Source organism: Marmota monax, unplaced genomic scaffold (assembly GCF_021218885.2).
Source record: "Marmota monax isolate L192 unplaced genomic scaffold, Marmota_monax_Labrador192_F-V1.1 WCK01_AAM20220418_F8-fsc00022, whole genome shotgun sequence".
Lineage (NCBI taxonomy): Eukaryota > Metazoa > Chordata > Mammalia > Rodentia > Sciuridae > Marmota > Marmota monax.
The window spans coordinates 10,966,427-11,038,515 of NW_026695215.1; positions in this window are offsets into that span (position 1 = coordinate 10,966,427).

Sequence of the window (72,089 nt, forward strand, 5' to 3'; positions counted from 1 at the left end):
CCTAGATTAGACTTTAAGAAATAAATTATTACTCATAAGAGTAAGGTCCTGCAATGATGTCCAGGCTCAACATCTATACCCCTACAGCAATTTTTTGTAAATTTGTGGTATGGGTCATACAATGTTCCTAGGATACTAAAATATGGAATGATTTTCATATACTCTTGAAAGTAGAGACAGGCATCAACTTATTAAATAAATCAAATTGATGACAAACTATCTCTGGAAATTATGATATTAATACATAGTTGTTTTGAAAGAGTAAAATTTTTATTCAATTAAATATTGTTTAATCATCACTTCATTACCTAAACTCAAGTGATTAGTTTATTTCCTATTAGTTGAGTAAAATGTATTCTTCTATAACCTGGTATATGCAAAAAAAAAAGCTTGCTTTCTGCAAATTCACACACTTGCTGTAATAGGGCTTAGGAGAAAATCTTATTATGGGGAGACCACTCTAAGCCAATATCCCTTTATATTTTTGCATAACAAATAATTGGGTCTTAAGAGAGAATTAGGACAACATGGACAGTAGAGTGCTTCAAGAGATATAAAAATTTGCAAATACAAGCACAATAGACTGAAAATGCTGGTTGTGCCTACCGAGAGAACACAGGTGCAAGTGGAATTATAAGCAGAAATATCCTCCAAGGTCAGGGTGAGGTCCTCTGGGGGGAACCCGCTAAAAGAGCTGAAAGGCCTCCTTGCCTGTAGACAGCTGTGGGATAGTTTCTTTTTTGGTAAAGGTTATAATTGTGTTTCCTATTTTATGGCTTTTCTTGCATAGTAAAAATTCTCACAGGAGCCAACACAACAATGGTGCACACTGGTACTGCTGTTATCCTCACCAATTGCTATGAGCAGATGGGTGTGAACAGAAACACAGGTCACAGCCTAAAAGGCTGGGGTGAACTTCACTGGAATTGTTGTCATTCTCTTTCTGCTGTATGGCAGAATGCTGGGGATGGTCAAGTTGCTGACAATGGGTATCATCTTCTGTCATTCCTTGATGGCCTCTTACTGATGATATGGCAGTTATCAAACCTGAGAAAGGCTAAATATCAGTTGCTGTAAACCACAATACAGATGAAAGCTCATTTTTAGTCAAGGGAGCAATGATTTAATTTCCTAAAAAAGGAGCACATTTATTTTCTATACATTAGTCTCTAATACCTACACCAAGTCCAAACCTTGAAAAGATGATATTCATTTAAATAGGATCCGATGCCAAATTTCCCTGGAAATGTACCTGTGTGTCCACTAGGGGGCCTGAGACTAGCTAAGAGTGAGGAGAGAAAGCTTGCCTGCATGTATTAAAATGTATATGCAGCATGAAATATACCAGTGACTGTCTTCTAACGATTATTATTAAGAGGGGAAATTCAACAGCAAGGTGGAATACGATTTAAAATACATTTTTAGCTCATGATTCTATCCTTAACATTACCATGGAAGGACATGTAAACACCTTTTTGACTATTGACTTTATTTGACTCATAGGTATGAGAATTAACTTCAGTTTCTACGTTTTCCTAGCTGAATTATTAAAGTCATGCTTGAGTAACTATTTAATAAGGAAACACATCCTTAGCATTAAATGATCATCAAAGACAAAACTGTATTGAAATTTTGAGATAAACTTGCTCAATTATATTTTGGAGGAGGTGTCGTTATAAGAAGGCCATACAGATTTACACAAGGTTAATTTGTTTCTTTATAGTTCATGCAATTTCTAATGATTAAACGTAATTTGAAGAGATAGACTAAAACTATTTATAAAATATTTTAACTTTAATGAGCTCTAGGAGCTCTTTTACTACTGTCCTGTTCTGTTTGTGGATATTCTTAATACTTTCTAGCTGGAGAAATTTCCAGTGAATACATTTATAAGAGGCACACCAAATACTAAACATTATTGGTCTTAGTGCTGTGCCTGACAATTCCTAAAAGAGAAGGGAAAGTCTAAATTAAATTAAATTCAGAGATTTATACTAACAACTACCAGTTCTTGTTCTTTAACTTTATGACATGGGTGTGCTACATTGTTTTTGCAACTCATTTTTTTTTTCATATTTGTAACAGATATATATCTTCTAAATGCCTTTAAATTATCCTGTCAGCATATTATTTTATGTATCACCCAATATTTACATATGAAGGTATTAGCCACCATTCAAAACTTGGGATTCTTAAAGTGTTCATTCTTCCATCTTTTGCTTGTATTGTAACAGTTTGTAGATTAGCAGGGCTTAAAAATGAAGATTTAAGGACTCTCTGTTTGGGTTCAAATTCTTTCCAGGTTAATTGCCAATTAATTTCCACACATATCTGCAAAGACACATGTGTGGGTTCACACAATTTATAGGCTGATTTGAGAAGAACAAACATCTTCAAAATGTTGAATCTATGAAAACTATCTTTTTCAATTTGACTTAAGATAGTCTTTAATTTCTCTCAATAATATTTTGTGTTTCTCAGCATAAAAGTTTGTAAAAAGTTTGTTAAATATACTATTGGGCATTTAGTGTTTTTTGATAGTATTCATAAATGGTTTTCAAATTTTATTGTCAACTTTGTTATCAGAATGTACAAATGGAATCAATTTTGACTATTGACTTTATTTGACATCAGTACTGTTAAATTTACTTTTTACTTCAAATAGTGTTTTGGTTGATGTTTGATTTTCTATGTAGATAATCAAAAGCATATCCTCTACAAACGATGATCTTTATTTCTTCCTTTTATATATTATTTAATTATTTATTTTCTCCTCATTGCACTAATACCTATTATACAATATGGAGGTGTTAAAGTTTGTATATGTGGTGTCCCCAAAAACCTCATCTCCCGCAAAAGATGATGCAGGAACATGAGGTGAAATGATTAGACCGTAAGAGTTGTAACCTAATCAGTGGTTTAATCCATTTGGTGGATTAATAGTTTAAATGGATTAATGAGTGATAACTGTGGGCAGGTAGGTAAGACTGGAGGATGTAGGTCACTGGTGGCATGCTTGGTGATTATGTTTTGTCCCTGGCAGGCAGAGTTCTCTTTTTCTCTTTTTGATTCCTGGATGTCATCAGCTGAGCAGTTTCTCACACCCTGCCACCATGTTGTTTTGCTTCACCTAGAGACCAGAGTTGTGGACTTGGCTCTTCATGGACTGAGGCTCTGAAACCATGAACCAAAATAAACTTTCCTTCTCTAAATTGTTCTTGTTGGGTTTTTTGGTCACAGTGATGGAAAGCTGACTAAAGCATAAAATGACATAGAAATGATCCACTTATTTTTCTAAGAAACTTCAACTTGAGGAAACTTTCTCTTATGTATCAAATTATTTTCCTGTGTTTGTTGAAGTAGCTCTGTTTCTCCTTTGTTCTGACTTTACATGTCAGACATGATAACTAAGACCAAACATCACTAGGGAAAGGACAGTTGTCATAACAAATACAGGATTCATGCAAGAGGTCCTGGGTTCCAGTGTGTTAAGATGACCTGACCTAGGAACCATCTTCTAAGAAATCATAGGGTAGATGAAGAACAAAAAAGAAACAGTGGTTATAAATAATAGATAAAATATTATCATTGCATGAAAGAAGTCCTGATGAGGTGTACTGTCAATGCTTCAGAAAAACATTCCAAGTTAAAATATAAATCCTTAGGGGCTGGGGTCATAGCTCAGTGGTAGAGCGCTTACCTCGTACTGGGTTCATTCCTCAGCACCACATAACAAATGAATAAATAAAATAAATATAGATATTAAAAAATATGCATCCTTACATACAGGTCCTGAAGTAAAAATATTGACTCATGTTCTCAATCAATAAAGACAAATTTTTTTTCTTAGGTAATTAAGATTAAACACACTAGTCATCATAGATTGGAATTCAAATAAATTAGAATAATGAAATCAATTATTAAGCTAGCTGGAATCTTTAACATAATTTTACTATCCATAGCTTGGTTACCTGTGTACAGTCTATACACTGACCCTTTAGCACATGGTAGAATAGATCATATATTCAAAATTTCTGGCTAAATGACTATTTTAATTTTCTTTTAGAGGGGAGTAATCATTTAAGAAAAGAATAAGATCAAGGCTTTATTCTTGGAATATGTTTATATATTGGTAAATATTGGAATACACTTAAAGATTTTACAATATTAATTACTTTATATGCTTGTAAATGTTGAATATATTTAAATATTAATATTTGTAAGTATTGGAAATAGTGATAAAAATTCTGCTTTCTTTCCAATTATGATAAACAGATTAATACACATACTTAACAAATACATAATAGTATAGTAATATAAGGGACTGTTATTACTACTGCTAAAATAATTCACAGGTTTGTGCTCCAGGTAATGGCAAAGGTACATCATTCTTCACTTGAGCAGAGAAGTGATGGGAGTAAGGGATTTGTTATTGGACTTGACAAGACGCAGCGTGGGACCTGGGAAAGCCGTGGAGGATAGCGGTTCTGCATTTATTGTTGACCTGTAGGCAGATAGGCTGGTGGCCAGGCTGTCAATATTGAAGCAAAAGGGTCTTGAGGTTGAGAACAAAGGTAAACCGAAGCCTTCAATGATGAAGTGAAATAGTAAGTTCTCCCTGGAACCCACACTTACCTCGTGTCTCACCCACACTTCTTAACTTCACTGATATGGATGACCTGCTGGAAAAGCTAGGTTTATAAAAGGATGCTTTGGCATCAGAGAAACTGAAGAAGTCCAGTTCAAATTCAGTCCATCCAGGTCTGGGGGAGAAGCACTCAGATTTTGCCTTTTACCAAGGTGACCAGCAGTGGGTCAATGGCTGTATTGATTTGCCTAGGACTGAGGGGTTTCAGGGAACAAGGAACTTTCAATACCTGATACAGTTTCTGTTCAACTAGGACAGGTGATCACCCCAGCATGAGATATCCCCAAAAGAATCTGCTGCACAGCTTAATGCTACTCTGGCCTTTTAAGTAAAAAAAAAAAAAAAAAAAAACAGCCGTTCTTTCAATTTCACCTTCTAAAACTCATGCAGACTTCTTTCATGGTCAGCCCTACCAAGAAGAAAAGGGAGTTCTTGGAAATGTGATTTCCTTTTAGCCCAGTTGACACAGTGGAACAGCCTCTCTAGGGAGTCACCGGAAGTTTCTTTGATTTGATTCTGGAAGAGTGGAAACTCTGCTACATTACAGCTTTACTGTAGCAAATTCATAAAACCTCAGCTCTTCCAGACCCAGAGTACATCTAACTGATTTAAAATGAGGCATGACCACTTTAACAAAATATTGATAGTAGCTGGCAATCTGTGTCATTTCTGTAAAATCATTTAACATAGCAAAATAAATACATGCTTATTTAAGATAATGAATACAAGTAATATTGCTTCATCAAGGCTTCCTTCATTAGTTTCAACTATTTGAAAGATGTTGTTTGTGATTCTCACAGATAATAGGTTCATTTCTCATCTTGTCTTCTGTGACTTTAAGAGCCCCTAACACATTTCTCTGTTGTTATGGTTAGAATATAAAGAAGCAATCGATCATTTGAGGAGATATTATGACCTTTTAATCCAAATTTAAATGATCCAGGTTTTTCCATTGATATATTATTTTAATGTTCTATTATCTTCCATCCTAAATTGAAAGTCTTTCTTGGCAAATTCATGCCCGGAAGGAACTACCAAAGGGCTAGGCTTTATTATATTAACTTCCTAGAAAGTCTTCACTCTTTCATGACTTTAACTTTCCAGAATTTAATTATTATCTGATTAAACTAGTCTTTGTTTCAAAACCGGGCCTTGTTAATTTCATCAATTTTGGAGAAAACAGAGGCCTTTTAAAAAAAAAAAGTTGCTGAAGAGTCAAACGTTAGTCAGCCTCAGTTGCCCTGTTAGATGCTGTGAGGCCAAGGGGCAGTGGCCAGGGGAAATTCACCTGCAACCTGCTAACAAACTGAAGCTGTCAGACATCGTGGTTCCTCGAGGAAAATTTTCAGAAGAAAAGCCACGATTGTTGATTTCAGTTATTTGAAAGTTTTTTTTTCTTCCAATAGATATTTTTTTCTTCATGGTTTTAGCGGCTAAAACTAGAACTCACCAAGAACATGCACAATTTTTTAATGACTGAATCCAGTGTCCACCAGAGGTTTAATCTCATATCGTATTTAAAACTGTTGACTTCTCCATTCTGCTCATTTTTTCTCCTCTGCTCGAACATTTTTCTTCTCTGGCTCCTGATCCTTTGGTTGCCTGCTACACCTCAGATGTTTCAGAAGTCTCATCTTTACTTCTCTTCCCTTCTCACTCTACACCTGGCTTCTTGGTCATCCCTCCCACTTGCGGAACTTCAGTTACTTTCTTTACCCTAATATGTAGATCAAGTGGAGTGGGCTTTATTCTAGGTAGCTCCAGATCAATCTACATGACTTGGAATTCTTCTCAGGATGTTCCAGTGACACTTAATATTCAATATTTTCTCCTGAAATTTTGTTTAAACTGCTCTTCCAAGATCCAGATGCTTCTTGTATGCATGCCTGGAAACGGTAGCATCATTTACAAATCATCCAAGCCAGAAGTCAGCAAATGATTTCTGTCTTATTCCCTTTTCTCATTATACTCAATCAATCAAAAATTCCTGACTGTTCTTATGGTTTTGCCTTTTATTATTTTTCATTTAAAAAATTTGTTGGTTCTTTGTAATCATAGGTATTAGTGGGATTCTTTATTTTATTTTCACATATGCATATAAAAATATAATCAATTTCATTCCCCTATACCTTCCTTTGCCCTTCCTGGTTGGAATGTCTGAGTCCAATCTTACCATATTTTCATTTATCTCCATCCCATATTTTCTATGGTATCTGTTATGGAGGAAAATAGAGGAAAAAACGGGGTGGGAAGTACCCAGTAGTATTGAAATGTATTTAGCAGTAGGGTAAGGACTCCTGAGAAGCTAACATTTGAATCAAAAATGGAAAGAGACTGGAGGGCTTCAGTGAGGAGCTCAGGGAACAAGTGCTCCAAGCAAAGGAAACAGCCAGAGCCCAAGCTCTTGGAGTGGAGACCCCCCTATTAATAAGAAGGAGCAAATGCAGAGGGAGGTGATGAGAGATCAGGACGGTACTGAGGATTTGGGAATGGGGGCAAGTAGTGTGACGTCTTCAAGGCGTTCCAAAGATTGTAAATGTTCCTCTGAAAGAGATGGAAAGTCCTTGACCAACACAATTATTCAGTTATCAATTGTGAAGAGTTCGGGGATTTCAGAAATGACATGTAAGTGGGCCTAGGACTTTCTAAAACTCAAGGATAGAACTTAATATCAGATTTTGGCTGGAAGTTTAACCATCATGTGTCCTTTACATGGTTTATCCCAGACCCGCATAAATACACACATATCTTTATAATCAAATGGGTATATGTTAAAGAAATATAAATCATACATATGCATCTTTATATCCTTTTTCCCTACAATTTTGTATTTTATAATTTTGTATTTTATAATTTTGTATTTTACAGTTTATTAAATGTTCTTAAAATATTTAAATAATTACATGATTCAGCTATATCAAAGTTCTCAATCATTCTCTTATTCTTGAGCTTCGTTATCTTAAGATTTTCTCTTTTTAACACATTACTTTAATGTTTAGAAATACAAAAACCTTTTAAAAATCATATAAACACATTATCAACTCAAATATTTACCAAAAGGCAAAACTATAAGCCTAAAGATTAAGTAATTAATTACAGATTAAGGAATAAATTAATCAATCAAATATAAACATTTTATATGTAGACCATACTGTATATTACATGAGAACACCAAATAATAGCTCTCATTGAAGCCAATGTGAATCAGAATTTCAATCAGCGTCTTTGAATTCATTTTGTGATTAAAGGATCAAAGAAAGGAAAAAAAGGGGAGAGAATCACATATATATAGTTATCTGACACTAGACTGAGGTCCAAAAATGTATGTGGAAGAAAAGACAGCCTTTATAACAAATGGGGCTAGGAAAACTGGAAATCCATATGTAAAATAATAAAATTTGACTCTTACTGCTCACCTACACAAAAGTCAACTCAACATAGATCAAGACCTAGGAATTGGACCAGAAAACTCTGCAACTGCTAGAAGAAACTGTGGGCCCAACACCCCAGCATGTTGGTACAGAAACCAGTTTCCCTAACAAGATTCCTAAAGCATGAGAAATAATGTTTTGCAAATCAATAAGTGGAATGGTATCAAATTAAAAGCCTTCTGCACAGTGAAGAAAACAATTAAGTGTGTGAAGAAAGAGCCTACAGAATAGGAGATTTGTACCTGCTTCTCATAGAGTATCAATATCCAGAATATGAAAAGGATTCAAAATGCTTAGCACCAAAAAACCAAATAAACTAACCAATAAATGGGCAAAATAAACAGACACTTCCTAAAAGAAGAAAGACAAATTGCCAAGAAATGTATGAAAAAAAAGTGTTCGACTACTCTAGCAATTAGGAAATACAAATCAAAACCACATTCAGATTTTATCTCAGCCCAATCCCAATGGCAATTATCAAGAATATAAATAATAATAAATTTTGGCAACCAACATGAAAAAAAATTCAACTTCACTAATTAGCAGGGAAATATGGATCAAGTATGTGGGGGAAAGGTACACTCATACATTGTTAATGGGACTACAAATTAGTGCAACCATTTTGGAAAACAGTATGGAGATTCCTCAGAAAACTAGGAAGATAATTCCCAGAGGACCCAGCTGTCACACTCCTAAGTATTTAGCCAAAAGATCTAAAATCAGCTTACTACAGAGATACAAACCACATCAATGTTTATAGTAGCATAATTCACAATAGCAAAGCTATCTAACCAACCTAGGTGAATAAATAACAAGAATGTGTTATATATATACATATACATACACACACACTCACACCTACAGGCATATATACAATGAAGTATTACATAACCATAAGGAAGAATGAAATTATGGCATTTGTAGTTAAATGGGTGGAACTGAAGACTTCATACTAAATGAAATAAACCATTCCAAAAAAATGAAAAGTTAAATGTTTTCTCTAATATTCAGATACTAAATCAAACTAATAAGGGGAAGAATAAAAAGAAAGGGACAGCAAAAAATAAAAACATGGTGATGGAATACCATCAAAGTAGAGGAAGGTTCAATAGAGTAGACAATAGGAATTAAGGGGGAGGGAGGAGGGATGGAATAAGGGAAGAAGAGTGGAATGAATCTGACAAACTTTCTTTACATGAATATATTACAGTGAATCTCAACATCAAGCATATACATAAGACACTAATTTACCAAAAAAAAAAAAAACTATAAATAATTCAGTAGAATAGAGAAAGGGGAGCAAGGGAAGGTAGGAGAGAGTGGAAGGGGAGAAGAGCTGGGGACTGAATTAGAACAAATTATTTTCCATGCTTCTATGCTTTGGTGATTGTGTCACAATGTATCCTAATGTTATCTATAATTGGTAAGAATTAAAAAAAGAATAAAGGAGAGGGAGAAAAAATAAAGCACAGTACCCCATTTACCAGATTGAGCCTGGAATAGAATTTCAGTAAAATTTGCCTCATTAATAAAGTTCCATATACATATATTAAGAGAGAGAGAGAGAGAGAGAGAGAGAGGAGGGGAAAAAGAGAGAGATTCCAATATCCACTAGTTATAAAAATCAACTCAAAATGGAATAAAAACTTAAACCCAATCATAATTATAGTTTTATTATTTTGATAATATTTCAAAAGTTTTTTTTATCTTAGGAGATATTTCAAGGATATTGATATTCTAGGTTAAGCACAATATTATGATAACTTCTCTCTTGTTAGTCATTGGGAAAAATGTGAGCTGAGAGCATCTCAATAGGGGGAAGTTCAAAAAAATCCTTCATGAACTCTATTTTCTGAGATTCTTGATATGTGTTTTAGTTCTTTCTTCACTTCTGAGAAGATACATTTAATTATTTCAGAGAGTCAATATTGGTTAAAATGACTATTAATAAAGATTTTTTAGTGTTTTTAACACCCAATTTTTTAAAATAATAGGATGAAACTCCATGTTATTAAGATTCAGTAATACAGTAAACTGTTTCAGCAATATACAATAAAATTATGTTGAGTAAAACTCTTAGGTAAACACAAATAACCAAAAACACATCAATTAGCATTGACCTCAGCACCACATTTACAAAATCATCATTTGAAAAACAGATGTATATAGGACAAAGAGTGCATACAAGTTTTCATTTCGGATATTACAGAAGGGGAAGTAAACAGCATCAATAATAACCAAAGAAACAACAATTTTTGAGAGTTCTCTAAGTGTTACATGCTGCTGAATGTTTTATGTACTTTCCAGTACTCAGAATAACAACAGAACAGTTTACAGATAAGGAAAATAAGAAGCTGGTAACTTGTCCAAGTTCATAAAATTGCTAGCGTGAACATTTGTTAGGAGTGGTGTCGATATAACCCAACACCAGTGTGCAATATGAACCACTGTTTTTCAGCATACCTGGAAGGGGAGATAAATCTAACATCAATAAAATAATTTGTGAGCAAAAAGGCTTTCAATAGGGTGGTAAAGACAACATACAAGATGAGAATGGAAAGAGAGAGATGACTAAAGGCTGGGGATTTAGGGACGAATGGGGTTTTATTTAGAGGATGAAAACATTCCAGGTAAGTCAGTAATGTGAATCAGATACATGGAAAGGTGGATTTCTCTAGGGAGGTAGGAAAATACTTTTGTAGGAAGTGATGAGTCCACGCTTTATATTATTTCTTTAAGCAAACTTTCAAATTTTCAATCTGAGATATTCAACGTCTTGTCATTCAATGGCATATTAAAGATAAGGATTCTGATGTGAACAGTTCAAAACATTTCATAATCAAGTATCACATTAAAGTAATTGATTCATCAATAATTTTAACTTTAGTGAAGTGAGAAATGGAAAAAGAATAACATATTATGAATATTTCAGCATACTATTTTTTAATGTTTTTAACCATTGCAGTGGGGAGATCATTGAGGAGGTATTCATATTTATAGATAAGGATACTGGCAGAAAGGAGAAAACTACCTATCAGAAGCCAGGCAATTCTAAGTCAGTTATTTTGGGAGCCGGCACAAGTCAGATATTTGTAGAGGTTTATACTTGTTTCTTACATGTTTTTCAGCCTTCAGCCAATCCTGTGTTCTACAAGAAAAATTACTAAATTCAATTCGCAAAATATTTTCACTTTAGAAATTGGCATTGTGTCAAGGCTTGATTTTTGACATGAAAATAATAAGAACACATATGTAAGCACATTGCTTGTGATTGAATCAGTTATTACGTGAGGAACAGTTATCATTCTGTCTGGTATTGAAATCTATTTATTGATTGTTAGATTAAAAATATTTCAGAGAAAGTCACTGCTGTGCTATTTCACTATATCACTGTTTCCTAGATGGTTTTTTATTCTATACTCTCTTTTAATCAAGAAAAGTGCAAAAATTTCTTATAGTCAGGCAGTTCTGTATTGGATTTGGACCATACATTTGATGGGATTCAACTGTACAATTTTTCCCCAGTAAACTTGGGATATTACATATATTGCTTTTCTGAAATGCACTTTTTAGATTCCAGTTTCTGAAGGAAAATATTGCAGAGAGATGAATTTTAAAGTAACCATTAGAAGCTGGAGAAATCAATCAGAGACTCCAGAACTCTCTTTCCAAGTCAGATATTAGAGATTGAGCAAGAAAGTCCATAGTACATAGGTAAACCAACCAAAAAAAAAATGTTTGTGGTAAGGGGTTTTAAAAAAACTAGAATAAAGTTATTTAATAGTAAAATCTTAGTCTACAACCATCAATCAAAAATATACATGTGTGTAGGAACCTTCTTTGTGTATAGTATTGACTTCTAGAGAACAGTATTGAGAGTCAAGAGTGGGAAGCCTCACATTAGCTTGGTGTTGGGAATTTCACACTCTGTTCTAAGGATTAAATACTCTGAAGACAGGAGACCAGGTTTCCCATCTGCAAAATAGATCATTGCTAGTTGGTATGTTATTGGAATGTTGTCTTAATGAACTGCAAAAATTTCTACAGGATCATTTTGTAACTTCTAGACAGCTGTTGAAAATGTGTTTTATTATTATTAGAGCTAATGTCTATAGTTCATGGAATTTGCCAGGAAGATTTTGGGCACTTCTTCCTGTAAGTATTTCCTTCATTGTTGACCTTTCTACAACATCACTGTATTTCTACCCACCTTCGAGATGTTTCTGGAAAACCAAAAGAACTATTTCTCAGTCACCATTTTCAACTTGGGGTTTCCTACTGGGAAACTGAGTCTGGAATGGACTCAGTCAAAATTCTACCAGAACAACAGAGGTTAATAGGTTGTGCAAATATAAGAAATACAAAGAAATATAGTAGAATAAAAACTGCTTGTATTAGTGGATGACTTTCTTTCTAAATTAAATAGCATTTCTATAAGTTATATAATAAAATTACTGGAGGGATACAAATTACCTAAATCAGGTAAGAAAAAATACTTAGGTCTTTATAAAGTATCAGTGTTTCTTCATGAGAAAGTTTTGGAGTAGAAACTCTATTACAGCTAGATATTCAATTAAGACAATTACACGGTTTCTCTTTTTTTTTATATTTTAAATCAACAACAATTCTGCAATATTTGAGAAAAGTAAACAATCTGAGTAGCCTTAGAGGAAGGCTTGTATCAATAAATGGCTTCATTAACATTCTCATGCATACATTCAAGTGCATTACAGTGGGAAATAATATAGTTGCAAATTAGAAACTGTAATAAGCGATTTTTGTAGCCTTAATTTTCATTATGAAAATATGTTATCATCCCGTCTAAATGTGCTTTTATTCCTCTGATTTAAAAACCTACTCCAGGAGAGGTCAGTTATGCTCACTGAAAATATGTATAACTTCATGGAAGAATGGTTCACATTTATAGCCTGCAAAGCAACTGAACTAAAAAATCTGTTCCGTTTCTGCTGATTTACTGTCACCTTAATGCTATGTTATCATATCCTCTTATACTTTTATAGTCCAGGGTAGTTGTAGGTTAATGCACATTTAATGAAAAGTGAGGTGGATGGTGTGGGGTGTATGCAAATGTGACTGCCATCAGAGTGAATACCATAAAGAGAGATTTTCACATACAGTATTGTACTGTTAAGATGGAGAAGGAAGAATTTTAAATTCATGATAGGTTTGAGATGAGACAGAAGGCAAGTTTGTTTGATGTCTTGTTTTAGGAGATCCTGCCCCTGGCCACAAACAGATATGACTGAGGAGACAGGATTGGGCCAGTTGTTCTTCCTTCTTGGGAGCAAGAACATTTTCCTATATAGAGAGAAAAGAAGACTTCATGGAAGAAGAGACAGATGAGGTTCACAATGTTATAAAACAGTGTTTGACTATGCAAACAGAAGTGTGCTTGCATTTTAAAGAAATGTGTGTGTGTGTGTGTGTGTGTAGTAGTAGTTCCTTCTTAGGACATTGTTATATAACAAAAATATTGTAAATGAAGGACATAAATTGCTTTGGTAAATAGGTGAAGGAGATGAATTCCTGGTGTCATTGATGGCCAAAGGCAGAGAACTATGTTTCAAACTGGACTCTGCCACTTTCCTGGAAAAGAAGCCTTAGCTTCCTCATATGCTCAACAAATGGATGTCTAAGATTGTCTCAAAGTTTACCTAAAAGGCTTTCATTCTAGTTTATTGAATAAGGTATTGAATTCAAAGTTAACTGTCCAAATCCAATATCTTCAAGGTGTACACTATTTTTCTTAATTTTCTTCATTCCCTTTGGTGAAATGCAGGTTTTATTTTATTTTTTTTTCAATTTCTCTAACTATCCAGTGATGCTGAGGTTTTTAAAAAGTAGATGTAGGAAGTTATCAGGTTTGATGAATGGTTTTAATTTATAAGCATAAAAAGTCATTTTAGGAAAAAAGATTGTATCAGAAAAACAAATAGGCAACCAAACCAGCAAGATGTTAGGATCACGCTTTTCCTTATGTATAAATAATCAGACTAGTACAGGAATCTCATTTACAAATGCTCCTTAGCAGGGTATGCTGAAGGGAAATCCATCCATAGATTGCAACCCCTGCCTTCTTTTCATAAGCCTTCCTTAAAAGATGGTGGCAGTTGGGGAACACTGAAAACACAGCTTTGGATCTGGGGATCTGGAAAAGTTAGTAATATTACCTATTTGCTGCTATACTGACTCTGTGCACAGATTTGGTTATTCATTTTGTTGTATAAAGTATCAAGTTTTTAGTGACTTTGGGATGGGGTAGAAGTGAAGGTTTGAGGGAAAATTCTGTCTGGGAAGTGGATTTGTGATTTTTGATATTATGAAGGAGATGATGAAGAAAGAGGAGAAGAATGTGGTAGAAAACAATCTCCTATTATGTTTCCACTGCACAATAAGCAGGGGAATTTGCTTTTGAGATTCAGAGCTTTCTGCTTTTGGAAAACACTGATACTTTTCTTGGTCGTGTGAAAGATTCTATTTAGGAAGAGTTTGTCATAGTCAAGAGTTGACTGCTTTGCCTAATACTGTAAAAGGAGTATATTCATTGAATGAAGAGGTGATTATGATATGAATTATTTTTGGCTTCTAGTTGGGACAGAAACTGTGGCTTGCAACTTGGGTTCAACAGAAGTGGGCAGCAGATGGGGAGGGTGCTGCTTGGGACAAATGGGAAATACTAACGACTCAGCACTAGACCCAAAACAGGAGATGGCCAAGCAGATAGATGATCTGGTCAAGGAGGGAATGCCAATTGACTTTTGAAAAAAATATTCAGGTTGACTCTTCCTCTACTTGGCTACAGTCCCCGGATACTACATGCAAGGCTGACTCACATCTATTAAATGCTTAATGTTAGGACAGTATTGAGAAACAAACAAACAAAAAAGGGAATCATTTGACACATTTAGACCACAGTGACCTGTGAGAGGCTCAGATTCCTGAAATAGTATGGGAAGTACAGAGGTCATGGAGAAGGGTGGCCTGAGAGGGATAATGATGACAATATCTAACATTTGTCAATGTTTTTCTTATGTATCTGTAATTACCTTAGTTTCCACTAAGACTGCTCAGGGGTCCTTAGCAATATCTGAGAAGGCACTGTTAGGTCTGGAATGTCCCCAAAGCTCCAGGTATTGAATGAAGCCTTGGTCTCTGGTGCAGTGGTGTTCAGGGGTGGGGCTCTTGGGAGGTGGCTGCATCCTGAAGACTCTGTCCACATCCCTAGATTAACTGAGGGACTCACAGCTGAATTGATTAGAGGGAGGTGGTGGAAACTGGAGGAGTTGGAAGTTATTTGGAGGCAGCAGATCCTTGGAGACATGGCCTTGGGGACTACATCTCCTGCCTGCACCCACCTCCTCTGCTTTTCTGCTGCCATATGCTAATTGCTTTCTTCTGGCATGCCCCCATCAGGATGTTTCTGCCTTGGACTAGATGACCATGGCCTGAAGCCTCTGAAATCCTGAACCAAAATAAACTTTTCCCCGTGAAGTTGTTTATGTTAGATATTTTGATAATTGTAATTCAAGGCTTACCCATGAAGGGAACTAGATTTCTTATAGAAACAGTCTGAGGTTTGAGATTTGTTAATGATGTATTAAAAGGAGGGATGGGACAACAGCCTAGAGACCTGGGGAGCCTGAGGACAGCTCTTCTGCATTTGTAGGACGGGAGGGCACTCCCACATGGGGCCTTTCAGCTTAGTTCCCAAGACACGCTGTCAGGGAGTGGAGAGACATCACTATCTTGGAAGAAAATCCTATTACAAACTCAAGTCACCCTGTCAACATTTCAGAATCTAAAGGTCAGAATTCCAGTTCCAACTTTATAATTTTTCAGTAGTGAGTTCCTAAGCAAATCTCTTGACTCCCTTGAGTTCTGTTTTTCCTGTCTGCTACCAGTTTTGCTAAGAAGATACAATAAGATTATATGGGAAATGTTGAAAATCTTGTCAAATTTTGGTCTCTTTTACATTTTTCACTTCTCCCTTTCTAGTTAAACCATGAAGGATTCGTGGAATGACAAAATTGGGTAATAAGTTGGGTAAGAAATGAAATTATTGAAAATGCGAATTCAAGAGAAGTCCTATCTGTCATATTCAGGGGCTCCTCCTCTACCACTTTAATACCAGGACAAGATATTGAGGGAGTTCTACAAAGCCTTTGATCCTTGAAAATACAATTCGGATGTGGTTGATTCACTGTCAGTACTTTCCCATTCTTTAATGTTACCGTTTCATAAATATAGAATTTTGATTAATGATAGAAAATCTAGTAAATAACTCTTTAAAAAAACAGTTTGAAAAGCAAAACCAGAAACCATTTATTAATTTCCTATCACTAACTTCTTACTCAGGAAGACTGTGGAGGAAGATATAAAAATAATAAAAATGAAGATGAGAACAAAACCCTTTAAAGGATACCCCTTTTCCTTGCTGATCATCAAAATGTTAAACATTATGGAATTCTTATGTTCCCCTGTAGTATTGGGGGATATATTATACCTACAATATTGAGGGTTTATTTTACCAAAGGCATGGTGCAGACCAAGACTAACAGGGTGAATGATTTAATAAGGTGTTTGAAACTATTGCTAAGGTGGGGATTCTTGACCCCATATTAGAAAGATGAAAAAAAATAGAAAGATTGACATCAGAGACTCTCTTCTTCTTCCCACAACCTAATGCTTAGAACCTTGCAAGAGATAGATGTGAGTCAAAAGAATTTTTCAACAAAACCATTCTATTTTCAGATAAAACTTCAGCATACAATTTTAGATAAAATTAGGGGAACCAGAACGTTAGTGGCTTGCCTAAGAGCCCTTGAGGATTGAAAATCCAAGGGCTCTGATGTGTATCTCCCAATTTACCCTCCAAACTTCTCACATTTTACTCATGTCTTCTTACGCTGTCACGTGCTTAAAACCTGTTCTGCAATAGGTCTACGTTCTGTTTTATATTGTCTCCCTAGGTTTTTCCTTCCTATTGATTTCTTTAATTTTTGTCATCCAGAGCAGGCACACCTCTCCTTTGGTGCTTGTGAGGAAAGTATTAATTTATTAAACACAAGTCTGCACCCCAGAAAAGAACTTAGCCTCTTATCAAACTCCATGGAAACTAGCTACCTCCACATGTACCCAGAAATGAGACAGATCCGCCATGAAGCCTGGAATCTCCTCTCCCTCAAGCAAGGCTCTCCTGACCACAGTCCCTGGGCTGGCAGGGTAGGGCTGGAACCCAGGTACTGCCAGGCCTTCTGCTGCTGTAGCACAGACCCTGCTCACACACGCAGAGCATGTTGCAGTCTCCCTTCTTATAAAGTTACAAAGCCCCAAGGTCCAGGATCAGTGTCTCTCTTCTGGAGTCAGTTACTCAGAGATGTCAGATTGCTATGAGCTGCCACTGTGTGGAGGACAGTGAGAGGCACCTGCAAACCCACAAACTTACTTCTGTTCCTGTCTTTGTAGGATTTCCCCTGTGAATTTCCTCCAGCAGGCTCCAGATAGGCAGCTCTGCATTTGCCTTTGTGTTATGGTCTGAACTTCCAATGTTCAATCCATGCATGTAGATTTTTAAAAATCAAGCCAACAGATACTCCTGTATATCTCAATAAGCTTCCCTGGTGATGGTTATAAAGAGACAGTATTAGAGATATAATATTATATATACTATTATATTAAGTAGATGCAATACAATAGGTTGAATTACGTGAAATTCTGATATTTAAAATTTTTAAGTTTTGTATTACCATCTCTGGATATTCTTTCCTCTAGGGCAATGTAGGTTACATTTATATAGTATCTTTGTTTTGCAGGGGTAGGGGATTGAAATCAGAGGCACTCGTCCACCGAGCCACATCCTCAGCTCTATTTTGTATTTTATTTAGAGACAGAGTCTCACTGAGCTGCTTGTGCCTCACTGTTGCTGAGGCTGGCTTTGAACTCTCCATCCTCCTGCCTCAGCCTCCCTCGCTGGAATTATAGGTGTGTTCCACAGTACCTGACCAGCATCATTTTTTTTTAAACAAAAGAAATATTTCAACATATACTATGAAGTTTGAGAAAAAAATAAATACATATGTGTACACAATTTAGATTTATCAGGTTAGTATTTTGCTGTATTTTAAAGATTTTTTCTTAAGGAACAAAATACTATAGACATAGCAGAATATCTCTTATGTCCCTACTTGATGCTACTTCTCTTCCTTTGGGGCTACCAACCTGGAGAGATAAACCCTGAGAAAGTTTCTGAGATGAACAATATTTTTTATTTTGTTATTGGATTTTCATGAATAACCTTTATTTTATATGTCTGAATTTTGACATCCCTAAATGTGATAATTATATTATGGTTGTGCAGAAAAATGTCCTTGCTATCTGGTTGTGGCATGTATTGAGATAAGCAAAGTCATGAAATTTGACACTTCCATACACACAGTTCGGGAAGAGGTGTGCGTGCATGTTCACATGTGTAGAGAAATACACAAGTGACAGAATGTCAACCTTTACCTTGCAGGTAAAGTGTGCATGGGGCTCATCCTACTAATCCCTCTGATCTTTTTTATTCTGTAAATTTTAAACCAAAAGTAAAAATTTAAAAATTTTGAGATGCCACATACTAGCATCAATAAATAAGTTGCTGCAATTTTTTCATAATTTGATATTGCAATTCTAATTTATGCAATTCGTCTTATCTATGCCAAACTTGCTTATCTTAACTCATATGTATAATGCTAGCATTTGCTTTCATTCCTTCTTTAAAAGGCAGTTATATTTTGTTTCAGTTTGAATAATTATTGTATTGTGAACAAGGATCAATACTCAAGGATCCCTAGGGTTTAAGAGTAGGGATCCTGATTATTGATCCTTGTGCACAGTACAATAACTTCCACACATGAAGAAAACAGCTGCATATAAGATATGTGCATCTTGATTTTTGTAAAAGTGCATGCTGTTTTATTTCACTAAGGAATTTAGATTGGAGTTTAAGATTGGAGGTCACACTTGTCAGACTGATGTGCCTATCACCCATTCTAGGTTGCGGAATGCACTCACCTTGGTAATGAAAGGTGATTGAACTATGCATTCTGTATTCCTATTGGTATCCTCCTCCTTCTTGCTCTGTCTACAGTCCTTATGATTCTAGGCTTTCAGTCTATGAGGATGGTCCCCCAAATAGAAGGGGTGAATTTTTACTCAAAGTTATCCAATACCCAAGACTCATGTTCTCTTGATAAACACTAAAACGTTTTCAAGGTGAAATGCTTCAAATATTCACTAAATCTAATGTCCAAGAGCACCTTTAATCTTGTTCAATTTATGTGGCTTTATTTATTAGTTGACTAATGTACTGATAGCAGTTAAGTTCTAATGCTGTCCTTTGGCAAAAAAACTTTCCATGAAGTGTGAATCTTACACTCAATTTGGAAAACAAGTTTGACACTTCCTTAAAAGGTGATGCCTGTGGGTACTATAGAACCCAACAAGTCTACCTGCATCCAAGAGGAGAAACATGTCCATATCAAAGATTGTATGTGAATGTGCATAGCAGCATAGTTCAGAATAACCCCAAATTGGAGACAATCCAAATGTCTGTTGGCTGATAAATGGATATATCCATACAATAGAATATAATTAAGTAATAAAAAGCTACAGATACATGGTACATGATGGATAAACATTGAAACGTTTTGCTAATTGACAGAAGCCAGTCATAAAAGAACATGATGTTGTCTACTTCCATTTATATGAAAATTTCAGAAGAGGCAAATCTATGGAGACAGTGAGCACATTCATTAGTGGTTGTCTAGGACAGGTATGAGGATAAGAAGACAACTAATGAGATGAGATTTCTTTGGGGAATTATGAAAATGTTCCAAAATTAGATTATGGTAGTGATTATTCAACTCTGAATATAATAATGAAAACCACTGAATTGTGTAGTTTAAATGGGTGAATTTTATGAAATGTGAATTATATTGCAATAAAGCAGTTAAAATAGTCTTTTCCATGAAGTTAGGCAAAACACAGTATTTTAGGACTGAGTGTAAACATGTAAAAGACCTTTTCTTATTTTTAGTGCTTATGAAAAGAAAATTTAATATACTGAAAGATGAGAAACACTTTTGGTAGTAATGAAGGATAATTTAAACAGACACTGCAGATTTATCTGAAGAGAGAACATCTAACCATTTGTTAATGTACTAGCTTTTTTTTTCTGATAACTGTTCAAAAACTAAGTTTGTAAGAGATTTGGAATTCTTCAGAAGGATTTATTTATTTGTTTATTTTTTTCCATTAACCTATACATATTTTAATGTTGGATGAGAGGGAAATGTCGTTCACTCCGGACCCTGAAATGATTTAATTTTCATATAACAAACTAGGCACATTGAACAAAAATCTCCATGAGATTTACTTTACAGAGGTAGAAACAGATGTAAACAGGACATATAATAAATAACTGAATTACTTAGTATGTTAGAAAATAATACCACATTTTAAAAATAAAAACTGAGAAAAGAAAGGGATATAGAAATCAAAGGGTAAAAGGTACTGAATTGGCAGAGCATAGGATTATGTGGAATTCCAGAAAGAATCCAGGGCTGAGGCCCTAGCCATGGCCTGTAAGTACACAGGAGTCCTCATTGGTAACACAAAGTTCATCATGAATTTACCAGGTAATTGGGGTGACCATAGGTATTAGTTAATTGGTATCCAGGCTTTGAAACTTTCAAGGGAGTGTCCAGGGAGAAGCAGCCTTATAATAACAAGATGGAGTACGGGGATTAAATTTTAAATGTTCTATCCCATGGCGACACATGAGTCTTCAGCTCAGATTTTATTATACAAAATAAACCAAATGGCTATGCTTGTTTCTTTGAATGCAACCAAGTATGTCTCCTCTATGTCTGGGGTCTGAGGAAAACCAGGGATATTGGGATGCTTGAGATACCATTCCACCCAAGGGTACCTCAGGATCTGAGGCCAGTCACAGTCACCAAGCGTGTACCTGCCTGCCTTACCTAATTCAAATCCATCAGAAAGTGTAAAACACAGAGTGTTCACACAGAAAGTCTTATACTTTTTGATTGACTTGAATTAAATTTGAGCTGATGAGAAAAGAGAAATATCTCTCTAAAATTCTTAAATGATAGAATATCAATAATATTTCAAAAAAAAGGCTTTGATTGTTTTTATAAAATTAAATTAAAATTAAATTTAATTAACCAATTAAAATACTCTAATTTTAATTGGCTAAATGGTGTGTTGCTATCCCCTTTTCTTGAGCTCCTAATTTTCTTTTATCTCTCATTAGAACTTTCCTGTAAGTGTGCATGTGCTGTATCACTCCTTGATTGGAGTTGGGACATCAAAACAAGGATGTAATAATAACATCATATTCAAATTTAAGTTTTTAAATTTCACTTTGAAATTCCATATGTAAAAAGAGAAAGATTGAGATCTAGATGAGCAGAGTGAATTTTTTCCTACCCTCAGACTTCATTAGTATTCCTTTGGCTGGGGAGAGAGAGCACACAGAGGTAGTCGGTGGGCAGAAAAAAAGAAGACGGAAGAGATAATCTCTTCCAAGATTTTCTGCATGTAGTAGATGACAAAGGTCTCAGAGAAGGAGACATGACTACCGTAAAAGGAGAGTGGTAGGAAGGTAGTTGGGACTGACATTGAAGTGGAGAATATTAACAGATGGAATGGGGAGAAGAATTGATGAGACATAAATAATAAGCTAATAGGGGACAGGATGAACTCAATAGAATGAACTTGGAGGGAGCCAAGTAGGCTCTGATAAGGTTAATTCCCACTTTGTTGCTTGAAGCAAGAGAGAGCAAGAGGAACGTTAGAGAGGGGAGCCAGGAGGTTGAGGACAAATTCTTAAAAGATATTTAAGGGGCTGGGTGCCGAGGTGCACCTCTGTTATAGCAACTTGGGAGGCTGAGGCAGGAGGACCTATGGCAAGTTTGAGAACAGCCTCAGCAACTTAGCAAGACCTTGTCTCAAAATAAAAATAGTTAAAAAGGGCAGAGGATGTTGCTCAGCGGTAAAGCACCACTGTGTTCAATCTTCAGTACCTAAATAAATACGTAAATAAATAAATAAATAAATAAAGTTACATAAGGGAAGTTTAACAGAAAATCCTGGAATGTTACTACCTCAAAATGATAAGAAACCCATCCTAAACCAGATAGAACAAAATACATTTTAAAATTTTTTAAGAAGCAAAACTTTGAAAGAAAAGAGAAATCATTTGTCTTAACAGGCCATTGTAGACAGTCCTGAGTTGTTTATTCATTTTATCGACTCTGGAAATGTTAAAAGGCATTTGGGGATATGTTGATATTGAAAGCAGTTAATACGTTCCACATGCTTCTGTGATTTTCCATTAAGTGTAAGTTATTTTACTCATAAAAAGTAACACAATGAATCCTTTTGATTTTATCCATCTCATCTCTTGAATCTGTGCCCTTTTGCTCAGGAGAGGCAACTTAGCAGAGTAAGCACAAGCACCCCACAGCCACGTGCAGTTGATTGGCTGTGTGAGCATCAGTTTCCTCACCTGTCAAACAGCATCTGTAAGGCATCCTTCCCAAGCATGGGAAAACCAAATGGTGTGTGTAAAATGCTAAGCAATGTTCCTGGCACATAGAAGGCTTCCGGTAAGAGACTTAGTTTTTGTATATAGCTCTTCTCTTTTTATAAAAAATCTACTTCTTTTACAAAATAATAAATGGTAGAGTTACAAAGATCTTGGAAGCATGGGCTTCCATCTCCTTCCAGTACTGGGCTTTGGTATTTAGGATTCCAGGGGGACACTGGTCCAATCCACATTTGAATGAATTCAAGGTGAAGACACTCATGACCACAGCAAGATGCTAAGCTCCACAGAAGGGGGTTTCACATGTTAAGCTACTGTTCTCTAAATCCAGCTTTCCCCTCCCCTAAGAGGGAAACACATAGGTTTTGATTCTGCCTTTGCAACAATCCTGAGAAAATCCTCTTATCTCTTCTGTATGGAAATTCTTCAAATGCCGTAAATAGGTTTTTCTTCTGCTTATTTCTCAGGCAAAATTATCTTTATTTATATATTTGGATTATACTACAAAATCCAGATCATTTAATAAATATTCAATTTTAAAGTCATAATTAAATCAAAAAGCATATTTTTTTCAGTGGTTGCCTTCCACTTTTTCATCTCTTGATGGATCTTCTGAAATAACATTGCTATGAGTTTCTAAATTTGGTAGAAAGACAGTAATTTTCAGGTCTATGGGTAATAAAGTAGAAAATAAAACACATAAAGATGAGCCAATTAATTTTGTAAATGATTATAAAATAATTAATAAAAGATAGTCAAATAATTTGGTAAATGAAATATCACGCATTACTTGCTGAGGAAATATTATCCAAAACAAAATCTGCTTCTGTTTCAGAAAAATCTCTCCACACAGGTACCAGAGGAAGAAAATAGTTTGATTATTTAACAAGCATTAAACCAGAATGTGAAATGACTGTAGGCAATCTGCTAATTACAGAAAGAAATCTCACCTTTTTCTGTAGTCAAATGGATCACATACATATTTTCAAGATGAACAGTAATTTAATCTTAAGTAAGGAGGCTTCACAACACCATTTTTTTAACACAAAGTTCATCATGGATTTACCAGGTAATTGGGGTGACCATAGGTATTAGTTAATTGGATTCTTACAAAGACAAAAAAAAATTATAAACTTCTCACATACAGATGACAGGAAGACAGAAAATAGTTTTTCAACTGGGAGCAACGCACCAATTACAGTTCAGTCCCATCCTCTCATGGACACTAAGAGAAAGAGGCCCTTCCTCCCTTGATGGCACTGCAAAAAGAGTGCTCTCAGATCCTTGAGTAAGGCATTCCCAGGTCACGAAAGTAGCCACAAGTTTACACAACTTCTTAAAAGATTTACAAACATTTTGAACAGACAAAATACTTGCAAATGCATGTTTTCAAAAGTAAATTCCCTAACAAAAGAGGGAAATTTCTGCCCTTCCCTTCAACATAGAGTGTTGGCAACAGGTCCACCCTGGCCCCTGGAGCCCTACCTCCACTAGTTTGTTCTGCATGCCAGTGTGGCCAGCTCACAAGGCCATGGCGAACTTGCGGTTTTTCTGTTCCTGCTTATCCGTCTGAGACATATGTATCCCACGGGAATGCCTTGACCTTTTCTGGTCTGATGGACTTATTGTTAAGGGAGGTTTCGGTACCTGACAATAATAGATGTTGAAACTAAATTTCTCCCCCCTCCCTCCTGCTTTTGGGTAGTTTTCCACTTCTGCTGCTTGGGGTATAAAAAAAGGTGTGTTAGCAATAAAGATTATTATTGACTCCTGGATGAAGAACCTTGGTGTCCTGTGTGTCTTTTAACCTCGCCGTCCCTCGCCGGACTCGGCTCCCTTGGCCGGACGCGGCAATTGGAGGCTCCCACCGAGATCCGGAAAGCAGGGGTAAGCGGACGGGGCTCACCTTCTAAGAAAGAAGGGGGAGGATTGGTTTAAAGATAATTTAAAGAGACAGGGTACGTACCATGGGTAACTCAACAGCGAAGGTTCGTCTGGCCAACGAACTGAAAGAGCTGTTAAATACACAAGGAACAGGAATAAAAACTAAGACTGCAACCGAATTCGTTGAAATTATTGCCCAGGCTTGTCCTTGGTTTCTGACAGGAGGATTTCTTAATAATAGTGACTGGGACCTGGTGAGGCATGACCTTCAGAAATTATTGAGGGACCGGGGCTCGGACAGTGTCCCAGTTGCCACCTTTTCCTTATGGAGGTTGGTAAAGGATGCTTTATTAACAGATAAAGTAAAGATCAAGGATCAGCTTGCTGAATGTGAACAGGCCCTTAATCAGGTGCAGGAGGAGCAAATGGCAGAATCCTTAAAGGATGAGGGTCCCCTTGAGGACTCAGGCTCGGAGGGTAGGAAACGCCTCCAGATTTCTAAGCCCAAAAAGGGTCCTGAGGACCTCAGTTCTCTCTCTGAGGAAGAGGAGGGATTAGAAAGGGAGATAGAGGAATTAGAACATCGCCTTAAAAGGGCAAATGTGAGGGTGCCTAGGGCCCCCTCAGTTGCCGCACCTCCTCCCTATAATCCTGATTGGAATGAGGACACCCCTACTAGACGGGCGGGGGTCCACTGGGGTTCTAGAGTGGCTCAAGTTTTTCCAATGATTGAAAACGCCGATGCTGATGGACAGCCGGCCAGAGCCCATGTCCCCCTAGCCTTCAAGGACATAAAACAGCTTAAGGAGGCGGTCATTAATTATGGACCTCATGCCCCTTTCACATTGACCCTCTTCGAGTCTTTCTCAGCCAGTCAACTGATACCTAATGATTGGCAGCAACTTTGCAGGGCTGTGTTATCTGGAGGGGATTTCTTATTGTGGAAAAGTGAATATCATGAAAGGTGCCGCGAGCTGGCTCAGATTAACCTGAATGCGGGCCATCAACGGCGAAATGCTGAAATGTTGACAGGAACTGGGCAGTATGCCACCATAGGCCAACAAATTAATTACGACCCAGGTGTTTATGCTCAAATAGCCTCAGCTGCAGTTCATGCCTGGAAAGCCCTGCCCATTTCTAAGACTGAAGCAAAAATTTCCAAGATCTCTCAAGGACCCTCTGAACCTTATTCGGACTTTATAGCCCACCTAATGCAGACGGCTGGAAAAATATTCCCTAATCTGGAACAGGCTATGCCACTTATTAGACAACTGGCATATGAAAACGCTAACACTTACTGCCAAAATGCTATTAAGTCCTCCCGGGCCAAAAGTATAGATGACATGATTCGAGCATGCAAAGATATAGATGGGCCTCATATTACTGGTCAGGTTTTGGCTGCTGCCCTTAAGACTGGAATGCAAAAAGCTGATAACAGGGGAACCCGCTCTAAGGGGTGTTTTAAGTGTGGGAAAGAGGGACATATAAAGAGAAACTGCCCGGAGAGGAGCGAGGGTGCTGGCAGAGGGATGCCTGGACTTTGTCCTAGATGTCATAAAGGAAATCATTGGAGCAGTGAGTGCAGGTCAAAATTTGACATCCAGGGTAACCCAATACCGTCGGGAAACGGGAGCAGGGGCCCGCCCCGGGCCCCGGAAGCCAAAGTGTATGGGGCAGTGCAGGGACAGAACAGTGCCCCAGGGAGTGGGCGTCTCCGCCGCCTCCCACTGACCAACCCCTTTCTATCTGGGAACTCCCCAGGGGAACACCAGGAAGCGCAGGACTGGACCTCAGTCCCACCTCCCGAGCGGTATTAACTCCCCAAATGGGACCTCAGACGCTGCCTACTGGGGTTTTTGGACCCCTGCAAGAGAGGACGGTGGGACTAGTGTTGGGACGAGGTAGCGCAACTCGGTGGGGCTTGAAGATTCTTACGGGGGTTGTTGATGCTGATTATCAGGGAGAGATAAAGATAGTAGTAGAAGCTACCCAAGGAATTGTTATTCTTCCCCCCAGGGAGCCTATAGCTCAATTGCTGCTGCTACCCTTAGCTTCCATTCCTGGGCACGCCCTCCGTGGGTCCCCGGGCGACGGCAGCTTTGGCTCCACTGGAACTCCCCAGGCCTTTTGTGTAGCTCATTTGGATTCGCGTCCCAACCTGACCATTGAGATACAGGACAAGGCTTTCAAGGGAATACTAGATACGGGGGCGGATGTCTCTGTCATTTCTGAAAAACAATGGCCACCTGCCTGGCCCCTCCAGAGTCCCTCGGCCATATTACAGGGGATAGGACAGACCCGACCAAAAAGAAGTGCCTCCTTTTTAAAATGGAGAGATGGCGAAGGACATAGTGGCCATTTCCAGCCCTATGTGGTGACTGGACTCCCCACGAACCTTTGGGGGAGGGACTTGCTTCATCAAATGGGGGCTATTCTCACTACCCAGACTTTGAAAGGAAATAATGACTTTGTTAATGATGCAATGCTAGACATGGGATGGATCCCTGGAAGGGGACTAGGAAAGAGACTTGAGGGCAGAATATCACCCGTGGATCCAGCAGAACAGGTTACCCGGCTGGGAAGAGACCGGAGAGGACTGGGAAATTTATCCTAGGGGCCACTGAAGTGCGGCCACCTCCACTGTCCATTACTTGGTTATCAGATGACCCTGTGTGGGTAGAACAGTGGCCCCTAACTAAGGACAAATTACAGGCCGCTTCCCTATTAGTTCAAGACCAGCTTGAGTTAGGACACGTGGTGCCCTCTACCTCCCCTTGGAATACCCCTATTTTTGTTATACAAAAGGGGTCTGGGAAGTGGAGACTTCTTCAGGACCTACGAGCTATTAATAAAACTATGCAACCCATGGGACCCTTACAACCAGGGCTACCCTTTCCTACTGCGATCCCAAAGGATTGGCATCTTATTGTCATAGATTTAAAAGATTGTTTCTTCTCTATCCCCTTAGACCCACGAGACCGAAAGCGTTTCGCTTTTTCCTTGCCTTCCACAAACTTTAGGGAACCTTACCAACGGTATGAATGGACTGTCCTACCTCAAGGGATGACTAATAGTCCTACAATGTGCCAATATTTTGTAGCTGAGGTTTTGCGACCCTTTCGACAGCAGTTCCCACAGCTCTACCTCATTCATTATATGGATGACATCTTACTGGCAGGGCCCAAGAAAGAAAGGCTTCTTCAATCTTATGAAGTCCTCCAATCCCTTCTAAAAGGGGCAGGGCTGGTCATAGCACTCGAAAAGGTGCAGTTTCAACACCCTTACAATTATTTGGGATACATCATTAATAACATAGGAATCTTTCCCCAGAGACCCCAGTTCCAGATAAATCAGCTCATAACTTTACATCAGTGGCAGACATTCCTCGGAGAAATACAGTGGCTGCGCCCATCCTTTCATATTCCAACTGGAGAGCTCAAACCCCTGTATGACCTCTTGCGAGGAGATCCTTCTCCTACGTCGTGTAGAGTACCTACACCAGAAGCCTTACGAGCACTGAGGCTAATAGAAGAGGCTCTGCAGGACATGCAGATTACGCAGATAGATTATTCTCTGCCCTTGTCATTTATAGTTCTACCTTCTAAAATTACTCCCACAGGAGTGTTCTGGCAAACGGGTCCCATTTATTGGGTCCACTTGCCGGCTTCTAACCCCCGGGTATTGACTCCCTTTTATGAGCTAGTTATTAACTTAATTTGGAAGGCTAAATATTTGGGTGATGCATTGTTTGGAAAAACCTTTGACATACTTATTCAACCTTACACTCAAGATATGATACACAAGTTACAACAAGAACATGACCTTTGGTGTCTTTTCCTGTGCAGCTTCAAGGGTCAGATTGATAATCACTTCCCTAAACATAGACTTTTGGAGAGCTTTAAAAGGTGTCCCATTATCTTTCCAAAGATTATGAAAAGGGAACCTATTCCAAAGGCCCAAACTGTATATACAGATGGGGCCAAAAATGGATTTGCCGTCGTTTTTGATGGATCTCAAATTCTCCGACAACCTGTGTCAGGTCAGTCGGCCCAAAAGGCAGAAGTTGAAGCTTTAATCATAGCTCTCAAAGTCTATAGTTCTATTCCTCTTAATGTATATACTGACAGCTTGTATGTAGCCAATCTGGCTCTAGTCATAGAAACAGCATCATATATTGGAAAGCAATCCACCATCACAGAACAACTACAGGTAGTACAGCTTCTCATTTGGGCTAGACGAGATCCTCTATACATTGGCCACATCCGAAGCCATTCAGGGCTCCCTGGACCTTTGTCAGAGGGCAACGCAAAAGCAGACGCTGCTACTCATGCTGTTGGCCTTTCCTGTGTGACCACCGAATATGATAAGGCCTTACAATTCCATAACAAATTTCATTTAAATGCACAGTCTTTACGCTTCCACACAGGATGTTCACGAGACCAAGCTTTACAGATTGTCTCATTATGTCCAACCTGTGCACCATTTATTCATTCTCCTTCCCTTGGGGTTAATCCAAGAGGACTACAACCTAATGATGTCTGGCAAACTGATGTTACACACTTCCCTAGCTTTGGTAAGCTCTCCTTTATACATGTTTCCACTGACACATATTCTGGCTTCATTTTTGCCACCTTACATACTGGAGAGAAGGCTAAGGACGTAATCAGTCATCTTCTAAAAGCCTTTTCCTCCATGGGCACCCCACGATGCCTCAAAACCGATAATGGTCCCGCATATGTAAGTCAGGCGGTTCAACGGTTTTGCACCCAATGGGAAATTAATCATAAGACTGGAATCCCTTATAATCCACAGGGACAAGCTATCGTGGAACGAGCCCATCAACATTTAAAAACTTATTTACAAAAAACAAAAGAGGGGGAGATATACCGGAATTGTCAGGGACCACAAGCACTTCTAAGCATAACCTTATTTACTTTAAATTTTTTACTCACTGACACTGGAGGGCGCACGGCTGCACAACGCCACTTTTCCCCTCCCACTGTACAAGATGCTCAAATAAGGTGGAAAGATTTATCCACTGGAAAGTGGCAACCCCCGGCTCCACTCTTAGCTAGAGTGAGGGGAGCTGTATGTGTTTTTCCCCCAGGAACTGAGAAGCCCATTTGGATCCCGGAGCGCTGCACCAGACCGGTGAATGAAAATTCAAGACAAAATGAAGTTCCCAAGATGGCTGATCCTGCCGTTGTTGTTCTCACCCCTTCAAGTGAGTGCCGAGACACACCTCATGAGCTGGACCCCTCTTGTGGCATTCCTTCTGGACAGGTTTGCTGAAGGAGGGCTTGACCCCCCACCTGGGAATATTCATGAATATCTTTTTGGAGCCCCTTGTGAGTGTAAGGGAGGGCCCCAGCACTCGGCCCCCTCTGGTTATATCCAGAGCATTGATTGTGGGACTAAAGTAGCCTACATGGCAGCTGAACTCAATGAAAACATCGGAGGATTTAAACAACCAAAATGGGTATGTGTTAATAAGCCCGGACTTGTTGTCCCTAATCCGACCGAGACTCTTGGAAGCTGTTCCACCACTTGTCATTACACCCCGGCAATGCACATCTCCTGTTATACATCGGCCTCAATTTGTGTTAATAATCAAGGAAAACAGTATTTTGAGGCCATCCTAACTAACACCCGTGGAGAATGGGGGACCACTTATAATTATATTCCTTTTCTTGGTGACCGGGGAGGGGAAGGCATCACGACTCGGTTAACGGAGGCGGGATGTGAGGGCGTCGTGGGTAAACCTTCCTGCTGGCCCATGCAGGCCCCTATCGGAATCTCTGACGGAGGGGGACCCACTGATGCTATCAAACACCTTCAGGTGATTAAGCTTTTAAAGCCGGAGATCCCTAAGCCTACATACCACCCCTTGATATTGCCCAAATCCCAGTTTCCTGATTTAGATGCCAATACATTAGATATCCTAGAAACCACCTTTTCTTTACTTAACAGTTCCAACCCTACCCTTGCTGGTGATTGCTGGCTCTGCATGACGGCAGGTGCAGTCATGCCATTGGCGGTTCCCATCAATTATACCATTGATGATGACAACACATGTCAATCTGGGCTGCCCTTTAAGGTGCAGCCTCTAGGTGGTTTTATGTCATGCCTTCTAGGCATGATGCAAAATAATACCTATGATGTTGATGTTGGAGTCTCTTCCTTTGGAAACTGCTCATTAGTAAAGAATTACTCCTCACCTACTCCGCCCATTTGTCCCCCTAATGGTACAGTTTTTATGTGTGGTGGAAATTTAGCTTTTCCCAGGCTCCCAGCAAATTGGACTGGTGGTTGCGTTCTGGCATTACTGCTTCCTGATATCACAATTATCTCAGGAGATGAACCCCTACCCATTCCTAGCCTAGACATCTTAGTTAGAAGACACAAGAGAGCTGTGCAGGCCTTACCACTCCTTGTTGGCCTTGGAATAACAGCTGCTGTGGGTACAGGCACGGCAGGATTGGGTACGGCTATACATTCTTACCGCCGCCTATCTCAACAGCTTATAGATGATGTGCAAACCCTGTCGGGAACCATTAAAGACTTACAAGACCAGATAGACTCCCTAGCAGAAGTAGTTCTTCAGAACAGGCGGGGTTTAGACTTGCTTACTGCCAATCAAGGGGGAATTTGTTTAGCCCTTGGGGAGAGGTGCTGTTTTTATGCTAACAAATCTGGCATAGTTCGCACAAAAATTAAACAACTCCAAGAAGACCTAGAAAAAAGGAGGAGGGAATTATTTGAGAACCCTCTCTGGACTGGACTTAATGGATTTTTGCCTTATCTTCTTCCCTTATTGGGACCATTGTTAGGCCTCCTTCTAGTAGTGGCAATAGGACCCTGCATTGTAAATAAGATAGTACAATTCATTAAGGATCAAATTAATATCTTAGCCTCTAAGCCAATACAGGTTCACTATCAACGCTTGAAGATGGATGATCGCCTCTCTGAGATATACTTCAGACCTATCCGAAGATGAGTGTCCTCCTTAAAAGAAGAACTCCTGCCATATCTTTTCTCTATGCATACCTCTCCCTCTTGCCTTCCTGTACTAGGATCTTTGCTGTCTAATCTCTCGGTCCAATCACATCTGCCATTCGGCGGTGATGGTCGTGGGTCCCGTAGGTGGAGACGGTTAAGCGTTCACCGCAATAATGTCTTGATAGGTCATAACACCTTGAGCTGATCTTGTAGTACCCAGTGACGGGCAACTTTCACGCTTGCTGTGCGACCTAAGCCAGGGAATCGGGGCCTTCCCAGAGACGGGTAAGCATCGCAAGGGCTGTGAACGACCTAAGACAGGGGCTACTTGATTCCCACTGGCATGCAAAAAACAAAAGAGGGGGACTTGTTGGCAACAGGTCCACCCTGGCCCCTGGAGCCCTACCTCCACTAGTTTGTTCTGCATGCCAGTGTGGCCAGCTCACAAGGCCATGGCGAACTTGCGGTTTTTCTGTTCCTGCTTATCCGTCTGAGACATATGTATCCCACGGGAATGCCTTGACCTTTTCTGGTCTGATGGACTTATTGTTAAGGGAGGTTTCGGTACCTGACAATAATAGATGTTGAAACTAAATTTCTCCCCCCTCCCTCCTGCTTTTGGGTAGTTTTCCACTTCTGCTGCTTGGGGTATAAAAAAAGGTGTGTTAGCAATAAAGATTATTATTGACTCCTGGATGAAGAACCTTGGTGTCCTGTGTGTCTTTTAACCTCGCCGTCCCTCGCCGGACTCGGCTCCCTTGGCCGGACGCGGCAATAGAGAAGTTAGCCTTGTATGGTTGATTTTTATTGTTCCTCACACTCTGTGATCCCGGTGTGTTTCAGATTCTGGGTTACATGTTTGTTCTGGAATACTATACACTACCAAGGGCCATTTCTGGGAACGGGCCAACTTGAATGTTCCATGTGCCGTGAAAGGACCACAGAGAACATAATGCAAGCCAATGGTGGGGATGTGGCAGAGTGACATATCTCAATAAGAGACAATGATGGGATCTTTGCTAGAGTCTCTGGAGAGTTTGAGAATTCATCTTGAACCAAGAAGAGATGGAGAACATCTGACCTTCAGGGCACAGTGGAGCTCTCTTAAATCGGACATTTATAGAACATGAGACTATAGTTCTCATCAGGGATCCTCGCATCTCAAACATTCAGACCCACAGGACTACTCTGGGCCAATGTGGCAGGAGTCTGCTCACGACATGATGATAGTTTCCCACCAGGACAGTTCTGGGAATGTTTTCTCTGTCAGAAGGAGTCCATTAGTGGTCTCTGGAGCAGTTCAGGCAGCTGTCTGGGAGCCGGCTTCTCTCCAATATGAGAGCTCCTGTTCAAGGAGATGGGACCTATGTGGAGCACGTGTAGGAGTTGCCCTGCTTTAAAAAATTCTGTGTAGAAGCTCATGCTTCACAGGAGAGAATATCTCTTGAAACAGTTGTGCAGGCATAGTGTCCAGGATCCTTCAAGGGACTGTTGTAAGAATCACTGAACTCAGGGAAGATGAAACTAGGACATTCCTGTGGTAAGGTGGACATCAGGCACTTAGAGTTCATGTGTACCTGAATCGCACATTCCCTAGAAATACTGCATTTACCAGAGATATTGTGTTAAACTGAAACTGAAATGGCACCTGGGAGACCGTTGTTCCATAGTTACCTTGAGTAGGTCTTTCAGCCTCTTATAACATCAATTTTTCTCATCTCTAAAATGGGAACTCTATCCTAATGTCATGGTAATAATGGGGAGTTTCTGTTTATTCTTGTTTATTCTATTGTACCTGCTAAGCTTTAAAATATTATGTTCCTTTTCCCCTCCTCTGGGACCAACCACCCAGTCACCTCACAAATTCTCATTCAAGCTTGATCTTACATCATGGAAAGCAATGGCCGGGCATCCTAGCCTTGGCTGATCTGATGCAACTGTATGGATATAAATTGATACCAATTATATTCCATCTCTAACGTATACTTATCAGACTTATATTTGTATTTATATTGCTAATGCATTGTGTGTACATAGTGGTGCAGTTAATGATTAGTTGATGATGAAAAGAGATTTAGAAGGGAACAAAAGAAGCCACAAAATCAACTCAGTGGATAATATCCCCTCTATTTCCAATGAATTGCAGACTGGATTAATTTTCTGCTTCTTTGGAGACCTCTTCAATTCCTTGAAATGTTTCAAGATTTTTTTTTCCCTCTTTTTCTGTTGAATTGGAAAATCTCTAAAGTCTTGTCTCGGTCCTTTGTTCTCCTCTATGCTAGTCCTTCCCACCAGCGACCGTATATAAATGGCACCTCTAAAATCAGTGCTGCAGCATGCTGGAGTCAGGGCGGGTGTTGAGTTTGTCACAAACCTGAGCCTCCTGACCTTTGCAGTCACAGTGTTTGCCTTGCCATATTTAGGTCTGATAATTAATGTGTGAAGGATGAACCCTGGCATCATTAGAAACTTCCTTCCTGGTAATTTGTTCATTTATCACTTCTCTTCTCTGAAGGATGAGGGCTTTCCTGAGCCTGGTGCCTGACATTCACCTCACACCTGTTAGTTCCCTCTTTGCAGTTATCTGACTTTACACCTGAAGCTGGTACCCACTCTGTCCTATGGTACTATTAACTTTTCCAGTAGGTTTAATGACTGACATGAGAGATAATTATCTCATACCTCCAACTTTGCACACACTCATTTCCTCTGCCCTCTATCAGCTGATGACCTTTTCTCATCCTTCAGAGCAGAAAAACAGTTACCTCATGTTCCAAGCTGAGTCTACAAAATTGTAGGTATTCAAATGTAACATTTCATTTTACACATCTGTGACATTCAAGAAAAAGCCATCCATGATGGCCTGTTACACCCCACTTCATCCAACCCTGCCTGTCTCTACAATTTTCCCTTATTGATACTCTCCTAATCACTAACTACACTCCAGGTAGTATCTGGAATATTCTGCCCTTATTCTTTGCATGTCTGCCCTCCTATGATACATTGGCACCCATTTTGAATAGTACCATTTCAAGGTCATAGTTTCCCACCATCAAATCTAAAGAAGTTCCCCGTTTAGTCTCACATATCTGTCTGTCATTACGTATAAAGTACTTGGCAGTTACTTTCCCTAGGTTGTAATCCTTGAAGGCAGGGTGGTTGTCAGTCATTCTATTCCCAGTGCCTGCTCTTCTAGTACAGAAGCCCAAATTTAATAAAGGGATGAACGCTGATTGCCAGTCCACAATATGGACCTGCCATTGTCTCCTCACTCTCTGCCCCACATGCACCCCAGTTCATATAGGCTGGGATATGTTGAAACACAATTAAGTAAATTCACATATTATGTGTTAGTTGGTATATATGAAGACGATTGCTAAAAATATCACTGTGGCCACAATAAATTTGCACAAGAGAATACCTCAGATTGCTCAATGACCACACACATGCTCTGCTACCTGGACACCTTATGGGCTCATGGCTCCTTGATCCCTTGACATCAGCTTTTGGGACCTTCCTCAATGGGGATTTTTTTTACCTGTGTGTGAACACTCTTATCATAGGCTCAGATGCTGCTTCTTATTTAGAACATTTTATTCCAGATTTTCACTGCTTGACTGAGCAGGCTTTATTGAGCTCAGTGTCTGAGGCAAGACAAAGTTCTCTGAAGCCCTGTGGCTTTACCCCATCCTCAGATCATGTGACTGAAGTCCCCAGGTGTTCCATTCAAGATGCTTTAGTTTATAGGAAGGCAGCAAAAATTATGGGAAAAACAATCCCAATTTTAACTATTTTTTCTAAGTCATAAGCATCAACAATGTTAAATTATAAATAAGCACTATAAAATAACCTTTTATATTTACTTTAACTTACAATGTAATGCAATAGTTGTTTTCTGTTTCTTTAAGTTAACTTTACTTGTTATGGGTGGAAAGAGAAAATCCAGTGCTTATATAAAGCTTCAAATATGAATTATATTTTATCATGGAAATGTAAACTTGCCTTGAAAATTGAGTTTTACTTTGTAGTTCTTATTTGATATTTGAGAACATTAATTCCACAAAGCACATTATATTTCTAGAAAAAGAATCTATAAACTTTCTGTCTCTTAAAAAATTCTTGACATTATTTTGTTTTCAAACTATATGAACTTCAAATTTTACCGAGTAAGATAGAATATGAACATTCCCTGCCACCCCACCCCCAAGGATAAATGTGAAGGGTCTAATATATATCAAGGGGAACATCACTCATTCTTCTTCATATATCAGGTTTTCTGTTTGTTTGTTTGTTGTTTGGTATCAGGATTGGACCCAGGGACACTTAACCACTGAGCCATATTACAGCCTTCTTAAATTTTTTTTTTATTTTTAATTTTGAGACACAGTTTCCCTACGTTGCTTAGGGCTTCACTAAATTGCTGAGGTTGGCTTTGAACTTTCAATCCTTCGGCCTGAGCCTCCCAAGTTGCTGGAATTATAGGTGTGTACCACTGAGCCCGGCTCACATGTCAATTTCTAGTATTTAACATATTCTTCAACTGTCCTTAATCATTACTGTCAACATGCACACACACCGCACATACACACAAACTTTAATTCGGTTTTAGTGGGACAGAAAAATATTGAAGCAAAGATGCGGAAGGAAAAAAAAACTTTTCAGATTAACAATCTCCTTTTCTGAATACAGCCATTTCCTAGACTACTGTAGATGCACAAGAGAAATTTCATTAATATTATTCAAAGTATTGAAATAATTTAGCCTATTCTCTGATTCAGATAGATTAAAATACCCGCTGACATTATTTTATGGTAATAGTTTTTCAAAAAATATTTCAATCATTGTGAGAGACAGTTCAAATAAACACCTGCCATTAACACCAAAGAAGGTCCATTTCAAAACTACAACACACTGGTAAGAAGATGAATTTTTCTACTCAAACCAGTGACTTTTCCTCATTTAAAAAGGAAAGTTGTTTCTCTTACATATGCTAAACTTTCTTTCTTTCTTGTTAGGTAGATCTGATAGCTTTAATTCTGCACAGATCTCTGGCCAAGTTCATCAGCCTCTGAGAATAATATCTTTAAAATAATATCTTTTTTTGGAAATATTTCTGGAAGCATTTGTCTTAGTGGGATATTTATACCCAAAGTAGTTTCATCATTACAACCCCAAGGTGTAGTGTACCCTCATGTTATTAGACAATAATGTTTTTAAAAATCTCACCGAAGGACTGAACTAATTTACAGTAAAAAAAAAAAAATCGCTTCATATATTGACAAATTGTATATATTGTAAATGTCTTAACATAGCTTTATTCTATGCCTCATTAAAACAATGAAATGAAAATTAAACAACATCAAACAAAAATAACTCTTTGTGCCTAGCAGTGGTCTGTCCCACACAACCAGGGAATTATTTCATTGATAAGAGTGGATTTATGACATAATATCGAGATTTTTATCTACCTTCTCCTTGAAAGGTCCTCTAGATCTGAAATCTTTATTGGCACTTACACCTGAAATTGATAAAAAGGAAGATCTTATCCAGAGAGCAGAAGTCCTGGTGATAAAGATTTTGTGGAAATCCTATCATTAATCAGGATTGTTGATGATCACTTAAGACACAGAGCAAATGCCCTTGACATCTGCCTCAAAGTCTCTGTTTTAGCTTGATTGATGGTGGCATGGCCTGAAAAGAAAGCGGTAAAGCTGCATAGAAAGATTTCTTAAACACAAAATATATTTTAGACCATTCCAGGAAATGTTTGGAAAGAAGATTTCATTAAAGATAATTGTCTATAAATTTGATGTTTACTGAGTAAATTTAGCAATGTGGAACTAAATAAATCATAGTACTTCATATCAAAGACTATTATGATGCATTCAAGTTGAATTATGTACAGTGCAGAAGTTACTTGGCTCATTAGAATTAAACTCTGTAGAAAAGAAAAACACAACAACAGCAAAAAACTTAATTGTTCCACTGTAAATAGTTACATGAATAAAACCAAAGAGAAACAACTCTTAGAATCTATAAGAATCAATGATACTTTACTGATTAAAGTAAAACTTATATTTGAAACAGAATTTGAAGTTAATTTTGGGAAATATATGACATGGGAAATTTTAAATACTAGCCTCAAATGAATTTCAAGCATAAAATGTGAATGCTTTGTTTTGTTTGGGGTAAAATCTGATGGAGCAGTGGCTTGTAATATATCCCCTATGAATCCCACCTTTGTCACCACTATCCTTCCCAATCTTCCCTCCTTGCTCCAAGTCACATTCCTCTTAAAATTTTTTCTTAGTAGACAGGTGGTATTTAAAAGGTGTAAAATCTATGTCTTTTCTCCAGCCTGTTTATCATGTGGGCAACAGAATCTTATCCAGGTTGAAGTTATCAGAAATAATTTTTATATCTGTGAACTTGCCTTTGACTTCAACAACTAAATTTAATTTCTCCTGATGTCTCTCAGCAGATGACTACATTTGCCTCCTTTTTCTTGAACCATGACAAATCTGTACCACAGTTAGAGGGTTGTGAAGTGTCAGTAGTAGGTGAGGCCATGAGCCTCTAAGTGACATCACCAAATTGGTCACTCTTCCAACAGAAAACAATTCCTGGGATTAACACATCTGCAATGGGACCCTGGAAACATCTATGGTCTATTTAAAAATTGCATAAATACAGTACGGATGTCAAAATGGGAAATGTGCGTATTTGTTTTCTCTAACAGTTTAGCACACATTGCCTGTTGTCTTCTATGTCTGTGAATGATTTGTTATGGGAAATAACTTTTTTCTTGCATCATGAGGTATAAAGACTTCTCTGATCTTTTCCTTGGGTCATAGAATGGAATATGAAACATTATTTATTTTTTATAAAAATGAAGCAATGTAGTGGTCATTCCCCCAAATCTACTTTAAAAAAAAATAAATTGTATACGTAATACAAATAGTTCACTAGAAGTTTGTGTATTTAATAAGCCAAATTTAAATGTACAGCATGTTGGATATGTTAGCTAAAAAAATGCAACTTTTTAATTTAAAGCTTATTGAATGATTAAACATTTTTATCTCATAATTATCTTTATTTCTATCCATATCACGGTATAATTTCTAAATAACATAATTTATCACAGTGATTTGATTAGACTCTTTTAGTTTTTTTGTCACTGTAACAAAAATGCTTGATAATAACTATTTGAGGAGGAAAATTTTACTTGGGTTCATAGCTTCAAAGGTTCAGTCTACAGATGTCCGACTCCACTGCTCTGGGCCCAACATGAGACAGAACATCATGGTGGAAGGGTGTAGCAGAGGAGGCTCTTTGCACATGAAGGCAGGAAGGGGATGATGGAGCCTTCTAGGGTACATCCCCATGACCCATCTCCTCCAACCATATCCTACCTGCCTATAGTTATTACCCAGATAGTCCACAAACTAAGATGGATGGGGTACACCTCATATCCAAACGAATCATTAAATAGGTAGCACAAATATTTTAAATCACAAGAATTTTTATGATATGACATATTTGACCTAACTTTTTATTTATACATATACTACAAAACTGAGAATATTAGGTTGTCATTAAAAATAATGTTATAAAATAACATTTAGAGTCTGAGGAAATGGTCAAATTATAAAGTAAATAAAAATAAAATGTAGGTGATATTGGTGGTGTGTATATGTGTTGTGTGTGTGTGTGTGTGTACTCAGGTGTATATATATATATATATATATATATATATATATATATATATAAAATCAAGTCTGTACATAGACATGCATACACATGTATAGGACTTACATCAAATAACACTGATATTTCTCTTGGTGGCAGTGGCAGGGTAATGAACAGTTTTAAAAATTATTCTGTGCTGTGTTGCATTTGGTCATTTTTATTTTTTGCTTTTATAAAAATTGTACATGCTCAGAGTTCTCCGGTTAAAGTGCTCTATAAAGTCTCTTTTTAAAAAAATAATAATAGCCTTCCTTGCAATTTCCTGCTCTTCAGAGTCATCTCATTTTCCTCGTGTACCAAGGTCTGTGATGTTCACCTTCACAATGTATCATTTCCTTCTGGTCCTACCTCTTGGATTTGCAGCTAAGGCATTATTCTGGACTCTTATCTTTTTTTAAAAAATTGTATCTTTTTAGTTATACACAACCGTAGAAGCCATTTTGACATAATTAGACAGACAAGCATGGAATATATCTTATTCTATTCTAATTCAGACCCACTACCACTCCTTCCTCTTCCATTTCCCTCCTCATGCTCCTTTACCTCTATTGATCTTGCTGCCATTTACCCATAGTTACTATTTTTTAAAATCATTTTCTTGTGTATGTACACGACGGTGAGATTCACTGTGGTGTGTTAATATGTGTACATAGGAAAGTTACATCAGTCTCATTCCACTGTCTTTCCTTTTCCTAACCCCTCCTTTCCCTTCATTTCCCAACTAGATTAAGCATCAGTTGTTTAAAAAGGACAGCCTTAAGATGGGTAGCAAAGGAATCAAAATGAACTCTATGTCTTCATCTCTTCAGAAAAGACCCAGAAATCAGTTGTTGTTTGTAATACTTTTGTTTGTATAAATATGGCAGTGTGATTTTTTAATAATATGAATGCTATGGTCATTCAAGTTATTTAAAATTCTCTGAGATTTTTTTTTCACAATTTTATGTTTGCCTGAAATTACTGATAACCTTATTTTTTTGTTGGCTGAATTTGCCAGGTGTTTCTCACTGAACTAAATTCTTCATCAGTTATCTCATTTTGCTCTCTGGGCACACAGACATTATACACATTTTAACATTTTGAAGGTATCTTGCAGTAATTTCCGATATCTTTCATTTGGACCTATTGCCTTAAAGCACTGTGGGATTATCCTTCAACATTTCCATGGAAACAGCTTTGACACCTTTATGGTGCTTGATGTCGTGTTTAATAACCTGTGTTAGTCAGCTTTTCATTACTGTGACCAAATGCCTGACAAGAATAACTTAGAGGAGGAACAGTTTATTTTAACTCACAGTTTCAGAAGTGTCCAGAGTGTGTCAACTGCATTGTTCAGTGTCTAAAGTAAGGCAGAGCATTATGGGCGAGGGCTATGGCAGAGGACATCTGCTCAACATGTGGAAGTCAGGAAGCAGAGAGAGAGAAAGCGGGTGGGGAGCATGAGAAAGAGAAAAGATGGAAGCCAGGGACAAGGTGTAGTCCAAGACCATACCCCTACTGACCCACCTGTTCTAGCCAGGACCCACCTGCCTTCAATTACTACCTAATATTCTATTCAGCCATCAATGGATTAATCCATTTCTTGGCCAGAGCCCTAATCATTACTTATAAGCCCTACCTCTGAACCTTGATGCATTGGGGATCATGCTTTTAACATGCTTTCCAGGGACATTTGGGATCCAAAGCATAATTATGTCTGTCCTTTTTCTTTTTCTTTCTTTCTTCCTATCTTTTTTCTTTTTGTACCAGGGACAAAACTAAGGGGCGCTTAACCAATGATCCACATCCCAGACCCCTTCTTATTTTTATTTTTTATTTTGAGACAAGGTCTCACTAAGTTGCTTAAGGTCTTGCTGAAGACAATTCGTAGATCCTCCTGCCTCAGCCTCCCGAGTCGCTGGGATTATAGGCATGTGCAACTGCACCTGGCTTGTCTGTCCCTTTTCTTGGTTAATCCTCTTTCAGATCAAACATATGCTTCAGAGGCATCCTGAGAAAATATCGTGCCTTTCATACCCTTATGCTCCCCTTACACTCTACTGATGTTTGGATTAGATACAGGATTCTGTATTGGAAATTATTCTCCTTCAGGTTGAAGTCATAATTCCTTATTTCTAGCTTTTCTGTTGTCTGTGAGAAATACATTGCATTTGGACTTCTGATCTTTTTGTTTATTTCCTTCCTGATTTTTTCCTCTAACCCTTTGGGAGCTGCTAGGAACATCCTATTGAGAATGCTCTGAAATTGCTAATAAGCACTCGCAGTTGTCTCATGTCGTCCATTAGGAGGACATTTGATTTTTTTCTACTATGAAAACTCATGTCTCTGGGTTTTTGTTAGTTCCCATGACAACTTACTTTCCTCAATTGTTAATAATCTATTTCTTCCTGGAACTTATTCAAATATCAGACTGGCTGGGTTGTCATGTAATTTTCTTGTCTTTCCTATAATATGCCTATTGTACATTTTGTTATTTTTGAAGAAAACCTTCTCAAACTTATTTCCAAAATTCATTTTAGCTGTTCAAATTTCTGTGATCAATATTTAATTTTCAAGAGTTTTTTTTTTTCTCTGAATGATCCTCAGAATATTTGGTGTGCATTTCTTCAGTTCCTTTTCTCCTTCTCTCTTCCTCCTACCATCCTTTCTCTCTTCTCCTTCTCCTACTGCATTGGTTTTGCCTGAATGTTTACCATTTCTCCATTTGCTCTTTTGCTTATAAAAACTTTATTGCTATTTTCTCCTCTCTTCACATTCTTGTGGAATTGTTTGCTTAAAAAATCTTTTACTGTTGTTTTACTGAGTCAGGAAGAAAGTCAAGTATTTGTTAATTTGTCTTGTTTATAAAGAACAAATGCTGTTCTGTAGTTTTATGATGAAAATATGTTGACTTTGCAATAATAAAATATAAATCAATGCTATATTATTTCAAAATATCCCCAGGCTAGCTTATCCTGTGTTTTTTTTACACAGTTAAGATTTATCTTCAAGTATTCTAAAGATTTTCTGACTCTTAAAATGAAATAAGGAAAAAAAATAATCAAATCAGCACATTTGATGACTTGGAAGTGAATATTTTATTCTTAAATAATATCAACAATGCATGTTCCAATTTGTGTACCTAAGTAAAGACTATAAATCCTTGATTTCTCCTTTAACATTTATTAAGCACCTTCTGTTTTAGGTCCTCTATTAGGGTTTGGGAGTAGAAAATGAACTAATATAGTCTCCTCATGAGGAATTCCAAGATTCAGTAGATAATTCTGAGCAAAATTCCTGTGTTGAAAAGTTACAGTGTAAAGGAAGTTGATCAATATATCTAGTCCCATGTTCACCGGCCTGGGTTTTGAATGGAACCCAGTGCTTTATCCATCAAAAATACATTGTGGTTCTATTTGTTATTTAGGTAGGTGGGCTTGCAATGCTGCTGATGGGTTTAGCAATATAATGCTGTTCAAGTGGGCTGTTTTAGACCTCTGCTTTGATTCGTGGTTTTGTATAGCATAGGGACTAAATGAACAAACAAAGAAGAAATTTGCCTAAATTTGAATCTTGTAAAGAAAATGTAAGCAAGTGATTTAATTGTCTTTTCTGTAAAATTGGTATGATAAAAGCAGAAGGGCTATTGTGACGATTGGAAGAATTAATATATAAAGGTATTACAAAAATACTTAGCAATAAAACCATTGTTCTAATGTCAGCTATTCCTATGGACAGGTGTGCCTCTCCCACAAATTGATATGCTGAAGCTCTAATCCCCAATGTGACTAGATCTGGAAATAAGTTCTTTAGGGAGACAATTGCAATTAAATGAGATCCATAGGAAGGGTGTCATGATAAGAAGAGGAATGAATACCAGAGCACCCCCCACCCAACACACACACTGTCTGTTTTTCACTTTCTCTTTCTGTGCTCCTTCCACTCACTTAGAAATATCCTTGTGGGACACAATGAAAAGTGGCCATCTAAAAAGCCAGGAAGGGAAGCCTCACTAGAAATAGAAACCAAACCTGACAGCACCTTGATCTTGGCATTCCATCTTTCAAGACTGTAAGAAAATAAATGTCTGTTGCTTATGCTGACCATTCTGCGGATTTTTGCAATTTGCTTAATAGTTCACAATGCGGTTTTTGCTTGCTGAGTATCGTTTTTTCCATCAATGACAATAGTCCTTAAGGAACTCTACTGCCATCCTTATGCTCTTCAGTGACAAGCCTTTACTTTGGGCATTTTGCTGAATTTTGGGAATCCAAAAAGTTATTAAACATTGTATCAGGTCATAAGTGTGATATGTGGCCCACTAACAATTTTAGGCATCTTTTTAGTAGGCTCAAAAATTATTCAAAGAGAAATCGGGTCTGGAACCAAACCTCCATGGGATGGTAAATACAGAACTACATATGATCAAGAGAATGGAAATTGATTGAGAAGATCCCAGGAGTTGGGGATGCAGGGACCCTTTGTATCTGTATGGGCTTTCTTAAGTTACGTAGTCTAGTTCAGTCAGCTTCAACATTTTGTTAGCAAAATAAAATGTTACTGGTGTAGTACCTGATAAGCTATGTTTCGTTTTCAAGATAGTCATCAAGTAATATTTATAAAAATTATCTAAAGATGTGCATCACATTTTGAATAAAGCAAAATAGTGAGTCAAAGGATGGGAAAAAGCTGGGGAGCTTCAAGGGGATCAAATTTTATAGAACCCCATGGTTTAGTGATTATCTTAAAGGTACTAAAGGTATTCTGAGTTTGAAAGTATGGATGCATTGTTGTTTGGGGAAATTAATCTGAAATCTTGGAGCAGAATAAACATGTAAATTAGCAATGCTTTAAAATATTTTAGGAAAGAGATGATACAGATTTGTCTCATGGTAATACAAATATAAATATATTAAAAAAAGAAATATCATAAAAAGTACCATCAGGCTTGCTAGCCAAATAGAGAGGATTGTATAGAATGAAGTGTAGTTATAAGACTTTTTGATCCTACCCTTGTTTCTAGGTAAAAGAAGGATAAATTGTATTGCAGATCCAAATGTGTTATTTTGTACAAAGTAATTTTTTGTGTTTCTCTCTGTATGTGCAAACTATCTACCAAGTTGACATCACTTAGCTGTAGCTAAAGTCATGAGGTTCTACACATGAGAGTGAATTGTACATCTCCCTATGTCTAATGACATATTCTTGGCAAAAAAAAAAAAAAAATTCTCGAGTATTACTGGTTATAATCATTAAGAAAATTTGAGCCCAGCTAGTTGAGGTCAGTAAAGTTTATGCTCAAAATGTCTAGGTTTAAAAATTTAATTTAAACTTCAGTGCTATTAATGGGAGAAGATGTATTTGTGGACATATAAGATTTATTTTATTCCTAAGTCATCAAATCCAAACTTGGAGAATGATGCAACAAATTCTTCCATAAGTTTTAGGTAAATTACAAGGAGATCTAGAGGAACTGGGCCAGCAAAGACATTTACTTACTACTTTAAAGTAACTGTGGTTTTCTTCTATTGTTTTGCATAATGGCTTTCTGACATTTCTCTTTGAACCTTACAATTTCCCTCTAACTAAAATGATAGATTTTAGATGGGTCAAGTTCCAAAATTAGCTAAGGAGGGCTGACAGTAAATGAAACTTCCATCTCCTGTGATTTAAAATGTTTTCCATTTGACTCTCCATCTTATAAATATCTTAATTCAGCAACAATTATGTTTGTTTAGCAAGATGGAGCTAAGGAAAAAAACATTTTAATGTAGTATTCAATAGGCACGCAAACATTGATTTTAATAAGCATGCAACCCGAGATTCTCTGCATTATGAGCTGTAACATGTATAAACTTGTTTTCCTTGTTTATAGTTAAGTCACTCTAAAGTAGTCTCCCTAGACACATTCTACTATGCAGACTTTATTGTTATGACAGTTTCAATGAAAGCAGGATTAAAAAAAAAACTCGGTTGTCAAGTCAACTGCTTATTCTTACATAAACACAGAAAATTCAGTCTTTATGGAAGGGAATATTACCTCAACCTAAGCAAGGTACAGTAGGGTAAATTTCCATGACTCCAGCTCAGGTAGATTTTACAAAACAACACACAGGATATTTGAGAACTCATTATGGATAACATCTATTGAGTGTTTGTGACCTCAGGCATTGGCTTCAAAAACATTAATTCATTTACCACCATGATAGCAGCAGATGTTATTAACATCTTTATTTTATAGATGAGGAAAGTTTGTTTAGGGTTTAAATCAATAGTTCTCAAACTGTGGCATATTAGAACTACATAGAGGAAGTTTCTATTTCTAACTGAGTTCTGCAGCTGTTGCTGAATGCCACCAAAGTTACAGAACCACTGGCTAAACAGTGTGCCAAAGCTAATAAGTAACACACTTAACTTAATCCCAGCTGATAACATGCCAATAACATGATCTCCAACCGTCCCCGCCCTTTCAAATCATTGTGTATCTACACAGGCTCTGAGACAAGTATCTAAATTGTCTTCTTCTCTGAACAAAGTGAACTAATGATCTCTCCTAATTAACTCTATTGTGATGAAGCACAATATTGACATTAAATATGAATATAAGAGATATGCCTCATATCTTGGTGACTTGTCACTACAAGTTTTGTAGCAGAAACAGGATCAAGGTATTGAAAAAGTTGTGTAGTCATTCCTGCACTGAACTGTGGTTAAAGCCAGTGATTTTCAAGCAGCCTGAGAACTCTTTGGAGTCCTGTGAGACTGTATATGGCCTCTCCACACCTTGCAACACAATAAAATGAACCTTAAATACTGTGTTGCCTGTGCATACTGGGCACTCACGTACTTTTCACTATAAATGTGTAATTATATGAATATGAACATTAACTTTCATGGTTTAATGTGGCCTAAATCTGTTCTTTAAGGGAGATAACAGGCATTTTAGGGGTAAAAGCAGCACATTTTCAGCCTTGTGCATGCTTTCCTGAGGAAAGACACTGATGACAACTACAATTGAAACTAAGTTTTTTGTTTTTGCTCCCCCCACCCCCCACAACCCCGTAGTACACAGGATTTTTCCTATATTTGGAGCAGCAAATTATGTTTAGTTTGTGGAAGTCTGAAAAAGTTGTGATTTAAGGACACATGGCTGTAGCACCCCCTGCTGTTCACTTCTGGCATTACAGGTGGTGTGACATGCCTCAGCCTTGCAGTCCCCAAGTCCTTTCACTTCTCAAGTTAGAAAAGATGACCATGATGTCTCAATTTAGCTTGTTTTATCACTAAGCTGTGTTAGATTTTTCTCTGCAATGCTTAATTCAACTTTCACCTGGTTGTTGATCATTTTTATGACCCCTTGGTCATGTATTCATTCTATTAATTCATTCAGACAATATGTATTGAATGACCCTCTGAGGCTGAAACAATTTTAATTGTAGGAGATATAGATATGAGAAAAACAAAGCTCATTCCAACTGGTGTCTTATGAGACAAAAATGGGGAGGAATAAGGAGTTAGAAAGGGAGAAAAATAGGGTAGGAGACAAAAGAGAGAGACACAGAGAATAAAGACAGGTAAATATATAGTGTCAAGTGGTGACAGCATTATGAAGACTGAAAAGGTAAAGCACCACTGGAGAAAAAACAGATGCCATCAGAGGTCAGGAGATTCTATTTTTTATATGTTTGTATGCATTTTCTGGAATTTTCTTTCCACCTTTCAAATGTATGCACTGAAAACATGCAAGAAAAAGAAAGTTATCTGCTTTCTAACACAGCTCCTCTCCCAGGAAATGCAAAAATGATATCAACCTAACTTTATCTCTAACATGAAGACCACCAAGTTCTTCTGCAGCAAGTGGAGTAATAAGAGGTTCTAAGCAGAAGTCAAGCCCAGAAGGACTGCAGTTTGAGCCAAGCCACATGTGAAGGGTGGAGCCTGTGGCGTATTGTTTAGAAAAAAGAAATTTATAGTTAAAAAAAAAAAAAAAACTGACAATCCTTGCCTAGGATCAGAGCTATATTTGAAGCAGTATTCAAGACCAAGCTTCTTTTGTCTATTTTTATTTTAAATTCTGACTTATCTGTCACTGACAGAGCAAGTGGAACCGAGTGTTGTAGCAATGATACAACGTCACAGCTGTTTGCCCATGGTATTTCTGAAAGCTTGGTGTTACAATCTCATGGTTACCATGAACACATCTGCACAATGGCGGGGGATCCCCATCCTGCTTTAGAAACATCCAGGGGCCCACGGCAGTACCCTATCGCTGCTGGTCAGACCACAGAGACCACTTGAATGTTTCTCAAATGAGCCAAGTCTCAGAGCAATGGAATGAATGATTTTTGTGTCCAATTATGTTAAGACAGGAAAGACAAAAAATATTGGAACTCATTGTTGAAGTTGGCTTTTTCATCCCCTTGACCAAAAGACCTGACAATAACAACTAAGAAAAAGAAATGCGTATTTGGGCTCATGGTTTTAAAGATTCTGTCCATGGTCAGCCAATTCCATTGATCTGGGCCCAAACTGAGGCAGAAAATCATGGTGGAAAGACATGGTGGAGGAAATAGTTTAAGATATGACAGCTAAGAAGCAGATAGATAGCTTTTCTCACCAAGGACAAAATACAAACCCCAAAGGCCCACCTCCAGTATCCTACTTCCTCCAGCTACACTCTACCTACCTAAAGTTACCATCCAGTTAATTCAAGTGAATTAATCCACTGATTTGGTCTCAGCTCTCATAATCTAATCATTTCACCTCTGAACATTGTTGCATTGTCTCATATGTGAGCTTTTGGGGGACATGATATATTCAAACATACACTCATTGTATCGAATACCACAAACCATAACACTCATTAAATAGCACAGATTAGTAAAAATAAATATATTGTAAGAAGGATGAACTGTTGTCAACAGGAAGATAGCCAGGGGACATTGCTTGCCTTTAATCCTGTCTTCCACCAGAACCCCCATCCCGGCTTGTGTCAATCAAGGCACAGAAAATTCTCAGTGTGATTCTGTTCCATTTCGTCTCTCACTTTAAACCTTAGCTTCTTTCCAGAACTCCTGAGCTTGTCATGACCTTCCTTTAAGTAGAAGAGCTAGTTTCTTATTAAAGACAGAAAACAGAGACTGCTTGAGCACTATTCTCCTGGGTTCCTGTCACCTTCGTCACCCACAAAGATAAAAACTTTGACTTAATCTTTCCATCTCCTCTCCTTCAGTGGCAGAGGAGACAGTCAAGACACATCCTTTCCCCAGTCCTCCCATAACCTTAGTGACCTGGCTACGTCACTCATTCCTTTATCCATCTCTCCTTTCTTTTGCTGACTGGTATCCTCAGGCCCTGTGACTTCAGGCTCATCACTGGGCTTTGGTGGCAGATGGAAATGATCCTGGACACGTTGCAGAGTTCCTCTCAAGTTCACTTTCCTCATTTGTCAAGAGGGGGTCAGGGTACCCTGCTCACAAGGTTTTTGTAAGGATTAAGTGACATAATATGCAAATCATATTGAACCACAGTAAGCATTCTGAAAATCAGACAGAATTTATTACTGCCTGTGCTGTCCCTCCTGCAGTATACTACTCATTTTGTCCTTTTCAAAGCATGTTTACATACATTTCCAATTTTATCCTTACAAAAGCTTCTAAGCAGGACAGATCTGGAATTGGATTCAGGCATTAGAATTGCTTTCTCAAGGTCACAGTCTAGGTGCCAGTAAAATTGGGACTTGTAATTACATTTTTTGAATCCCAACCCATGCTTGTAAAGCTACATTGGCTGCTGGTTTTTTTTTTTTGTTTGTTTGTTTGTTTGTTTGTTTGTTTGTTTTTGTATCTGGTCCTTATGGGAAGTGTGTTACTGTTTATGGATTTTGACTTAAACGCTAATGAACTGCTTTTGCGGCAAACTGAAATTTTTATTTCTCTGTGCACCTATCACTTGCATTTTTATTTGCATTGTGGATTACTTAAAAGTTAGATGCTGTTTGTGGATGCAAAGAGGTACAGGCATTAATTGCATTACCTGAAGCCAAGACTACAGCTGCTAGTGAGGTCGATGTAAACACAATAGATTTTACACAATGCTTTGTGAACAAAATTCCAAACATTTTTACAGAGGCTGTAAAACATATGGCTTAGAATCTATTTAAATTTACAAATGTAAAACATCCAGAGAGAAAAAAAATATGTGGGTTTTTCTTTCTCCGTTTTTTTTTTGTTTGTTTTTTATAGGCTCAAGGTTTAGAAAGAATTTTGAGAAGTCAATGAGTTCAGATGGCTGTTTTCAAGAGGATTTCTAGGTCACTTGAAATTACAGATCCTTCATAGCTTATGTAAACAACATCAGTATGAAATCACTATGAAAAAGATTTATTTATTCTGAAGGAGAAATAACTGCTTACTTTTGGAACTATTAAAAGAACGGAGCTAATAAATGAAGAGCACAAAAAGTGGTAGTGGCATAAATTGAGGTACTGATACCACAATTGCTAGAGGTTGTCAGGACCCCCCGGGACTTATGTCCTTAGCTGCTAGAGGAGTTGGGATTGCTGAGGCTGAAGAAACCTACCTGCTAAGATTGCACCTGACCCCAGGGCCAGTGCATAAGACTGGCCAATGAATGGGATGGTATAGAACCCTGGCTTTCTTGCCCCCATTCAGAATTACTCTGGGGGTGTCAAAAATCCAGGCAGCTTTTAAAGGTGGTGAGACAGACTTTATTTTGCCAATTGAGTAAAGGAGAGAGATTGCCTGAGCGTGCTTCCAACTAAAATAATGGTAACTGAGGGAAACAGAGAACAAAAATGGGCTTATGAGGAAGTTCAAACAAGTTAACCTAAAAGGAAGTGGGAAACTCTTGGAAATGAAAAGGGAAGAGAGAGAATGGTTTGGCAATGTAGGATAGGGATAATATACATTTTATTTTTTAATTTAATAAATTTAATTTTATTTTTTACACAAATGGAGCACACTTTTCATTTCTCTGGTTGGACATGGTGTAGATAGAGTCACACCATTTGTGCAATCATACCCATATATAGGGGGTAATAATGTCCATCTCATTCCACTATGTGATTTCCACACACTCCCCTGCTCCTCCTCTCCCTCCCCTCTGCTCAATCCAAAGTTCCTCCATTCTTCCCTTGCCCCTCCCCCCATATGGATCAGCATCCACTTATCAGAGAAAACATTTGGCTTTTGGTTCTTTGGGATTGGCCTATTTCTCTTAGCATGATATTCTCCAGTTCCTTCTACTTACCCATAAATGCCATAATTTCATTCTTCTTTAAGGCTGAATAATATTCCATTGAATACAATATACATTTTTATGATTGTCAGCAGCATCTTCTTATGCAAAAACTCCAGATGGGAACTTGGGGCATCTCTAAGGACCCTTCCTGGTGTAGGTGGAAGTCAGACAAAAATCTGACAAGGTCTCTTAGTTCTATGCTCAGGCATGCTCTTGAGGACATGGGGGAGTTCACTGTATGCAAGGTCTTCAAGTTTCCGAATGCCCTTTAGGATTGGTGGGCATCCACTGAGGCTGTCATGGAGAACATTTCTCCCTCTGCTCAGTCCAGCCTCTGCTGACTCTCCTTTCTTTTATGGGTATTAATCCCAAGATCTCCAGTGCATTGTCCCACATGCTAATCTCCATCTAACACTGCTTGGTGGAGGCTCAGCCTTTTGCAATATGCTTCTCATAGTTATAATTCCTGGGCAGCTGACAAATGTGAAGTGGAAGAATCTTTATTCTCCCCAAGTGCATCTTGCAATGCAAGTCAAACATCATCATAGGCTTAGAACATGTACCTGCTGCAGGATTCTGGGACTTTGCTTTAGCCCCAAAGATGTGGCTCCTTTTACTTGACACATTTCAATTCATTTTGGGCCAATTCTTCTGTACATTTAACACTTGTATTTTTGCTTTTTATTGAAATGGTATGTTATGTCCCTATATAACTGAAATAGATGAATGGTTCACACGCAGTCCACTACATCATAAATATAAAGAGAGACATAGTAACAAATGCTACAACTCAAACAATATTATAAATATAATCTTTTATAGTGTAAGTGCAGAATAAATTGTATGGCACAGCAAGTAAATCTGGAATGGTGCCTTTATACAAGCTGTCATAAAAGGAGCCAACAGGAAGAATTGTATATATTGAAATTAGATTTTATCGACCCAGTGATCCATTCACTCTATTCCTTGGAACACTGTGGGTATTGAAAATTTGTCAAATAGCACCAGGAAACCACCGAAGCCATCACATAATTTTCAAACAAAGCACAGTCATATCACTAGTCAACCTAAAAATTTAGTTTTTTTTTCTTTTTTACAATAAATAAAATTATTACTTTCTACCATATAACTGATGAAGCTAGTTGCTGATTATAGAGGAAGGCCCCAAATTCTAGTCCTTGCACAAGAGATACACGATTGCATAAAATGATTTTTTTAAATGCAAATGCTAAATTATTTTGTCTCAAAAAGAGAGCAAAAAAAGAAATTGGCAGGTTTTATTTTATTAGTGAGTATTGAGGGAAACCAAATGCATTGTCAAAAAGTAATTATTGCCTCAGAAAATCTTGTAATTGGACAAGTTCTTGCCACACAGGGAATGCATAAGCATCTGGCATATATTTGAGATACACGAGAGGGAAGTGGTCTATGAAGCTTTGTTTCCTTTACCTAGAAAACCTCATGCTATAGAAGGAATTATGGTTTGACTTAGGAAATAATTACTTCATGAACCATAATAAAGCCTGGGAAAGATGTGCTGATATTAGCACGAAAGAAATACCATTTATGTAGGGGCAGCCCAAAGGCCACTGCTACCTAAAATCAACTACCCCTTTAGCTATACTCAAAGTACATTTGGTAGTCAATGAAAAACTTCCTGGTGGTGTTTTTGTGCTGAAGGAGAAATTAAATGTTGTAACTATGATAAAATTTCAGCCATGTGGTTAGCCATTTACAGCACCCAAGGATGAAGAAGTGCTGTGGTTTGGATATAAGGTGTCCCTGAATAGTTGTGATTAGATGATGAGAGTCATAACCAAATCAAAGGACTCATCCTCTTGATGGATGAATAATTTGGAAGGAATTGCTGCCCTGGGTGATGACTGTAGGCATGCAGAAGGTGGCTGGAGGAAGTAGGTCACTGTGGGTGTGCCTGTGGGGTTTATATTTTTTCCCTGGCACCTTGCTCTTTCTCTCTCTGCTTTTGGACCACTATGAGCTGAGCGGCTTTCCTGCATCATGATCTCCCACCATGATGTGCTGCCTCAGGCCCACAGCCATGGAGCCAGCTGAGCATAAATAAGACCTCTGACACCTTTACTCCAAAATAACCTTTCCTCCTCTAAGTGGTTCTTTTGGGGAATTTTGGTCACATGGATGAAAAGCTGACTAACACAAGAAGTAGGCAGCCAACATTGTATATAATTTTTTAAAAATTCTGAATATTCTAATAGGAGAATATTCACGTTTTTTTCTGCCTTCTAAATTTTAGAAATATATTCTGTGAACATTTATCTCCCTTCTGCTTTCACCCCATATTTCAGTAAACTGGTTATAATAAAACCCTTCAAATAATTTTTATACTGCCCTTTCTTTGCTTTCTTATGACCTAATTTCTTTATTGCTTAGTCTAATAGGTGTTTGATTTTCACAATGCAATGACTCAGTGAAACCCCTTTTTTCAGTGACAAATGTTTCTATACAGCAAATCTAAGAGTAAGTGTTCACGTTTCATCAAATGTTACCTCAATTGAATTGAATGTGCATACACACAATGTGAAAAATTTTTGATTATTCCTAATCCAACATTTGCATACCCTGTTCCATTTTCAGAAAAAAACACTTAAAATATTTTAATTGTTTCTTTTAATATTTATCCCTATAAACCTAGTACTCTAAGTTTTTTTCCACTTAACATACTACCCATTGACTCCATACCAGAAGGTGTTCCTTCCATTCTTACAACACGCCATCTACCATCTTGAAACACATTAATTCAAACTTTTAACAAACACTATAAAAAAGTATTACTTAGAATTGTATTTAAATATACACAGTTAAGTCTTTGCTGGGATCCTGCCCCAGCAAGATCCAGCGAGTCCTGAAGGTAGAGTGGCGTTGGCGGAAAGAAGCAAGACAAAACAAGGGGGTGGTTGCAACTTCAAGCAGTCTTCAGAAAGATCTGCTGCTTCCTATGGAGACTTTTATTCTTAAATACACTTTTTCAGATGGTTAACAGGTGGCCTGATGGCCTGATTTTCCTGACTTACATATTTTCCTTGTGAGTTCCACACCACCTTTTAGCATGCATTCTACTCTTACATGGAACATAGACCACACTTTTATTTTTGATTTTCCTTTTGATCTTTTACTAAGCTACGATTAACCTTTTAAACTACTTAAGAGTTTCTTTGTTCCTTGGTCAAGGTACACCAACTTTTTAATCTTTGTAACCTCTGAGTAAAGGGCAGATTCTGCACATCAGTCCATTTTCCATTTACATTAACTACATGTCCTCCATTTTCATCATATATCCCATAAATGGCAAGGGAGGGTCTGTTGGTGAGGGGAGTGTATTCTTATTAACGTCCCTGTACCCAAGAGGGTACCTTAGTCTTCCTTTAATTAAAGAAGCTATAAATGGTAGGCCTTACGCTGTTGGCACAACAATTCTTTTCCTGTATTTAGGCTTACGCACAGGTTGTGCTTTTGGATCAGGAGACCTAGTAGAAAATGTCAACTGTGCAACAAAGAGTTCTTGTAATCTAAGCTTTGTCCAGAAATCCTAGACTATGCATTTGTGTTTACTTATATTCTTGGTAATATTAAAAACAAATCTCAGGACATTTTTTTTTGTCATATTCTTAGTCTCATTCTGGGAAATTTCCCGTACATTGTAACAACATATGTTTTTAGTTTGTATTGACATGCTTCCTGTTAACCACATTAGTAGCCCCAGGATCAGAGCAGCCATGGCACCCCACGGTTTTGGTTTCCAGATGTGTCAGCCCTGCCACAACACCCCCCACGCTGTGACCCTGTCAGAAAGCGGGGGCAGGAACGCCTTCACCAAGTCCTGATGCATATCATGATTCCATTTGTTTTTCTTTGTATATCTTTTAAAAATATTAACAATTATGTAATGGTATAATGGGTTTACCAGTCTTCATAATTATCATTAATGCATGCCAATACACATGCAAGAATGATAAAAGCTCCTCTATTTTAGTTATTCAAAAGCCCGTCTTATTAGTGGTTAGTTGCCTTTTTTACTTGAGCACATTCATTGGCAGCCCTGGGTCTTTGTCCTTCCACCTCTGCTAGAGGTTTGCAAGTCAACTTCAAAATTATTCACCCAAAATACCTCCACTATTGTATTGTGAGCCCCCTGTACCACCAGATTCTGGATCCTGTCTCTTTCTTATTTTACTGTTTATTTCATAATACATAAAATAGCTTTCTGAGAAAATGGGTATAGAACGTAATCATTTTTTGATATTCAACAATCTTGAGTGTCTTTATTTTAAATTCAGACTTTATTAACTTTTTTGTTGATTGTGAACATCTCCTTTGGAGACAGTTTTCCTTGCAATTTTGAAGGCATTGTGCCATTATACATGTTCCAATGTGGCTGTAAATATATTCAGTGACATTCTGGTTTAACATCTTTGGATGTGATGGATGTGATGTGCTCTTTCTCTTTATGTCAGGAAGAATTGTTCCATTATCTTAGTCCTGGACTTTCATCATCACAATTCAGTCTTTTGTCATTCATCATGGTGGGATTTCAATAACTATTCTATCTGGAGAATTACAATGCCAGCTTATAAATATTTCTTTCATTGTTCTGTATTCACTTCTCAAATATTATATCCACTCTCTTTTATTAATTGACTATTGGGCCTCCATTCCAAAACATCTTTTCTATTATAATTTATGCTTTTATGTCTATTTTATTGTCCTCTGTAGAAGATTACTTAGATGGTATTCTCCCTCAATTCTATTGAGTATTTCTTAAACAATTTTATTTAAATTCATAGTGACTTTTATTTTGTACTCAGAATTTCATTAAGTAAATCCCATTGTTGTTTTCAAGGATGTAATATTATTTTGTGAAATATCATGCTAATTACAGTTTTTTTTTTCTTTTCAGAGATGAATTGCAGTCCTCGTAGTCTTTAAAGACACTGTCAGCTGATAGAATAGGCAAGGAATTAGTGATGTTTTAGTCATTTTTTTTTCTGCTGTGACCAAAAGACATGACAAGGACAAATTTAGAGGAAAATTTTATTTGACACTCAGTTTTAGAGGTCTCAGTTTGTAAATGGCTCCTCCATTGCTTTGGTCCAGAAATGAGGAAGAACATCATGGTCTAAGGGTATAGAGGGGAAAACATCTCAGGAGAGGGTGATCAGAAAGCACAGAGATCTCTGTTCACCAGGGATAAAACAAAAACCCCAAAGGCACAGCCTCATTGACCTATCTGCTCTAGCCACACCTTACCTACTTCCAGTTACCACTCAGTTAACCCCTGTCAATGGATTAATCCAATGACTAGGTTGAGGCTTTCATGACACAATCATTTCACCTCTAAAAACCCTTGTGTTGTCTCACATGTGATCTCTTGAGGAACACCTCGTATCTAATCCATAACAGATACGAGGTGTTCCTCAAGAGAATCAGCAAGTGTTCTGTGTCTCTCTTGGAGTTGTCTAATATTCAAGAAAATTATCTACTACTTTTTCTTCCTGGGCAATAGAAACATTTTTTTTCCAGATTTTTGGTCATTGAGAGGTACATGAACAATATATATTGAATTGTTTTAACTATTTAGCTACTTAAACACTTCATTTAGTTCCTATAGTTTCATTATGGTAACTCAAGTTTGATGTCCTCAAAGCCAGAGCCTGTCTCATGAATTATCAATTTCAGCCTGTCCCTAACCTGAGCCTAGCAAATGACTTATTACCTGAGGACCCTGAGATTTCTGAGGCTGTGCAGTGCCAATATGTTAATCTCTTCTTAGCTTCAGATTTGTTAGGCACATGATTTTCACCTGTTAAACTAGGCCACCTGATTGTCTAGTTGCCTTTTACTTCCTTAGATCTTGTCCCTCTCTCCCTTTTCTGTCTTCCTTCTTTTGATTTTATTCTGGTGAGTTCATTGCTTTTGGATTCCTCCATTCCTACTTAGGGGTATTTTGGAGAGAAATGTGAATAAGTATATACCAGGAACTTGCCAAATTTAACAAAAGTCAATCCTTCTTCCTTAAAGTAGTTTCTTCAAGTATCTTCAGATATAGCAAAGTTCCTCATGGAAATTTTGTCTTGTTAGTTGCTTGCTTTTTCTACAACTCCTTTTGTGACTTATACTCTTCTTCTTGACCCCTACATTTCAGAGTGTTTTTCAGTTCGGTATTCTGGCCTCTTTTATGTCTTCTTTTTCCCAGCCCAAAGTCTTACGTAACATCTCTGTATTAACACCCAAATATATTCCTGCAGCCCCTAGCTCTATCCTGAGTTTCAATATATTAATCCAAACTTCCCACTGTACACTTTCAGCTGGTTATATAAGAGACATCCAGAACTAATAAATCCTCAAAAGAAGTTTCATCATTTCCTTTCCTACCAAATTGTGTCCCATTTTTAAGTTGTTTCCCTGCAGACATTAAGAATGAGAAAGCTTAAAAGCCACACTTTCTGGATTCCTTTGCAACTAGATTTTATTTAGGTTCTGTGGCAGGCAGATGCCCCAGGCAAGTCTCAGTTTCTGAGTTAACTAGGCACAGAGGTAGCTCTGCTCTTTTGTGGAGCATCCCTAGTAATCAATAGCTTTGGAATCTGTTGTTTCTAGAGACATCTTCCTGATTATCGGATGTCAGCCAAAGCAGGGGACTCACTGGAGTCAAACTTTGGCAGTGTCAGCCAGTGCTATGTTTGTCAACTTTCTGTGGTTGTGAAAAATTCCTTGGAAAATTAAATTAAAATGAGGAAATATTTATTTTGGATTGTGTGTCCAGTGGTTTCGGTCCATGGTCATTTGACTCCATTGATTTGTGGTGGAGCAAATCTGTTCAGCCCTCTGTGGGCAGGAAACAAAGACAGAGAAACCACTTTTATAACAGAACCCATTCCCCCAAACCCATTAACCTATGAATTCATGAATTCACTAATTTATTCATGTTTTAATCAAATCCCCAAACTCCACATCTGAACATGGCCACATTGGGGACCAAACCTTTGACATATAAGCTTTTGTAGGACACTTTAGATCCAAATCAAAATACTCTGCTCCTCATACCCAAAAGCTCAAGTTCACATCAACATGCTTTCAGTCCATCTTGAAGAGTTCCTAGAGTCTTGGCAGTAGTTATCTCATTGCTCAAAATTCTAAGTCCAAAGTCCCCTCTGAGACTCAAGGCAAAATTTTAGATATGATTCTCCGTAAGGATAAGTTCAAAAACAAAACAAAACAAAAGCAACTTACATACTTCTGAGATACCATGGGACAGGGTGAGCATTCCCTTTCCAGATAGGAGAAATGGTAAAATGGCATGGAGGAATCAGCAAAGCAAGACAAGAACCCAGCAAAGGCAAATGCTAACTTCTGTAGCTCCTTGTCCAACAGCCACATCACATTGTGGCAAGATGTGAATTCCAAAGGATGTGGGAAGCCCTGTCCTGTGTCCCTGCCAGTTGCCGCTCATGTGGCCTCTCTCTTGGGCTGGCTGTACTCTCTGCTTGTGGCTTCTCCCTCCTCAGACATTCCACATTATTGGCATCGATAACGTTCAAGGGTATCTGTTACAATTTTGGCTTTATTCTCACAACTTCACACATTGCCTTCTCAAAGGCTGTTTACAGGGACTTCAGTTGTGTCACATGCTGCCTAGTGTCTCATGCTTTCCTTTGATATTCTTGTGGAAGCCTCTGTGATCCCACAACTCTTGCATTCTGCCCACTTGCAAAACCAGTAACATGTGGATGATGCCAGTATCTACAGCCAGCTGGACCAGTATTTTGTCCCTCTTCTATCAGATTGTAGCAGCCTCCATACATCTAGATGGCTGAAAATGGAGAAACAAATCCCTGGGAAAGAATTCTCTACATGCCCTGTGTATTCAGGGTGCTCCAGGGTTATCCTCTCAAAACAACTTTCAAATGAGTTTATATTTTCACACTCTTGCGTCTGCAGTGGGTGAGGCATTGTTGATCTTTGGGATGCTCTTTATACATTTGCCTATTGAACCACTGGAAAGCACTTAGCTTCTTTTCAATGGCGTTATTACTTTTAATGACACACCTTCTTTCTACAAATTGCAAGATATTTTTTGAATCTTTCTCCTTGGATTTTTGCTCTTGAGTCTCACTGTTAATTTGTGTCCTTGCCACAGCCTGAATGCTGTGGTACCTTGAATTTTTCTCCACCTGATTAATTAGTCTGTCATCTTTAAACTTGGCCTCACACAAAGCCTCAGTGACTGGACAAAAATGTAGAGAAGTTGTCTGTCAGAATGTAACCCCACTAGTCTCCACTCCAGTCTCCAATGCACTATTTCTTTTAGAAATCTCATCACAATGGTCTTCATTGTTCACTGTCCTATCAGCATTGTGTTCTTCTGAGCCCCTCCCCCCAGGGTGACCCATGAAACTCCACTTATAGCATGCTAGTGTTTTTCTAGCCAACTCCCACAAACTTTGATAAACTCCCCACACAAATCAATTCCAAAGGTTTCTGAACACATCATCATGTATCGTCACACTAGTGACTCCACTCTTTATGCCAATTGTCCAATACAGTCAGTTTTATCTTGCTATGACAAAATACCTGAGGAAATAAACTTCAAAGGAGGAGAGATTTATTTTGGGCTCATGATTTCTGAGGTTTCTGCCCAGGATCACTTGGCTCCATTGATTCTGGGACTTTGGTGATGGCAAAACATCATGGTAGTGAGTACTTGGTAAGTTACATACTTTGTGGTGGCCAGAAGGCAAAGCCCCTCTCTCTAAACCCACTAATCTATGAATCTATAAGTGGATTAATCCATTCATGAGGTCAGAACACTCTTGATCCATCACTTCCTAGGGGCCCCACTGTTGCATTGGGGATCAACATTCAACACAGGGCTTTTGGAGGATGTTTCAGATCTAAAGGATAACATGCTTCTTACTTGTTTAATTGTGGGAAAGTTGAACAATTGTGGAGGGATTTGGAGGATAGCCTGCTGGTTACCTGGCTATATACCAACTTAACATTAATCTGAGTAGTCTAGTCTTCTTCCTTCTCCTCCTCTTCTTGTCCTCTTCCTCCTCTTTCTTTCTTTTCTTTTTTTTTTCATTTTTGCTCTCATCTGTTAGGCTACTGAAAAACTGCAACCCTGACTTATCCTTATCCTTACAATGTTTTTGAAGCACATGGTTCCATGTTTTATGTTTATTTCTCCTTAAAATAGACAAAGGGATTTCTATGTTCTTAAATTCACCTCATTGAAATAGTATTGATCGCTATACAATAGGAATAGGTTCAAAATAAAGCAGGCAGACATTTTATATGCCTATTACAGGAGTACTCATCCTAAATAGTTCAGGGCAACTAGGAGTTACAGTTTCTGAATACTTTAGCAGGTGCCAGAATTCAGTGCCAGAATTATTATTATTTTTTTTTATTGGTTGTTCAAAACATTACATCTTTCATACATTTGATTCAAGTGAGTTATGAACTCCCATTTTTACCCCAAATACAAATTGCAGAATCACATCAGTTACACATTCACATTTTTTACATAATGCCATATTAGTGACTGTTGTATTCTGCTGCCTTTCCTATCCCCTAGTATCCCCCCTCCCCTCCCCTCAGAATTATTTTAAAGTAACTTTTATGTAAATTAAAAAAAAAAACATTTTAAAATATCAATTTCCTCTAGCACCATAAAGTTCACAGAAACATCATAATTTATCTGTATTTATTAAAATTTATGCTGTGTGAAATGTAAGGCAAGAAATATGCTATAATTAAATAAATTGGACAAATACTATAATCAAATAAATTAGAAAATTTATTTATAATTTAAAAATTTATTTATAATTAGAAAATTGCAAAATAAGCGAAAAATTAATACAGAATTGAACTAAGTTTTGTATGTTTGGTTACTATAAGCCACCCCCACTCCAAATGTGAATGATGTATGGAACAGCTTAGATATAAGACTGCTTCATTGGTTAAACATTAGAATAATTCGAGAAGTTTTATTTTAAAAATGATGAAATCAACAGAAGCAATGGTTGTCTTAAAACTACCTGGTAGTTGAATCAGGAATAGATCTAGGCATGTTGAGCCTCAGAATGTATTCTATAGTACTGCGGGGTACTGACCAGGAGGTGTGAGCTGCCTGGGAAAATAAAAAGTCTGAATTATCTGTAAGAAATAAATACAGAGCCAAAATTTAGATTTATAATGTGGAGTGCCTGATGGGTCTTCCAGTCCTAATGGGAACTGGAATTGAACAACTGAAAAAGGCCCCCATTCTTTAAGAGGCATTACATCAAAGGCAGGGATAAGGTTTCAGCCAGGAAGAAGTCTTGTTTTGGTACTTGCTTCTTGATTTGGCAGGGGTCTTGCAGCAAACAGGTTGATTGGCATTTGTCAAGCCCCACCCATCTTCCAGAGGCTGTCTGGCTTCAGAGGCTCACTCCCATCTCTGCATGTGAGTTAGGCAGGGTGTCCACATGAATCAGGCATTCTTGAACCAGTGGATTCCTACTGAGAGTTCCTGATACCAGGTTTTCCTGCCTAATGGCTTAACATTGCTACGTCCATGCATGGGTCATGATGGCTTCCTGCACTTAGAATTTTTGCATTCATGTTATAAATGCCCAAAATGTTAAAATTTGGATGTCTGATTTAACACTTTTAATGTACCTTTCAGACTTTTTCAAAGAGGGGAAAGCCCATTTCTGTGGTGAGAATTTATGCTCTCAAAAGTATGAGCTCCTTTCTGCTTTGTATTACAAATAAATCAACTAAAAGAATGACCAGACACTTTGCACAATTTAGATTTTAGTGAAAAATTTTAGAATATTTTTGTGAACTAATATATTTAAACTAAAGTTACTAATAACCCAATGCTAGAGTTTATTCTGTTAATATTAAATCAGAGATAGGTTTTCAGTAATAAGAAAATATTTTTAAAATTTGTGCTTGTATGTAGGTGTGTGTGTGTGTGTGTGTGTGTGTGTGTGTACCTCTGTTATCTTCTATATGTGCTTGTGTTTGAAGGTTAGTTTAAGTATTTAAGAGAAGTATTGCTCTGCATGATTTGTAGCTCAGAGGACTATTCCCATCAGGTGTCCTCATGACCAAAAAACATTTCTCCCTGAAGCAAGTACCTCTTAGAATCATTGGGGTATAGTGTGGAGCACTGGGAGCAGAGAAAGGCCACATTGCTGGAGGAAATCATCATAGCAAGTGCATATATCCCAGCTGGAGGAGCCATCCATAGAGGCAGGCTGCAATGGAATACTTGCCTTTGGTTATTTGAAGCTTTACAGGAAGCCGCCATCATTGCATTGTTCCACAAGGACACACACACTGTACATCTGCAATCCTAATTTAAAATGCTTAGGTTTGGGATTAGAGAAAAACCCTTTTAAAATATTTTACCACGGAGAGCCTACCTCTAGGGTTTGTGAGCTCTGCCAAGCCACATTAGATAACTTGTTCCTATGCCTACATCATAACTTCTTATTTGAAGATATCCACCTTAATACTAGGAAGAAACATTTTATTGAAGATACATCAAGTGATCATAAATTTTGTGATTAAATAAAATAAGAAATGGGGATGATTATGAACACTATAAAACGGTATAGTAGCCAAGTATGGTGGCACACACCTGTAATCCCAGCTGCTAGGGAAGCTGAGGCAGGGGGATTACAAGTTCAAGGCCAGCCTCAGCAACTTAGTGAAGCCCTAAGCAGCTTAGTGAGATCCCATCTCAAAATAAAAATTAAAAAGGGCTGAGGGTGTATATCAGTGCTAACGCACCCCTGCGTGGTTCCATCCACAGTACGGAAATAATTCCATATTAAGAAATAAATATTTTGGGGCTGGGGATGTGGCTTAAGCGGTAACGCGCTCGCCTGGCATGCAGTGGGGTGCCTGGTTTGATCCTCAGCACCACATAAAAAAAAATAAAATAAAGATGTTGTATCCTCTGAAAACTGAAAAATAAATATTAAAAAATTCTCTCTCTCGGTAATGAGATGTGGTGTCACCTACTATTGCCTAACAAAGAGGAAATAAAGATATCACAGACCACTAGCAGAGGTAGGGAGAATTCCTTGAATGGGACAGAGTTGATGGAAAAACATGATAGGTTTATTTAAATACAATAAAGATGACATACTTATAGTAAGGTAGTGTTCATTTTCATAATACTGTCAAAATAATACCAAATACCAAGTGGTTAAACACCACCTTTAAATATGAATATGTTTTGGAAGCAGAACTAAGTTTTTCAGAGGTTCTACATTATAGAATACATTAATATAAATTATTACATGGGAATCAATGACAAGAACCAATTAATATTGCTTCAATTCAATTTATTTGAAATTTCAAGTACTTCTATTGCTGGTTCTTCAAATTGGGTTTTATGATGGACTCATCTTTTGTCTCATCAAATGCTCTATTTTATTCTGCTAGAGTCTTACTGTTGAAAATAAATTCATAGTTCTCTTGCCATATTGCCACATTATCATCAGTATTTCCATAAGTCCAATAAGTATTTATTGAGTACTTATTATGGATCAGATATTGTGCTAAGTGCTGGGATTACAATATAGACAGGTCAAGTGTGGTTTATTTTGTGAAAAATATTTTATTGACTTTTCAAGTAAATTTGGTCATATTTATAGAACTCATTAGGTGTTTAGAAGCCATCACACTTTATTTTCTCCATGTGCCAGCTGTAAAAAACGTTTGGAGAAAATGTGACAGATTTGACTTGTCATTTTGTAATAAAGGAGGAGGAGGGCGATGCTACATAACACAGGGAAGAACTCCAGCTTGTATGCAATGCCAAGATGTGGTCCTTTTGACCTTTCCCAGTTTTGTCCTGCTCCTCCTTCTCTCTCTCTTTTTATACCCAACTCTATCCTGTCCTCTATGCTGGATGTCTAGACTTAGATGTTTTTCTCCATTCTGTTTCATTAGCATCTTAATTTAATTAGTAAGTTCATCTGGAAGCTGTATCTCCCAGGTGATGGAAAATAACTCAGCAGAGGCGATTTTCTTTACTCTCGAAAAATTTTTTTCCCAACAATTTTATATATATTTTTAAAATTTGTGCAAAGAAAAAAAAATATAAAACAGACAATAGTATAAAGAGTTCCCCAACTTACTGCTTCCGCAAGTCTCAACAAGCCCTGTTTCATCTGGCCCTATTTCCTCTCCATCTTCCTCACCTTTGGATTATTTTAAACAAATCCCAAATTTCTTGTCATTTAATTCATAATGATTTCACTATTGTCTAAAGGAAAGGGTACTTTTAAACACACAAAAAAGACACCATTAATATATATAAATATGAACAGTAATTCTTTACTGTTGTAACACACTCAGTGTTCAGAATTCCTCAGTTGCTGCATAATATTTTTCAAAGTGTGCTCAGATCAGGATGCAAATAAGGTACATGCATTATATTGGACTGATATATCATCAGTCTTTGTTTACTGTAAGTTCTCTTCAGGATATTACAATAGCAATATAAAGAAAAGTTGAGTCGATTGTCAGCTTGTCACTTCCATCTTAGACATTTTCTTTTTTAAACTGACACATAAAAAATTATAAATATTGAGATTTACCTTGATGACCTGCTCAGGAGCCAGGGTCCAAGTAGGTCCGGGTCCATCCCACCACCAGCAGACCCCCACTGGAATTCAGACCAGTCCCAGGATTGCCTCTGCTCACCTCCAGACAACTGCTGGAGCTTAGGTCCTGCCCAAATCTGCCTCACCAACCTGCATAGGAACCCAGGCCCCATATAGATCTGGGCCCGAACCCCCACAACATCATCTGGGAACCCAGGACAAACCCACTTCCATCTTGGGACACTGCTGCCATTGCTACAGCCTTCCCCACACAGTAACCTCTACCTGGGGACAACAGACAAGACCCAGAAGCAGCTGCATCTTGGAGCAGGCATCCCAAAGCCAGTGTAAGGCCTTACCCTTTCAGCCCCATCTCTGAAAGACATTGTATCCATCTTGGGACACCCCCACAGCTATCTCCAGTTACCTCCTGCTATTGCTGCCACCACCTGTAGTTGAAGTAATCGATCCTGGGACATAGGCAGGGTCTGGAAACCCAACACCAAGGTACATGGATACTACAAGATTATAGGGTAGAAACTGTAATACCCTCAGATTCACATTACAAGAAAGGAAATCACATAGATGACAAGAAAAAACAAGGGAGGAAAGAAAGTGCCCCAAACAAACCAGGACACTACAGTAACAGAAGCCACGGACAGTGCAGTTGATGAAACGTCAGAGAAGGAGTTCAGAAGGTTCATGATTAAAATGATCTGTGAATTAATGTATGACCTAAATGAACAAATACAGGCAAAATTGATCACTCAAAAAACAGATAAGAGAGCAAATATAGGCAACCATTGATGGCATCATTAAACAAATAAAGCAGCAAATACAGGCATCCATTGATCACACCAACAAAGAAATAAGGGAGCAAATACAGATAGCAAAAGATTACTTCAGGAAAGAGTTAGAGATTATGAAAAATTAAACCAGTCAGAAATCCTTGAAATGAAGTAAACAATACACCAAATAAAAATACTCAGTTGAAAGTATCACCAACAGACTAGATCACTTGAAAGATAGAACGTCAGACAACGAAGACAAATTATACAATCTGGAAAATAAAGTTGCCCACAGAGTGAGGATGGTAATAAACCATAGGCAGAACATCGAAGAATTATGGGATAGCATCAAAAGACCAAATCTAAGAGTTATTGGGATAGAGGAAGGCACAGAGATTTAAGCAAAAGAAATGTACAATCTCATTAATGAGATAATATCAGAAAAATTTCCAAACATGAAGAATCAATTGGAAAATTAAATACAGAAGGCTTACAGGATACCAAATGTAAAAAATGCAACAGATATACACCAAGACACATTATAATGAAAATGATGAGCATAGAGAATAAGGATAGAATCTTAAAGACTGCAAGAGAGAGGAATCAAATCATATATAAGGAGAGACGAATTCATATTTCAGCAGATTTTCAACCCAGATCCTCAAAGCCAGGAGATCCTGAAACAACATATACCAAGCTCTGAAAGAAAATGGATGCCAAATTAAGCTCTAGATTTGATGATGAAATGAACTTTCCATGATAAACAAAATTTAAAAGAATTTACAACTAGAAAGCCTGCACAACAGAACATCCTTGGCAATATTCCACAAAGAGGAATTTAAAAATAACAATGAAAATCAGCACAGGGAGGTACTACACTAAAGGAAAACCTAATCAAAGGAGAAACCAAGTCAAGTTAAATACCAAAAATAAATAAAAATTGCTGGGAATACAAATCATGCCTCAATAATTACTCTGAATGTTAATGGTGTAAACTCACCAACCAAAAGACATAGACTGTCAGGTTGAATTAAAAAGAAAGACCCAACATTATGCTGCCTTCAAGAGACTCATCTCATAGGAAAAGATATCCACACAAGACTGAAGGTGAAAGATTAGAAAAAATTATACCACTCACATGGACTGCAGAAGCAAGCAGGGGACTTTATCCTCATATCAAATAAAGTAGACTTCAAGCCAAAGTTAATTAAAAGGAATAAAGAAGGGTATTTCATACTGCTTAAAGGAAACATACATCAACAAGGCATAACAATAATAAATTTATATGCCCCCAAAATGGATCATCTACATTCATCAAATAAACTCTTCTCAAGTTCAGGAGTCAAATAGATCACAACGCAATAATTCTTAGTGACTTTAGCACACCTCTTTCACCACTGGATAGATCTTCCAAACAAAAGCTGAACAAAGAAACTATAGAACTCAAAAATACAATCAATAACTTAGACTTTACTAATGTATGCAGAATATTTCATCCTTCAATGAGCAAATACACTTTCTTCTCATCAACACATGAATTCTTCTCTAAAATAGACCAGGTAATATGCCACAAAGCAACTCTTAGCAAATATATGAAAGTAGAGATACTACCCTACATTCTATCAGATCTTAATGGAAGGAAATTAGGAATCAATGATAAAATAAGAAACAACAGTAAGTGTTGGCAAGGATGTGGGGGGAAAGGCACACTCATACATTGCTGGTGGGGCTGCAAATTGGTGCAGCCAATCTAGAAGGCAATATGGAAATTCCTTGGAAAACTAGGAATGGAACCACCATTTGACCCAGTTCTTCCATTCTTCGGTCTATACCCAAAGGACTTAAAAACAGCATAGTACAGTGATGCAGCCACATCAATGTTTGTAGCAGCACAATTCACAATAGCTAAACTGTGTAACCAAATTTGATGCCCTTCAGTAGAAAAACGGATAAAGAAAATGTGGTATATACACAATGAAATACTATTCAGCAGTAAAAGAGAATAAAATCATGGCATTTACAGGTAAATGGATGTTGTTAGAGAATATAATTCTAAGTGCACTTAGCCAAAGCCAAAAAAAATAAATGTCGAATGTTTTCTCTGATTTAAGGATGCTGATTCATAATGTGGTAGGGTGTGGCATGGGAGGATTAGATGAATTCTAGATAGTGAAAAGGGGAGGGGAGGGAAGGGAAGGGAATGAGGGTAGGAAACATGGTGGAATGATAGACATCATTACCCTAAGTATATGTATGAAGAGAAAAATGGTATGACTCTATTTTGTGTACAACCAGAGATATGAAAAATTGTGCTCTATATGTGTAATATGAATTGTAATTCATTCTGCTGTCATATATAACAAATTAAAATTATTAAAAAATGCACATATTTGAAGGATACTGTGTGATGTTTCAATAAGTATATACATTGCATAATGTTCAAATCAGGATAAATATACCTCATTTCCTATTTCCTTAAACACTTATCAACTCTTTGGGTTGAAAACCTTTCTTCTAGGTTTTTTGTAACCATTAACTTTTTTCTTTTGTTTGTTTTGAACTAGCAATTGAACCCTGGTGTGCTTAACCACTGAGCAACATCTCCAGCCTTTTTTTTTGTTTGTTTTCTTTTGAGACAGGGTCTTGCTAAGTTACTTGAGGCTTTGCTAAATTGCTGAGGATGGTTTTGAACTTGCCATCCTCCTGCCTCAAACTCTGGAGCCACTGGGATTAAAGACATGCATAACTGTGCCTGATGCTACCATAAACTTTTCAGTATTCCAGCACAGGTATTAATCGAGAGAGAATGTTTTGCATCATATGATTTGGAACATCCTAATTTTTAAGGATTCAGACTACAATATTCACACCAACCACAACAGATGTGGAGGGATACTTGTTGAGCCATTTTTCTCTCCTGCCTTAGAGGAACTTAAAATATCAGGGAACTGGGAGAAGGGTCAAAGTTGGATAGGAGAAAAACTGATTTAGACAGTGTGAGAAACATGCTCACCTGTCCAAACCAAAAGAATGAGCTAAGAGACATGAATTATAGCACAAAACTGGGTTTTACTTTAATGATGCTCTTGCAAAATTAGGTGTCCTGCAAGACTGGGTGTCTAGGGGAGAGCAGGCACGTACGGATTGGGTACAATCAGCGTTTTAGTCCTTAGAGCACAAGGTCCTGCTCCCGGTTCCTCATTGCTGGGTACTATGGGCTGTACCGTCTTCATGAATGTCACCAAGGTCTTACTGTCAGCTATTGGGTTATTAAAAAAATACACCTTTAGTTGTTCCCACCTCCCTTTGTTACCTTGTAGTAGGAAGGATTTTGAGGGTGAATGATTTCTGATAAGTACACAGTTCTTACTTCTTTACCTAAGTTTCTATTTCTTAACACAGAGATCTCTATCTCTATTGATTAGTCCCACCCCTTTCCTTACTCCTGTTTGTCAAGGGATGTTCCGGTACATGGACTTAGGATCTGCCCCATCTATAGCCCATGGTGCTATTGTGTAACTTTCCACTCTGCTCAATTTCCTCTCTGGCTGCCTTTCTTACATCTCAGTTTTATATTTAAAGCTAAATACTGTATTCTGAAAATGGACCTCTGGACTTCCTATTTCTCACAACTGTGACTGGGCAGGTCTCTCAGCCTCTTTCTGCTAGTGGAAGGTGTATGGAAATAGGAGCTTTGACTGACCTTTCACACAAGACACCCTCTTTCTCTGTCAGATCACCCCTTTCTATTGTAGGTAAAATTTCTACTTTTCCCAAAGATAAATGTTGGGAATGTCTCTGTGCTTTGGTTTCATTATTCATGTTCCTTATTAATTTCCAAGAACTTCAACTGAAAACAATCTCAACAAATAAATAACTTTATTAAAAACTCAGATAACTGATGATAAGTCCTTGTGGAATATTTTCTTGTTTGGGAAAGTCTGAAATCAAGTTATTTTCAGGATTTTTAGAGACAAATAAATGGTATGTCATGAGAAGAACAAAGGGGACCAAAGATCATGAGTCCCGTGTCTTCACCCTGTCTTCATATCTATGTGGCTTTCTGCATAGTCTTTAGCCTTTGTGATTCTGTGTAGTTTATAGTATGAAATTTTATACTTTAAATTGAAGTGATGACTTGGTTTCCTTTATTGCTTTCAAAGCTCTGATTTGATAACTTTCAAGTGATAAAATTGTAAGAATTGGGGAAGCAAATGGAAGAAACAAATTTTATTTATGGATAGGATGATTTACTATGCTAAGAAGATTGATTTCTCTGATTACAATAATTTGTTCTGGAACTTTGCTTAATTTCATACTAATGAACTATGCCTTTAGGGTATTGATGACTTTCATAGAAATCTTTAAAAATGGGCCTGAAACAATTTTTTTCCCAAATTTGGTCATGGTACAGAAGTCTAGAACTTTTATTGCCTTTTTGAGGTATCGCAGCTCCTAATTTTTGAGAAAGAAATACGAGCATAAGCCATCATTAAATCCTCATATTTAAAAGTGTTGACTTTATTGAGCACCTCGATCCCAGATAGTTACTGGCTAATCCCATCCATATTTTATTTATACATCTCTTGTTTATATCAAGTCTGAACTGATAGGTGTTGATTTCCTCTTGGAACAGTGGTCCCTTCATGCCATTATTGTAGTGGAATCAAATAAGCCATGCCTATCAAACCCCACATGAAGTTTGCATAGGCAGAGTAGAAGCCACTAGAATGTCTTGACAATAACAGGATTTGGCCTGGGAGAAAGAGAGGGGTGAGCTGTTCCCATCAGTGCAACTTTTCTTCCTACATATACAAATTCCCAGGATGAGAAATACATCATATTATGTCTCTATTCATACATTTGGGGACCATTTGATCATTATTGGAGTTTAGAGATTACTTTTATCCTGACATGTGCAATGTAAAGTGTTGATCTGCTCCTTCTATGTTGAAGCATTTGACTCATAGTAGGAGCAGGGCAGGGGACTGCCTATGAATAACAACTCTGCAGCTAAAGAACTCTGTGCTAATTGCTGTACTCAGGCATTGGTATTTCCCTTCTTAAAATAATGAGGTCGAGAACAGAAGTTAAGATGGCGGCGAGGGCAGTGCATTGCCCCCGTGTGCTGCTTCACTGTGTGGGAGTATGACAAGTCAGGACGGCTAAAGGCTATATTGTTAGGAATTTCCAGCAATAGTGGGGTGCTCCGGAACCTGGAGGAAGGATTTCCATCACACGAGGATCGGCTACGGGGACTCAAACACGAGAGATTTGTCGCACGGAGGGTAACACTGCTTATTCAGCAAATCGCCCCGTGGCTAGAGTCTGCAGCGCGCACTGGGAAACGAGGAGATAGCGACGCAGGGATACAGCGCTGCAGTTTCTGCCAGCCGTGCAAGCACCATACTCAGGGCTGAATTCTGGGTTCCAGACGGGGAAAGGAAGCGGTCCATCTCGGTTCTCCACACCGGTCTGACCACAGAGGAGGCCAGCGGCCACCATATTGGAAAGCTGACATCACCATCCCTGTTTTCGACTGACTGCAGCTCATTCAGCCATAGAACAGGTAATTTCAGGCTGCCAGTCGCCTGCGGCTTGCAGACAGATTGCTCGGGCTCAGTGCCTGGGTGCTTCTTAGAACCTGTTCTTATCGGAGCGAGCACCGAGCCCGGGGCGGCCGAGTTCCGGCTCCCGGAACCACCCTGGCCCAGGGCTGGGGAGCCTGCGGAGGCTGCTTCTTGGTCCCTGCTCTTATCAGAGCATACACAGAGCACAAAGTGGCCGAGTTCCGGCTCCTGGAACTGAGCCCACAGGGGCTGCTTCTTGGAGCCTGCTCTTATCGGAGCATACACCGAGCACGGAGCGGCCGAGTTCTGGCTCCCGGAACTGCCCTGGCCCAGGGCTAGGAGCCCGTGGAAACTGCTTCTCGGTCCGGATCCTGCTGAGGGCCGGTCAGGACTCACCTGTTGCTTTGGTTGCCCGGCAAGGGGAACGAAATGCTGCCATTCGCATAGGATACCAACATGGCAGAGATCTGATGTCATCAGAAAGTGGCGGAGGAAAGAACTTCATCAATATCAGCGGCGACAGAAACAGTTGGTTTCCTGGTAGGGGGAGTGAGGCACAGACACCCGAGTCTCTCTCGATTTGTCGTCGAGCCAGAGGGGAGGAGCCGGGCCGCTGCCAGCGCCCTGAGCAGGCCCAGCGGCTCGCCGGCGTGGTGACCGCGTGACCCCAATTGGAGAGGGGGCGGAGCGGAGCCGCCACCCGCGCCCGCAAGGTGGGCAGACCCGCGACCCAGTGGTACACGGGCGTGGTAGGAAGGGCAGGGCAGAGCCGCCGCCCGCACTTGCAAGGTAAGCAGACCTGTGACAGCCTGGCAGGTCAGGCCCAGTGGCCTACACATCACCCCAACTGGAGTAGGGGCAGAGCAGATCCTTCTCCCATGCCCGGATCAGGCCCAGCCCGTGTGGTGGTCACGTGACCCCAATTGGAGTGGGGGGGGAGCGAAACCGCCACCCGTGCCCGCAGGGTGAGCAGACCAGTGACCAACCTGCAGAGCAGGCACAGCGGTCCGCAGGCGTGGTAGGAGGGGCAGGGCAGAGCCGCCGCCCGCACCTGCAAGGTAGGCAGACCTGCGACAGACCGGCGGATCAGGCCCAGGAGCCTGCCGGCGTGGTACAAACACCACCCTAATTGGAGTAGGGGCAGAGCAGAGTCACCGCCCGTGCCAGGAACAGGCCCAGCGACCTGCCCGCGGGGTAGTCACGACACCCCAATTGGAGTAGGGGCAGAGCAGAGCCACCACCCGTGCCCGAAAGGTGGGCAGATCTGCGACCGACCAGCGGGACAGGCCCAGTGGCCTGCCGGTAGGACAGACACGTCACCCCATTTGGAGTAGGGGCAGAGTAGAGCCGCCGCCCGCGCCTGCAGGGTAGGCAAACCTGCAACCGACTGGCGGATCAGGCCCGGTGGCCTGCCGGCGTGGTACACTCGTCACCCCAATTGGAGTAGGGGCAGAACAGAGCCGCCGCCAGTGCCCAGAACAGGCCCAGTGACCTGCCG